The following is a 70,496-nucleotide window of genomic DNA, read 5'->3' as shown; positions in this document are numbered from 1 at the left end:
CCCCGCGATTGGCACCGCCCTTTCCTCTCCGCCAATGGAAGGCCGCGTTTGCAGTGATGTCACCGGTCGCTGGGCAGATCGTTGGGAGCGCAGCGGGGGAAGGGTCGGGGGTGTGAGGGGCCAGGGTTTGACATGGAGGAAAAAGTCACCGGCCGGGGCATCAGTGAAAAGCCCATGGAATGTTAAGCGACAGCGTGACAAGGCTCATTCTACTACTTACAGACAGTTAAGGCAGACCGAGGGAAAAAGGATAAAAAACAACAAAATCCAGTTAATCAAAACAGAAATGAACTCTGTGTGTGTGTGTGTGTGTGTGTGTGTGTGTGTGTGTGTGTGTGTGTGTGTTTAGGTGCGTGTGACAAAGGATAGAAAGGACAAGGATAAAAAGGAATACAGCCTAAAAGCTTGACAGCACTCAAACTGAACAGTGCTTATGCCTTAACAATTTAACAAAGGAATAAAACTTAACACCATTTGACTTAACATATAACTTAAAATAAACTTACTTACAGGCCTAACTTAGATATCTAAGGTACTTAAACATCTAAGGCAGCATCGTTTCTCCCAGATTTGCTATGGCATATGCACACAAAAAAGCACACAGCCATAAAGAGCCAGTGCAAGGTACCTGTGAAAAATTCCTCTCCAAGCACAGCTCCAGGGGCTCCTTGGACACCCTCGCCTAGAGACCCCCAAGGGATGGCCTTTATCACAACAAGCCTTTGTCCTGGCCCCACTTTGGGTTGGCAGCTGTCTTTCAAAATGTGAGGAGGAGGATTTTGTCCATTTAAAGCAAGAATAGCATTTTCCAAGGCTGTTCATAAAGAAATCAGGCTCTCCCTAATCAAGCACAGTGTTTCTGATAAGCTCAAGAAGAGCTGGGCCCAGGTGAGGTTCATCAGGGCTAAGGCCTAAAGAACATTTCTTAGACCATGGTGCAGCCTGGAAAAGGCATGGGGCAAATCCACCACCACAGGGAATCCCTGGGGATTTACCTGGATCCCCCTGGGAAACTCCCCGGGAGTGCATGGGATCCCTCTGGATCTTCCTGGGACTCTTCCCATGACCCCCAGTTAGAGTGTACACACACTCCTTGTGTCTTCCATTTCCAGTGCCTGCTTTCCCGGTGTTCCCCATACTGCTATTCCCCATTCCTGATGTCTCTCATTCCCAGTGTTCTCCATTCCCAGAGTTCCCCATTCCTGGTGGGCCCTGTTACCAGTGTTCTTCATTCCCGGTGCCCCTCATTCCTGTTGTCCCCCTGCTTGTGGTGGTCCTGCATCCCAGTGTCTCCCAATTCTAGGAGTCCACTGTTCCTGCTGTCCCCTGTTCCCAGTGCCCTTCATTCCCAGCGTCCCCCACTCCTGCCACTCCCAGTCCAGATCCTGTGGAATTCCTGGCAGTGGGTCTTCTCTCCAAGCCCTCCTCATCTCCAGGGCCACAAACTCCACCTTTGTTCTCTTTGTGCTCAGGAGCTTTCCCTCTGGCAGCCCCTGGGTATGGTCATCTCAGGGATCACCTTGGGTCACCTCAGGGATACCTCACGGTCTTGGTCATGGTTGTCCCTAGATCTTGATCACCTCATGGTCATGTCATGGTCATCTCAAGGTCATCTACTGGCCACAATCGTCTGATGGTCCTGGTCCTGTCATGGTCACAGTCAGGGTCATCTCACGACCATGGTTGTCTCATGGTCACCTCATGGTCACAGTCATGGACATGTCGTGGTCATCTCTTGGTCACCGTCACCTCAGATCTCATGTCAGCCAGCTGACTGACATCTCTGCTGATTTCCATCACTGAGGCACCATGACACAAGCCCACGACTGGTCCCTGGTGAGGATGGAGCAGATCCCAAGGGTTGGTGCCATATTTCCAGCAGATGAACATGGGCTGGAGCTGGTCTGCAAGGATCTCGACACTGCTGTGATCCCGTTATTACAATTTTTAGAGAAGTCTCTCTCTGAATTCAAGTCTAAATGAGACCAAGTTAATAGCATGGATTTTATTTAACAGTAAATGAGAGAGAGAAAGAAAAAGAAAGAAATAGAAAAATAGCTGGGTGGAAAGAGAGTGAAAGAAAAAATATCACCACTTCATGGATGCCAACAGCATCCCATTGGGCCTGTAACAAATGAGAGGGGAGAGCTTAGAAAAGTGTCTGCCTTTGCCCAGGTTTCTGGCAGTAGGCAGCAGCTTTATTGAGACAGCCAGCACCCAAAACCACTTTTTCCCTCAAGTTCTTAATAAGGACCAATCAGTCCTATTACAATTTGAGTTATTTATTTAGTAGACAAAAGGGAAAAACCAGACACGAGACTTTGAGAGGCTTACTACACAGATAAACTAAAGAAACACTATTAGTAGGTTCATAAGACAATGCATGATAATGAAGCTACCTGTGTTACAGCTAGAGAAGAACAGCAGTGATTAGGAGCCAATGTCACCTACCAACAAGTGAGAGTGGGGTGCAGAAGTCTCCTTCATCCCAATCCTCAGCTGGGAAGTAATTTGATAATCACAGCTTGATGTTGAGGAGAACTCTCCACACACTCAGAGAATGTAGAAGAGATTTCTGGTAGTTTTATGAAAATTGCAGCGCTCTTGTGCAAGGCCTCAAAAGGTGTCCTCTGTGTGTGGTTTTCCTGGGGTGGGGGGGTTTTACTACTGAGCAGAGGATGGGTGTTCACTGCTGCTGACCAGAGGTTATATCACACCCCTAAAATTCCCCACTTCGCCCCTCGGCTGGGGGGTGTGTGCAAGCCTGGCCTCAGCAGATGAGCCTGTGGGCCATGGTCTCCCCCACCCCAAACCCACTCAGAGATGATTTTCAGGATAGCTGCTGGGTTTGGTTTTCTGGGGGATAACTTTCCTCTCCCTCAGCCTTGTTTATTTGTCACTAAACCTGAGATAATTGAACAACAGTGTCCCCTTTATGTATCTCAGGTTCCCTTAGGCAGCTTAAGTCACAGTCCAGAGCTTCCCTCAGGAGGCATTCTCAGGGAGGGGTGGGCTTCAGTGGTCAAAGCTTCTTTATACACTTTTGCCATAATGGTCAAAACTCCCTCCTAACGATGTTTAAGCCATTAGTCATAACATTTAGCCTCTGACACACCAACACTATGAAGCATCTCGGGCCCTGTCCCTGATCCCAACAAGACAGGTGGGAACAGGTTGCCGGGAGAGGTTGTGGGCGCCCGTCCTTGGAGCTGCTCCGGGCCAGGTGGGACGGAGTTTGTAACAATCCCGGAACGTGCCTGCACTCGGCCACAGCTGGGACAGCGCGGGAGAGCCCGGCCTGGGCAGCCCCCACCTCCCCACATTCCCCTCCCGGGGGCGAGGGGGGCTCAGGCGGGATCCAGGTGGGCAGCGCTGGGATCTGTGGATTTGCCTGGCAACTGATGAGTCAGCTGCAGAGCGTGTCCTGATTGGCTGATGGCTGTCGGGGCGCTGTTGCCGCGGGTAGGGGGGGTGGGGGCATCGTGGGCTGATGGGTCTGGGGGCACGGAGTGGTGCGCATGCCCAGACCCATCACGGCTCGGATAACAGAAAGATTTTGACCCCCTCCACAGCCCCCTCAGGATCATCCCCAAAGCCTCCCCGACACCCAGCACGGCCCCGCCTGTGTCACCGGTGGTGCAGAGGAGCCGATGCCACAGATTTTTGGGTGCCAGGACCCCTACGAACTCCTTTACTCCTTACTACCAAAGCCCCCCCACAATCCAGGGAACCAGATCTCCAGTGTGGAAGGTTCAGGGGGCACTGGTGAGGTGCAGTGGGGCTGGGGTCACCGGACACAGCGGGATTGGGGACGGGGGCTCTGGTCTGGGCCAGTGCTGAGACTGAGGGGCTGAGGTTGCAGCAGGAGCAGAGGAGCTCTGTGGGGAGAGAAAAGGGGGTGACACTGGGAGGCAGGGATCCCATCCCCGGGGTGGGGGCACATCCAACATGTCCATGGCCCCGCTGGCAGCACTGGGGGGACCCCAACCCGCTCAGGACAGCAGGGCCATGGCCGTCACCTGCAGCCTGGGGAAGGTGGCACCCTGAAACACAGAGACGCCTCCAAGAGTGCTGAGGACTCCATGAGGACCACCCACCCCAAATGTCCCCTCACCTTCTCCTGCAGGTAGAAACTGAGCCCCAGCGTCAGGAAGATGAACCCCAACACAAAGCCCCCGACCCCCTCAGCATCTTGTACTGTCCAGTGATATCTGTGGGGTGCAAAGGGGTCAGGATGGGGGTTCACAAACCCCTTCAAAACCCCCCCGGGATCCCCCAAACCACATTTCAGCCCACCTCAGGACCCTTAAAACCAGCTCACAGCCCCACAATAGCCTGCAAGATCCCCTAACTCTCCCAGTTACCCCCAGGACCCTACAGGACTCTCCAAACATTCTCTCAGCCTCCCCCTAAAACCCCCAAACCACCCCACAGTCCTCCCAAAGGACTCTCCAAAGCCCCACATATGTCACCTAGAATAGCCCTAAACCCCCTCCCAGCTCCTCCAGGACTATCCCAGGACCTTTCTCATAGACCAACATTCCTATCCAGCACCTTCCAAACCCCCTCCCAGGTTCCCCCAGACCCCCAAAACCCTCTCACAGCCCTCATCAGCACCCCTCAAACCCCCACTGAGCATCACAGCTTTCCCAGGACCACCCCAAACACCCTCCATCCAGGGGGGCAAAGTCACTATGGGGGGGTCAGGGCAGGGATCCTCCCTCTCTCTCTCCCCGGCACTCTGGGGCCAGGCTGTACCCCAGTGCCGGCTCAGGGAGTGCCCCAGGCTGGGGATCATGTGCTCGCTGGGGACCACATCGGTGGCATCAAGTGCTCCCTGAGCTCCCGCCCGCCCTGGAACCGCCTCACCCGCACCTGGGCAGGGTGAAAACGCATCCCCGAGCAGAGCAGGCAGCTGGGGCTGAGCTGGAGGGCATCAGGGAAATGCACATGCTGGAAGGCACAGAGAAAGCATGGAGACTGGGATGGACTGAGAGGGCACTGGGAGAGAAGGGAGTGGAGTGGGGAGACACTGGGAATGGGCTGGAAAAGGCTGGGAGGGAATGGAACTGGGCTGGGAGACTGCAGACCCCAGGGCCTGGGCGCCGAGGGTCTGCCTGGCAACTAATGAGTCATCAGAGGTGCGCGTTCTGATTGGGTCTGGGGCTGGGAGCTCGACGGCACGGCCGAGATGGCCAAGAGGGGGACACTGAGAAAGAGGGGACAGATTGGAATTGACTGGGATGGACGGGGAGAGCCCCGGGAAGCACTGGAAAAGAGGGGACAGATTGTGAATGGGGCAAGAGACCATGGGGATGGGGACAGAGAGGGGTGAGGCATTCGAAGCAGGAACGGGGAGGGGACAGGAAACCTCCGGGACGGGCATGAGGAGGGTTGAGGTGTTGTAGGACATTCCCAGGAAGGTCTTGAGGGGCTCCAGGGTACTTCCCAAGGGAAGACCCGAGCGGACACGCTCTGCCCCACGCTCAGCTCTCCGATACAGGAGGAACAAGGCGAGCCCCCATAGCTGTACCGACTCCGGGCACTGCAGCCCCAAACTCCGGCTGGCACTTCCAGCTCCTGGCAACTCGCTCCCCAAAGGGAACGTTCCCCGTAGTGCCCCACCTCTCTGTCCAAGTGCATGTGCTGTCACCAGCTGTAGATAAACCTGTCATGAACCTCACCCGGTCTGTGAGGTTCAGGAAGTGGCTAAATCTTTCTATTCTGACCATAAAGGTGAGTCTTACTGGGTTAGCACCATCACACCTGTTATGTCTGGTGTTCTATTGCAGCTTCCACAAATAGGAACTCTTAAATTTGTTTGTTATATCTTTTGTTCCAGGCATTCCTTCTGAAAAATGCATTGAAATAGAAAGCCATCATCTTATATTTTAACCAAGATTCTAACCAATATTTTGAAGTTATCACTTATTTTGCTGCCGATTTACCAGATTTTCCGTCAAATATAAAAATACAATGCATTTCACACTGAACTTGTTGAAATCAATTTCTACAAGGTTCCTAGGCATCTAGAAGCAAACCTGAGTTAGGCATAACCATCTCCTTTTGTACTTGCCCCTAATGCTTGAGCTGGGAATGACTGAGGGTTGTGCTGAGGGGTGTTCTGGGTGTTGGGGGCTTGTGGAGGAGGGCGACCCCAGCCAGATGCCAGGTGCTCCCAAAATCATTCTGTCACTCCTCCCCTCACCTGGACAAGGGAGAAAAAATAGTGTGCATTCCAGTGTTGGGATGGGGAGAGGGGATTTGAATTTGTGGTTGGGATATGTAGAGTGATAGAGGAGCATGAATTGGGCTTTGAAAGGCTGTGGGAAACTTCGAGGCATCAGCAAATCCTAAGGTAACAACAGACTGGTGTTTGAAGCAGCACCCAGTGAAGGCAGGAAGACATAAGTAAATCTTGGGACATCCTGTGGTCAGAGAGAGTCTGGGGAGCAGCAGATGGTTAAAGTGTGCAGAGAAACAGCAGAAGCATCGGGCAGTGTAGGACAGTCTGTAGCAGGGACAACCAAGGGCCTTGGTGGGGCTGGGCACCCCCACATTTTCCAGCTGTAACGAGTACCTCTGACTTCCTGCTTTACCAGAACCCAGGGACAGTGTCCTTTTCTGGTCCTGGCCTCTCTGGGCTCTTCAGTGATGGCCCTCAGTGGGGGCAGTCAGACCCTCAGAGTCTTGGAGGTTTGACAGACTTTGACTCCTCAGGAGTTTCAGCCTCCCAAAGGTGCAGTTCAGGGATTTGGCACCACTGGGTGCAGGAACATGCTGAGTGCCTGACCAAGCCTCAGCTCTGGGTATGATTTCCTCAGTTCCCCAGTTCTCAAGCAGTTAATTGAGTGCTGTCAAAATGAAAAGACTGTGAAATTAAATAACAAGAAAGCATTTTTATAGTTTTTCTGCCTACAGAACACATAGTATCCAGAGCTTCTTATTGAAGCATTTCTTAAGGAAGCACGAGCACAGAGTGAAGACCAAAACTGTCAGGAATTTTTAGTGTACCCCTTCAGGTGAATTGAATACATGCTTTTGCTTAAATACAAACCCAAAAAAGCTCCCCCCACAGAGGTTTGAGCAGAATCCTACTGCCATAAGCTGTTCTCCAAGGACTCTGCACAGATGGGTCCAGAACTGATCTCTCACAGACAGCTGCACCAGCTCAAGGCACCTAAGCCCAGCCTTGGGCCCAGCCCCAAGCCCAGCTCTGCCATCTGAGATAGCACTCCCGTTCCAGGATGTACTGGACAATGTTGTGGCTGCTCCTTATCACCAAGGGGATCTTCACAACCTTACAATTCTTCAGTCTGACAGGAAAGATCTCATTTATAAACAACTCAATAGATGGTGCAATTTATTTTTCTTATCTTCTACATAGGCAGGGAGGGTGAGCTCGGTTCACATGTTTACTGCATGGCTCAGAAAGTCACAAGACCTCTAGTTACAAGACCTTTTAAAGATTTATTAACTAATAAAACACTGCTAAGAAGGATTTATGCTTTTGACCTAATCTTTAAATATTTTGTCTTATGCACTCATGGCTACAGTGTAAGGTTTCTTAGTTAATCATGTTATGACACACAAACTTACAGTACTACATTTTGAACTTCTTATTACCTTTGTAACTGCTTTTATTTTTCCTGTATCCTAAACTCCAAAACTCTAAACTTTCTTCTACTTAGCTTAACGCGTCTCTGCTTTAAACTACAAATCTACATTCTTGCTTCTAGCACCCAAGTTTGGAAGCCTTTTCTAAGGTCTCAAATCAAATCCTGTGTTTAATTCCAAGCTTTGTCTTACAGGCCAAGAGTTCTGACATTTCCCTGCATTTCAGATTCCAACAAGGAGGAGTGGGTGTTAATGTCTTCAAAATGTGTCTTAATGTCTCTACCAACCCCATGCCAACTACTTTGTTACAGAACCCAAACAGTTTGACCCAGACAGTTTGAACTCCTGACCTTGAGGGTAACAGACAAATGGGTCTGCACAAAGTCCATTGCAGAGCCCAGACAGCCTGAGGGAAAATGGTGGTACCTGCTCAAGGCAGGATGTGTGGCAGGTGGTTCAGGAAGGCTCTACCATCCTGGTACCTCAGCCACGGGAAAAGGAAGAGGGCAACATGCGGGACTTTAGGATTAAAGGGGGCTCTGTCCTCTAAAACTGAGAGAGAGGGAGACCCCAAGGGCACATGCACCAGTGGAATCTCTCCCTTCCTTCTAATAAAGTTGTAGGACTCCTCTGTCTCCTTCTGGACACTGGTTTCTTGTAGTGTGGCTTCCCTGCACAAGTCTCTGGCATTGATAGTTACAGCCTGTTTAAGCCTTTCCTCAGCTAGGCCTCCTTCATTCCAGGTTATCCCTTGGTCCTAAACTACCACTGCTGAGCACTTAAAACCAGAATTTGCCCTTCAGGTGTCCTGGCACACCCTGCTGCTGAGGGCTGAAAGACAGGCTGGAAATAAATCCCCACAGACCGATGTCTATAGGGCAGGTATTTGTTTATTGCAGCGCTGGTGGTGAGGGGGATTTCTCCTCCTAACTCACCCACCCTTGTCAAGTGCAGTGGTATATTTATACAGTAAGTATTGCTTAGTATCACCGTGTCACTACATCATCATCATATACTTGCTGGAACTAATTTACATAGTGTGATCTCATGGTTATTAGATAGTTCTTCTGCACTGCCCTTGCACCTCCCCAGTCCAGGGGTAGTCAGGGGTCTTTAATGAAGGCTTCCAAGGTCTCCTTTGCACCTGACCTTTTCAAGTTTGTCTTCAGATCATGCACAGTTATGATGTTCCTTGGTCTGTCTGGTCTTAACCAGCTTAAGTTCTTTGTTTTGTGGCTAATTGGCTTTGTACTTACCATTTTTTCATTAGTACTATACTTATTTATCTCTAAAGCTATCCACCTGGTGAGTTTTTTTTCCTTCTTTTTTTCATCTATTCAGCATTAAGCAACTAGTGACCTATATACTAGCCATTACATAGTATAAAAAGTTGTTTATATCAGGCTGTATAGGTACAAAAAGCTATGATTCAGGTTACACAGGTATCAGGTTGTATAGATATATATAAAAAGTCATGGTTTAGGTTTTATTGATACCAGGTTATATAGATATATCAGGTTATATTGATATCTTATAGCTCAAGCTATATAAGCAGCAAAGTTATACAGGCATCAACACCCAGATCTCATCCCCCAGCACTGTGAGCAGCTCCCTGGCTGAGAGCTGCTCCTGGCAGGCAGCAGAGTCCCTGCCCTGGCACACAGAGCTGTGACACAGGGATCCCACTCTCTGTGACACAGGGATCCCACTCTGCAGGGCAGGCCTGAGCACCACTGTGTGATAAATAGGTGTGATTCGTGCTGATAAAATTGAAGCAGTAATCAATATGGATATAGTAATCAATATTTAGAGATAACAAAATGGTTAAAAAGGGAAAAAGCTAGGAAAGCGGAGGGGAAGGGTCCACCCCCCCTTTATCTTCTGCAGATGTTCGAGGCAGGAAAAGGAGTCAGATAAAGCTTGCTAAAATTAACTGAAAGAGGGAAAACTTGGGTGGAAATCAGAAATATGTTAATTTACGAGATTTATTATATTGGCTTATATAATTTTGGTTTTGGCATATATGATATTAGCTTGGTGCGCATGTGTAACCCAAAAGGTGAAATAAAGGACACCTGAGGAAGAGGAGCGGCCTTCATCTGGACGACCCCCAAAGAGTGGTGCGACCCCCAAAAAAGGTGGTGGCGCATGCGCAGTGAAGATGAAGATGAGGGTGGAGACACCAGTGTGATGAATCGAAAATAGGAGGGGATGCTGATAATAGACAGTATAAAGGGGGGAATTTTGGGCTTGGCAAGCTTGTACGTGAGGTGGCAGGGGTCCCAAGGCCCTCGCGCTCCGTACCCCGCGGTAATTTTGCTTATGCGTCATTACCCGAACCAGACTATATTTTATTATAACCAAATTATACTGCCAATTTATTGAATGTATTCAATTTTATATACTTTAAACTATTTAATTTAAATTTCATTAAAATTATTGTTACATTTAATTTTGTTTGGCCTTTTATTTGTGATGGGATAATTGGGCAAACATAACACCTGGCTGCACAGTTATTCCAAACTGCCCCCCTGTCATCGCAGGCCCCCAGCCAGGTAAGTATTAGCATTGACTCCACGATTGCAGAAGGCTGATCAATTGCTTTATTCTACTATATTATACTATACTTCTTGATAAACTCATCACCCTTACAGACAGTCTGATACAGACAGATCCAACTGGTCAATGAATCCAACAATACCACCAGTGGCTAACTAAGAAATCACCCTTTGGTAAACAAATCTCCATAACACATTTGAAATGTGCATAACAACAGATGCAGCAAGTGAAGATAAGAATTGTTTCTCATTCTTTTCTCTGATATTCTCACAGCCTTCCCCAGGACACTGCCTGGGAAAGTTGTGCTTGCTGCTCTCTGTGGAGAGAGCTGTGGCCACAGCCCCCAGCAGCCCCCTCCTCACAGATGCCAGGGGCTGGGGCTGTGCCAGCTGTAGGAGATGCCTCCAGGGCCCGCGTTCCCCTCACGCACAGACTCACCGCGTTTCGCAAGGCAAACCTTTGTCCTCCCCCGAGCTCTCCGGGCTTTGCCTTTCTCTGCTCCGGCTCCTCCCGGAGCTCCCTGCGTTCCGGCGCCCGACACACAACACATCCCATCCACCGACGTTTCTGAGAGAGCAATTTACAACACGGGGGTCACAGGAGGACTGGGCTCCCCAGTTATTCCCTCTACAGGCGGGACCTCCCTTCCCCGCCGGACCCCCCGTTCCCTCAGACCTCTCCCGCTTTCCCTGCGACGGCGAAGGTCCCTCTGTGCTCCTCCCGGCCGGCGACCACGGCGACATCCCCAACCCGCCCGGCCCCCCGGGCTGCCCTGAGACCTCTTTGGCGTCCACGGCGACGAGCGAGCCCCGCCGATGGTCCCGATGGCCCCGCGGCCGCCGCTCCGTCCGGCCGGGCCGGGCCCGGGGCGGGCCCCGCGAGCTCCGCTAGGCGGCGCCCCCGCCCCCGCGCTGAGGGGCCGCTGCAGCTTCCCGCCCTTCGCGCCCGCCGGGAGCTGCCGACGCTGGGGCCCGACCGCCCGCCCTTTTATCGGAGCCATGGAGAAGGAAAACCGGTTTAAATTGTTCATGCCGCCGCGCCTGGGCGGTGGGCAGGTGCCTGCGGGCAGATCCCAGGTGAGCGCTCGGCCGCGGGGCCGCTGAGGGCGGCACACGCCCCCCCCCTCCCCGGCCGCCCCCTCGGGCTGGGGTGCTCTGGAGGCCGTGGCTGAGGAGGGGGAGGGGGAAAGCGCAGGGTCCCTTCCCGGGGACACGGGGACAGTGCTGTGCCCGGGGAGTGTCCCGGCAGAGCCCCGAGCTGGAGCGTGCACACACACACACCCACACACACCCACACCCCTGCCCCTGCATGGAGCAGGACGGCTCCTGCGCTGGGCGCATTTCTGTGCATATGCCTAGACTGGCATATGCACAGACATCTTCGGTTCGAATTTCAAAGACTTTTGTTGTTATTTTCTGTCAAAACTGAAGGGAATCATCTTCTCCAGCACCTGCTCTGTGTTTTAAGTCCACGTTTCATACGGGTAATTCAGCACAGAGAGCGAGCAGGGCCCCCCTCAGATGCTCACACTGGCGTTGATGTCTTGGTCTCACTGGATCAAGTGTACAATGAAAATGTTCTGTCTCCACACTGAGTTATGGAAATTCAACAAGTTATTTTTTCATGTCGAAGCTCCTTATGAAATATGTCGAGATTCAAACGGGATATTCTGACAGCAGATGAGTTAGCTGTTTACAGGATGAACTTCTGTGACTTAAAAACCTTGTAAAAGGGTATTTTTAATGCTGAAACATAATCAGATATGGTTTAGAACTTAGAATTGCCCTTGGAAGTAAAGCAAAAAAGAAATATCAACTACTGGTCTTCTCCTTGAGTCGTTTACCATGCACCAGTGCCCAGACAGACAGGAGCCGCTGAGTTCCCTGCATTGAAAGCTTCCCCTTTGGCCACAGCCTATAAAGCAAACTGCAGGAGACCAACAGTTCGATAAACCACTGTGAAGTAAGAGGCAAGCGAGTTCCAAAGTCATTACCAATGAAAATTGTAGGCAGCTGTTTTAGTAATGAAAAATTCTATTTTCACATCATTTGTAGGGATTTTTTTTCCTGGATTTTGTAATTCTTCTTTACAAATCTACTCATAAGAAATTAATTTTTAAATTTGTGCAGGGTTTTAACAAATGCTCAGATGGTGATTTTAAGCTGCCATTCGATGTGTCAAACCGTGGTGAAATCACTGATTCAGGTAGGATTAAAATATTTGCCATGCATGTTTTTTAGATTTTTATATATTGTCAAGATTTAATTTTCATGAGTAGTCTCACAGTTTCATATCTGTAACTGTTAAATACAGCTTCACTGATAGTTTTTTTAGAAATACATTCATCAAAATCTCTTCATGTTTCAGATACAATTTCACAGCAAGTAAAACTTTGCTCTGAAGTACATGAAGAGGTCAGCTAAGTATCAACTCTGCATGTCTAATTCCTTGGGGTCTTTTGAATTTGTTCCCAAACGGTGCCTAATGCATTATTCAGTAGATATTTCAGGGCTAAAGGAAGTAGTCAAAAGGGAGTAATGTGTTCTGTCTCCTGTTTAAAGCTGAATAACTTAGAGGATATATTTGTGATTTAGTGAACATGACTGGAAACAAATATTTAAAAATTAAGGTGATTGCAGCGTTGTTGTTTTTTTCTTTGAAGTGCCTGTGAAGTCTAGGAGCTTTAATTAGAGTCAGATTTAAACACTTAAGTATCCTTGTGAAACTGGTCTGAATATTCTATTGAGGGGCAGAGGGGTTGAAGTCAGAGTATTCTGTGGAAAGCTGAAGTAGGTAATCCCAAATGCCTTGTCTGGCTTTACTTTATCTGTAAAACAATGAATTCTTTGGTTTCCTCAAGCACTGGATTCTTTTCGCAGCGTCTTTAGCAGCATATTTCTGCTTTAGCACAACTCAGTAAACCTCATTTTTTTTTGCAATAGCTTCTGTACTGTGCAGCTACAAAATACTGTTTGCTGCCACAAAAGAAAACTTTTGATTTTCATATCCCTGCTGATTTTCATATCCCTGACGACTAGACTTTATTAATCCTAAGCCATTAAAGTACCATCGGGACTGTAACAAGACTGTGATGCAGCCAAAACAAGGATGGTGTTTGGGGGTGCTGTACGCGGACTGAACGCCCTTTGGGCTCGTGTGTTGCTCTTACCTGCCTTGATCACCGGCCCAGCACTGCTTGCAGGACGCTTTCAAAGTGCCCTAAGGGCACAAGGGTGGTGGTTCTCCTCCCTGCCCGTGTGTGTTGATGGCAGTATCACTCTTGGGCAAAGTCTCCGAAGCTGCTTTTACTTAACTCAGCAGTGTCTGTCAGAAGGAGAGGACAGAAAGGGCGCGAAGAACCTGCTAGAAGGAATTTTGGCTTCACTGATAATTCTAGCACAACTTTTATTGATTTTGGTGGACTGCAGTTATGCATGTCTTTTAAGATCATCTATTTGGTGGTGTCTGAAGGTGGTTTGGGATATTTCATTGTATTTGTTTCTCCTATGTGCTCCGTAATGCCTTTTGATACGTACATAGAGGCTGCACAAAGATTTAAACTTTGGCTCCTGATCATATAATCTTATATCGGCATCTTTGGAAAAATATTACTCTTGTGATGTTTCTTGGAGATAAATATGTTATCTACAACAGTATTAATTAGATAGTATTTGAGATTAAATTGTGGAACCTGTTTTAATAGAATACAGAAACAATGAATGAATTGTTCTCAAAACTCTACAAAGAAGCTGAGAAGATTAAGCAGTGGAAACTGACTGTGGAATCAGAACTAAACCAGAAAGAAAGAAAACTCCAAGAAGTTAGAAAGATTGTTGAAGCACAGAATAAAGCCATTCAAGAACTGCAGGCCAGTATTGTATAGATGTATACATTGAATAGATGAAGTTAAGTGCTTCCTGATTCAGTAGGGACAGTATTATTGATACAATTAAATATTAAAGACTGTTGCAGTTTGGTTTGTGCCTTGAGAAAATGATTATTTTGAGAAGTTGCAGGTACCTGTCCTGTGTGAGATGTGTATGAAGAATATACCTGTAAGTGTCTCGGTTGCTGGTAAATTATTGTTCATTAATTATTACATGTTTCATGCAAAAGATGAGTCAGCATGTAATACCAGATAAAACAGACTTCTCTCTACTGATGCTCGAAATTACTTTTTCATGAGGGATTTGAGAAGTTGAAGTGCATTTCTAATATATTTTTCAATAACAGTGTCTTTTTGCATTTGTTCCCTATGAAATTAGTTTGAAAATGAAAAACTCCACTTGAAACTGGAAGATGAGATATGTGAAAATAAAGATCTCTTGAAAGAGTGAGTAATAGAACCAAGTATATATTTTTGTGGTGAAAATAATCAGTTTTCATGTGGGCAGTTTTATATAGCTGTTAAATTTTAAAGGTCATTTACATTGTTACTCTTTAGGTACACAAAGTACTGTGCACTCCTGTGTAATCATGGTGTTTTTCCCTCCTTTAGAGCTGCTGCTTCAAGGCATCTGTGTAATCTGCTCAAGGAAACCTGCACTCACTTCACAGAGAAGACAAGCAAATGTAAATGCTTTTTTTATTTTTTATTTATGAGAGTAAATGTACTTCTAGCTAGCTCTAAATTCATGAACAGAAGAAAGAAGAAAGTTCTCGTGCTGTTCAGATAAGTTCTCCAGTTGAGATCGACTGGATGTGGCTCTTAGAATGAGAAATGAATTTTAAGTGGCTCACAAAATTGGAAGTGAAGCCACAGGTCTAACAGACATATGATTTGTTATGCTAAATCCAGAGGACTCTTGAAGTCAGTGAAAGTTTTTGCCTGGGAGCTATTTGGGTGCCTAAACAGTGATACAGGTTTGAGGCAGTGCCAGCACCCCTGATTAGCCACTGACAGCCACTCCAGAGCAGGGCAGGTCTCCTCAAGTCTGGTCAGCCCATTGAAGGTTTTCAGTCCCATCCAGATACTGTGAATATATTAAGAGATTTGAAGCGACACTTCATGCCTGTTTTTAGGCAGTAGAATCTACTCTAAATTCCCAGCACTGTAACAAATTTCCAGAGCTGGCAGTTCCTGTTTTCAGCCATCACACATTTGTGGGGAAAAAAGGTATAATGAGTAACTACAATTCTTCTCGTGAAACTGAACAAGCCAAGACAGCTGGATAACTTAATGAAGCTTAAGTTCTTGAGGTTTTAAAACATGTTCTTGATTGGGAATTTTACTTTACATGCAATTTAGAATTGTTGTTATAATCATTAGAATTTTACTGACTTGATCCTGGATACTTAAGAAGTGCCTATTTCTGTTTAGCCTTAATTCTAGAAACACTTGTGTATAGATGTACTGTTCTTTTTTAATAGCTGTGTTTCTTACTATTTTCTTTTTAATTGCTTTCTTAGGGAAAAATAGTATCAATTACAAAAGTGAAAGGAAAGAAGGAAAATATGGACATGGAGTGTTGTTGCAATTTTATAATGACAGTTCTGTGGTTATAGGTATCTGCTGATAGGAAGAAATTCAGTGCTAAACCCTATATTACAGCTTATCAAATACTAACAGTTTATATACATTTTTATTCCACAGCATTAATACTATAATAATTAATATGGTTGCATAAACTGACCCAGAATTACACTTTTCACAGGAAAAATATATTGGGAAGGAAATTTAAAAGCTGAGCTTGCTTAATGTTTCAATGAAATACACATTTTCCCTAGATTCTGTAACTTTTGGCACCATGTTTCATAATTACTTATTTAATAAGATTGGAGCTGATAATTCCTTTTTTTATTCATTATGCTGATTAAGTATTATGACTTGGATAGCTAGTATTCTTTTTCAAAAGAAAAACTTTCTTGTACGTTCTTGCTTTGATAGATGAACAGGAAAAAGAAGAAACAATCCAATTGTATGAGGAACTTCAAAGCAACATAGAAGTAAGTGACCAAGCTTGGTGAAAGGAATGGAAATGTGAGTTACGTGCATATGCTGAGCTGAGTTACATGTTGAGATACTATTTGTATCCATCATGTTGTGTGTGATGCAGGAAGTCTGGTTTTCAATCCCTTTTCAAGAATTATTTTTGTGTGATATAAAGCACATTCAATGGAGAAAGCGCAGTGGCGCGTGGATGTAGATCCATGTGATACGTGCTTAGAGCTGGGTGACTGCCAGAACTTCTGTCTTCTTTTTGGACTCTGTTTCACCTACCTGGTGGTTTCTCAGAATGGTTGAGGTGGGCAGCAGCCCATGGAGAAGTTCCAGGGTTTCCAGTACTGAACTTCAAATATTAAATTTTGTTTCTAGAGAATGACAGTGGCATTTGAAGAGCTTCGTGTGCAATCAGAGAACGACAGATTGGAAATGAGTTTCAAACGTGAGAATTCTGTGTATTGTGTTTATGCAGCTGGCTCAACAATTTTGTGCTTCATAGCTTGTATTACACATGCAGTATCAGGGCAGACAGATGTGAAGTGCTCGAATGGTGAGCAGGTCACACTGGGACACTGGGACCCTTCTTTCATTCATGCTGCTTTTGTTCACTGCCTGGCCCCCTCTATTGTTGTTCCACTGGGCCAAATTTGGAACTTTATTTTTCAAATAGTCACTTAAGTTTTGTCTGTGAAGTATAGTCTAGAGATCAATACTTATTTCATGTAGTTTGCTTATTTAAATGGAAATGCACTAGTGTATAGCTACAGAAACTTTAGCTAAATGCTCTCTCTCTATATGTATAGCCTACTATGTTCCTGTTTCATTTTTACATGCTCTTTTTGATTAGTTTCTTATAACAAACATGGAGTAATGGACTTACTCTGTGGAAAGCTGGCAAAAAAAGATATTTTGATTATAAAATCAAACACGGCCTCCACAATTACTCTAGGGAAACAAATTGTACAGCTGTACAATTACAAGCAGTCTTAAACTGGAAGTTGTATTGAACTTTGAGTATATTTCAGCTAGAATGTTAACTATGGATATTACTGTATCTTGAAAGTAAAAGAAGAAGCAGAAAAAATGGACAAGTTTGAAAAAGAATACAAACTGGAAGTCAGTCAAAAGGAAAAGCAGGTTTGCTCAGTTTTACCATCTAATATGTAGAGCTTTATTTGTGACTAAAGGGGAAATGCAAGAGCCAATAAGTGTTTCTGGATGCTAGTAAAAAAGACAAAATAACATCTGAAGCTGCATTTAAGTCAAATTTTGCTAAGTTTAGTGATGTTTCAGTACCTTTAGTCTGCTGGAATTCATGGTTTGATTTTGAATTGCAGAACTTTTTTGTTTAGAGTAATGTGACTTGACCAATATTTGGCTAAGATTATATCTAGCCAAATATTATCTATCTGTCTATCTATCTATCTATCTATCTGTCTGTCTGTCTGTCTATCTGTCTAATCTAACTTGAATGACAGCAAAATGTCTGCTTATCATACCTGGGATACAAATGAAATTAATATCTGTCCTTTTTCCAGACTTCATTATGATATTTCTTGCATTTTGCTAGATTTCAGCTCTTACCATACAGAGAGATGAAAAAGAGGATGTAATAAAAGACATCAAGGCTCAGCTGCAGACGTCACAAAATAAGATTGCTGACTTAATAGAAGCAAAATGTAAGAGTTCTGCCTGCTGTGTTTAAATGTAATTGTTTATAGAAGCATAGAAAATAGGGTCATGATAGTCTTATTCTGTTGCTGGTTGGCAGCAGAATTTTGGGGCCTTGAATGCCCTATTTTTGTTTGGGACAGAAGCTGCTCACGTGGGATCAGGACTGGCAGGGTAGTTTTTAGGGTGAGTCAAGCAGTGAGAGCTTTTGAAAATTGCCAGGGAAAAATATGTTGCTTCAGTTTTGCAAATTTACAGTCAGGCAGATGTCACTGAGGCAACTTACTTTTCAGAACTTGATTTTCAATATTTTTAAGCCATCTATATTCAAATTTTATATATTATTTTATAATATATGATGTCAGTAATATTGACCTTTGTTAAATTCTTTAGATGTATGTAATTTTCAATTTTAACAGCATTTTTTATGAACTATCCTATTTTAAAAGATATAAACATTTTTTTTTTTTTGTTTAGTACATGGTGAAGAAATGTTAAAGGAATCCCAGGTCAGTAAAGAACATTTGAGGGCAGAGCTGGAAGAGGCTAAAATTTCATTGCAAAAGGCAGAGGTACACCTTGCTTATAGTTTTACATTATAAATAGACTAGATGAGTATTTACATAAATAATTATGGATACTTTAGATATGAAACAGCTGTATCTGTTTGTTGCAAAACATGTTCAGAAATTATATCATGTTTTGAAGGTTACTCAAAAGACCTTAGAAACCGAGTTCCAGACTACAGTGAAAACATTAATTCAGGTTACCAGAGAAAAGGAAGAACAGGAGGAAGAATGTAAAAAAATAAAGGCTTTGTTTGCAGCCGTGACAGAGGAGTTTGAGACTTCTAATGCCAATTTGAAAAGCTCGCTGCAAGAAGAGCAAAATAGGTAAATTAATGAGTTTAAATTAGAAGAGTGATCTTACAGGTTGCAGTCTATGACAAAATCAAGAACAATTGGAAATGAAGCTGAAATTTGGAGGTTTTTTGACACAGTGGTCTAAATGCAGAGAATTTAATGTAATTTTTTTTATTTGTGATAGTTGATACTGGTCTATAAAGAGTAAATTTTTGCTCCCTCCAACTTTCATAATTCTGTCTTTAAGAAATGCAGATTTCTGTAAGTATATGTTTGTTTGCTTTTGTGTCTACTGTTCTGAAGTTGTAAGAGTGAAATTTGATATGTGTTGCAGGCAGATATATCATCTGCCTGTTGAAAGGTAAATGTTCTTAAAGTGCTTGTGCTAAGACTTTGTCTTATTGTCCTTTAAGTTTCAAATGCAGTGCTTTGTACTATACATTTGGGATTTTAAAATTATCATTTTCTTAGACTAAAGAAATCTGAAGATGATTCAAAGCTGCTTGCCTTGGAGCTCCAAAATAAATCTGCTGAACTGGGTAAGGCTTGGAGAAAGGCAGAAAATGAGCTAGGCTGTAATAAATTTCTGCTGTTTTCTGGAAATGGACTGTCTCTAGTAGTTGAAGAAATGATTTTACAGTACCTGTACCTGTCAGGAATGCTTAAATTTATTTTTACTCAGCTGACTCCCTTTTCTTTGAGGGTCATTGGTACTGGCAATAGCCAAAGGGCAGTACTGTGCAGAGCTGCAATAGTAAGACCATTCATGCATGAATTCTTATGGAAGTAATTCTGGTTTCCAGCTAAGACCAGTAGCACTGCAGGTGCCAGGAGTGACTTCTGTAGCTTGTAGAGATAAAACCCTCCCATTAAGGTTTCTGTAGACCCTCCCCATGCTAGAAGTGGAATGATGCTGGCAGGGGTTGTCTTTCAATACTGCTTTGGTATCATGTGGTTTCTAGGGATGTGCTCCTTAGTCCCCAGAGTAAGAGATCTGCATTCAGGATGGTTTTCCTGCTGTGCAGCACGTGGCCCCAGATCTCATCTGACAGATGAGAAATGCAATTGGATGTGTCCATCTGAGCTGAGGGCAGTAGAGAAGTGTTCAAGAGGGAACTGCTAATGCTTGTCTAGAACGAGGCAAGATGAGACCTGTGGGAGTTCCACACCAAACACAACTTGCAAAAAGTACCAGCGTTGTGAATGTGCACATAGAAAACATTTGGAAATTAGTAACAACTGCTTTCTTTTTTCAGCATATCCATGTGATACCTTCAGCAGTTCAGATTTTTTTTTCTGGAACAATGCAGATGCATCAATACTTGGGGAATACTCTAGTCTTACAGTCCATGGTTTATTTGAAGCTATAATTGTGGAAAACATAATAGACTCTAAATTTTATTTAAGATAAATATTTAGTTTCTCTTCAGATACAGATTTGCTAATGTCTGAATCATTTTTTCAAGTCTACATTTAGATTAAGTCATAAATTAGCTTTTCAGTTTCTTAACTTAATCCAACAAGTTTTGAGAACTGGGTATTGCAAAAGGGTAAATGTTTTATACTGCCTGCTAAATATGAAAAATTATTTCTGTTCCATTAATTTTGCATTACATGTCCTGTAGAAGAGATAACTAAAGTAAAATGTGATCAAGAACTGCAACTTGAAGAGCTGTCAGCAACTCTGGTAAATGTTCATTTTATTAATCTCATGGCATTTGAAATTCCTCTTGCTTTATAAGTATCTTAAATGCCATAAATAAACACAGTCGAGTCTACCTTAACATTTCTACTAAACTTTCTCACATACAATTTCATTGTTTTCTTTGAAGAACTTCTTTATTGCCACTGTTTTTCTTGTCTCTTGTGCTTTGTTTTTTCTTGTCTCCCATGTTTTGGTTTTCCTTGTCAAGGTTTTTTGTTATTTCCTTCTTTGTTTATGCCCATTCAAATACCACTCCCTCTGGATAAAAAGTTTTTCCATTTTTTCTTAGTTACAGGAAGGTAATTAGCTCTGGCCTCTGTGAACCCTACTGTGCTGTGACACAGGCCCATTTTCTGTCACAGAAGTCTAAGCTGTATGAAGTACACTCTTAATAGAGATTTTTTTTTTCATTATGATTTTATATTTACAAGTCTAACAAGAATCCATATCAACTAAAGTTAAGATAGTGTGAAATCAGGTGTGCATTTTAGCGTGTCTGCTTGTTGTTATAATCTGTGCATTGAGTGGTCTGAACGAGTTTCATTTACTAAAATGGGCAAATTGGAGGACTTTTACTGAAGAAGGATCTTGAGGCTACTGTAGAACATTTGCAGAGTGAAAAAAATTTAGAGAGAGAAATGAAAATGCTCTCCAAATGAGAGAGGCCTGAAGTAGGGCAATAGTAACATGTTTCTATAAATAGTGAAGTTACACATCATGACTTGTACATGAGTTTATGCATAAGAAATAGCACCCAGAGCAGTGTCCCACCCTGAACTGCTCTGCTCCTAACAGTGACAGCAGGAGATCCTCCATCCTCCTGTTTAGAGGAGCCTGACTGTTGCCCCTTGCCCTCCTACAGTAGCTGTACTAAGGATGAAGACACAGCCCTGTTGATTGCCTTTCTATTCTGTTGTATAGAACTGGAATTCTCTGATGTTTATTTAGTCTTTTTTTTTTTTTTATTTAGATGAATGCAAAAGCTTAAAAGTCAGAAGCAAATGTCTTTATTTAAAATCATGCCCAAGGAATCTAATTTAGTTTTGCAGACTAGGTAATTAAACTCACAGCAGGGGACATTAACAGCACTGGTGTCAGAATTCACTATCTCACACCACTTCCATATCCCACAAGAGATATGTAAAGATACAGTCTATACATACAGATAATACAGATAATAATAATATAATAATATCTTTACATGCAGATAATACAGATAATCCATGACATGGATATTGTTTGGTTCTTCTGAAAGCCTTGTGCTCTTAGTTCATGTCTGATAACCTCCATGAGTTGTAGTTTGCACATGTATACTCAAAATTCCTCCTTTTCATTTTGCAGAAAGAAAACCATGATTTGAAAGCACAGCTTACTAGTACAACTGAAAAGGAACAAGATTATTTAAAACAGCTTGTGACTCTGAAAACAGATCTTGAACAAGAGGCGTATGAGTATTTTGAAAATATAGTATTTAATTATTTTTGGTGTAATATAGAAGTTGCTTTAACACACAGTGAAATGAACTATGATTATTTTCTAATGAAAGTTTTGAACCACATAGTATGACATTAATTATATACTTACATTTCTAAATTACACTTTCTCTGTTTGTATGTATTCTATGGCATATGTAGTTGTTCCATATCTCTTTGACTTATTTAACAAGAAGAGAAAGCTTCTGCATTTGTTGTTAATCTTGTGTTGAACTGCATCATCTTCACTAACCATTATATTTATATAAAAGTTTACTCTGGTTTTCTTTCCTTCTTCTGTCACCTTTTTATATCCCTCTGACTTTGCTGCAAAGCTTATATTTGTAGATAAAGGCCTGGACTTTTTTCATCATGGAATAACACTTGATAATGGATATATTTAATTTAAAATGAGATTTCAAAATGCATGTTCTTATTCATCTTGGCCATTTGTTTTAAATTAGGTTAAAGAATGAACAACTAACAGTGTATCTCAATAAGCTTTCACTACACCAAGAACAAACAGAACAAGAGAAAAATGCTGTGGCTGCAGAACTCAAGAAACTGCAAGAACAACAAGAGGCAAGTTGTAAACTTCCAGCTTTTTTGAAAGGACAATACTAAATTTTACAAATTACTCAGTTTTACAAATTAGATGATGAGCTGCAACATGACTTGGTTCTGTAGAGTACCTGAGCTGTTTTTTGTGTTGGAATTGGAAAGGAAGTGTATTTACACTTGTGAATAAGGCAGGTCAGTGTGCTTTGGATGTCTGAATTTTTTAAGAAGTCACTTTGAATTTTATTTTTTTGCTGACACAGGTCTTTATTCAGGATAGTAAGAAAAAAGATGAAAATACAAAGCAGTTAGTTGGGAACCTAGAAGAAGCAAATAGCCAGCTAAGGCAAGTAGAAACAAATATTAATATCTGATATTGTTAAAGGAAGTAGACTCAAATAGTTAGTTGTGTTCATATAGTGTTTTCTGGGATTTTTTTGATTAATGTTTTTCTAGATTATATAGCTAAACAGAAACTGTTCAGAGTTGCTGTTGGCCAAGTAGATTTTCTCAGATTAGAAATACCAATTGCTACAGGAACAATGTTTGTCATCATTTTGTATTACATAGAAAGAGCTGTCTTGTTAAACGTCTTAGGTGAAGGAAATTAAAATGGAAATTCAAGGTTGTGGATTAAATGTGACAAGGCAAAACTGGATAAGTGTTACTGTCTGCAGAAGTCTCTGTATCATCAGTTCAGTAGATAGGCAACCTCCCATGCTTCATAGCTGCATTACAATATTCCAGGTTAGGATGTATTTTCCTTAGGTTAGCTGGAACATCTTTTCCTACTTAAAAAAAGTATAGACAGTTCACATATTGACTTCCTAGGCGTGTTGCTTCATTTTAAGAGCATTTTCATTGAACAGCTTATGAAGTTCCCATCGACATTAGCAGCTCTTTTTAGAAAATAAAATATGGGTTTATTAGAAGTACTGAAAATAAGTTAAAGGCAATAAGTAAATATTTACTAATGCTTGTTAATTTGGCACTTAGAAATGAACTGGAGTCTTTGAAGGAGAAAATGGCAAAGACAGGTGAAGAGATTAAAAGTACACTGGATGAAAAAGAAGAAAACGTATGTCACATCATGTGTCATGAAAATATGCTACATAACCTGTAGGACAGCACTAAATGTGAAACCTTTGTTGGGATTTTTTTGCAAAGCTCTGCCTGGGGGATGTGATCTCTGCCAGAGGCTTTCTTCTTTCACACCTGCTGCCAATTGTGACATTGTGTGTCCACATGCTGAGCTTTATTATTTTAAAAGAGAAGCACAGTCATTGGGGTGTTTACTCTTTGCTGGGAAGTTTAATATTAAAGATTTGTTTGTTTTCAAGGAAACAGAGAACCTGCTTTTCTGTTTTTTCATACGCCCACTCAGTGATGGATGGGCTCTGGATTAGCTTTTTATGTGTAGTGTGAGTTTTAGCTTAAATAGATTCAAACAGTTTTACTTTCTTGCTGTTGTTTCAAAGCAGTCTGGGGTTTTTAGCATTAGAATGGATTTCAAAATTTCATTGTAAAAGTCAAATTTTACAATTGTAATTTCAGGTTAAGAGTACTGAAAATGAAATTTCAAGAAAGGAAAAGCCGTTGAAGATTCTAGAAAATAATTGGGAAAATTAATTTTTTCGTGGATGTAGGGAACTTCATAGAAGTGTATTTTTTAAATTGTGAAGATACTGGGGGTTTTTTCTCCTTCTTTCTTAACTCTATAACCACTAAGGGACTGCTTTATTGCTATTAATTAACATCTTGTAGTACTTTATAGCTAAAACTCCAATCACTCTAACATGTCAGCTTGTGTTTCAGTCCCATTGGAATAAACCAGACTGGTGCAAGTGCATGTTTGAGAACATTTACAGGAATTGCTAATACAGGGAGTCATTTTTAGAACTTACTAATTAGTGTTTGAAATATCTCTTTCAGATTAATAATTTAAAGAAACAGGTGGAAAATAAAACCAAATACATTGAAGAGTTGGAGCAGGAGGTGTGTAGAGATTTTAAATGTCACAAATACATAAACACATTGTATTTTGGGTTGACTTTTCAGCAGATTTGTGTCTGCTGTGATATCTTTAGATACACCTATGTAATTTAAAAATTTTCCTTTCTTATCCTAACCCTGAGCAAATTAGGGAGTCATCTTTGGAATCATTTGATTAGTTAAATGAGCCTTAATTTGAAAAAAGCAATTACAAAAATAATGTCTTTAATAAACATCTACTTTTTTTCATTTAGTGCATAGTATTATTTATGTACTTGTAATAAGTATCTCAGTTACAGCTAGTAGAAAAGAATTCTGCACTCACACAAATTGTAGTAACTTCACTGTAAAAATAGATAACTTGTATTTTTTGTCATGACATCTTCACCTTCTGTCAGCAGCATCTTAGTTTTAATTCCCATTCTGCACCTCATTTGTTATTCCCTGCTGTTGCTCAGGAGGAGCCTTTCTTAAGGTCATGAAGAAACAGTAATTATCACAGTAATTAGTTGAGCAGTCTTTTGTTTGTAGAATTGTTCTGGAACCTGAGCTGCACAACAGAGAGTTATTTGCCTGATGAAGGCTGGAATTTTGAAGATTCTGACATTGTTGATGCAGTTAAACCATTATATAATTCCATTCACTTATTACAGTACAGTGCTTGTTTTGTTTTATTTCAACAGAATAAGATGCTGAAAAAGAAAATGACTGCAGAAAGCAAGAAAACCAATACTTATGAAGGGAAGGTAGGTTTAAATAACATCATGTAGAAGATGAGGTTTTTAAGATGACTGTTTTTAAGTCCCAGTGTAAGTAATGATAATGCTTGTTAAATACATTCTGAACTGGTTTTTGGATCTGGGATACAGACTTTGCAGGAATGAGCTCATAGTTTTTAGAAGATCCTTCCATTTTTAATCATTGGGCACCAACTGTTGGACATTTAAGAGATGGACTTCACATTGCAATTAATTATGTTTCTAATCTGTTCCTTTTTTTTTTTTTTTCTTTTGTTGATAATGGATAGGGTTCAGCAACCTCATTGTAACAGAAAAACATTTAAAAGACATATATATATGTTACTCACTTTAGGCTGTTCTTTAAATGTGTTCTGCAGTGGCAGTCCCTCTGATGGGAATATTGTGTCCAGCTTTGGGTACTGCACTTGGAGAAAAGTGGACTTTTTTGAGGATATTCATATGATAATCTTAAAAGGAGAAACTGTAATCAAAATGTACAGCTGGGAGAAAAATGTGCTATAAAACCTGTGAAAATCTTATATAGATTTACAGGAGAGGGAGTAAAATCTCCATCTGTATTTGTTTTTTTCCGAGGCATTTAGGGTGACTGCTTAGGGCAGTCTTCCCCATTGCTTCCCCATTGTGCTGTTGCCATTGTTTCTTTGAGTATTTTCTTTATAAAAAAAGAAAAAAAGCTGAACTTTTAAATAGGAAAGACTTTAATCATATACCTGGAAAGTAACAGTGTGTTTCTGCTCAAAAATACGAGGTAAGAAAAAAATCATTAACATAGTAATTCCTAAACAAATAACAGCAGCAATTCTGCACTCTCAAAAGGTGAATAAATTGCAGTTAGAGATGGAAAATATGAACAAGCAACATAAAGAAGCAGTTGACATCTATCAAAAAGACATAGAAACAAAAAAAGTAAATGAAAATAAACTTCGTGAAGAGGTGAGAGGTGTTAATTTTTACTGCAACTTATTTTTTTTAATTTGAAATGTTTTTATGAAGCTTTATTGGCTGAAGTCCTTGCTCTTACATTTCAGTATTGTCAACATAAATGGAACTTGTTTATGCCTGTGAGCAAAGCTTTAGTATATTAGGTGGTTAAGTTGAAGTATTTGGATTTGTCTTTGAAAATAAGAACTCCGTTAAAAATTCTTTATTTCAAGATATAGTTCAAAGAAATTCTGCCCTTGGTATAAAGTCAGCATAGTTAAATTAGATTATAACTTCTCCCATATTGGTATTTTCTGCCCACACATTTTTTTGATGGTAGTTCTAAGAAATGTTTAGCACTAGGGCAGAGTGCTTGAAATGGCCTTTTGGTTTGAAGTAAACTTGCCTGCCATGGATCTACCTTTGATCTTGCCCATTTTAAAAATCTGCATAAAAGATGTGGGATTTGAAATGGATCTTAAAAAGCAAATGAAGCCCAAATGGGACTACATGCTTTATATGCACAGGGTGAAGAAGAAATTAAATTAAGGTTTTAAAAAAATACATTGTTATGTTTATGAATGAAATGCAATTTCTTACTAACAGATAGAAAAGATGAGGTTGATTTGTGATGAAACAGCAATGATACAGAGAGAAACTGATATCCGATGTCAGCATAAGATAACTGAAATGATGGCACTTATGGAAAAGCACAAGGTAAGAGATTTTACTGATTGCTGTGATTTGTAATGTGTGATACCATGTTAATAACCTTTCAAAACCAGAAAAAGGCCTGAATCTGGGAAAAGGAAGCTGAACACATGCTTGACTTTGCATCATCTAAAATCAAATTAATTTGAAGATTTTGAAAAGATTCCTAGGGGCAGATAAATTCCATTCATCTAAACTTCTAGGATTTTTAGATTTTTTTTTTAATTCAGACTTCCTTTGATACCATCTGAATGCAGTATTTTTCAGTTATCAGTTCGGCCTCTTTCTCTGAGAAGATTACTTCGTGACTGTCAGCAGTTTAGCTTGCCACATTTTAGTTTACCTTTCTGTTACTCTATTTTGCAATATCTTTAGCAGATACCATTAATAAAGATAGCACAGCTGGCTCTTAGGTGCTGAACACATATTGCTGCATAGAAATAAAGCACTCTCTGCCAGTCCACAAAATAGTACTTTAATCAAGCTACAGTTTCTGCAGAAGCACCAATGAATCTTTTCTTTCTGAATCTTAAAAGCCTGCTTTGGAAAAATTACTGATGTTTTAAGACTGGATAGCTCTATAATTGTAACATTTAGTCACATGTTTTGAGTTTGTTGTTGATTTGGTTTTTTTAACACAGAATGAATATGATAAAATGGTTGAAGAAAAAGATGCAGAGTTAAAAGTATATAAAATGAAATACCAAAAGCAGTTATCATCAGAAAGAGCAATGGTAAGGAGTATTTTCCAATGTTAAATAATTCAGTGAGGGGGCTGATGTCCTTGTGTAGTGGTTTTATACTGGCTAAGTGCCAGGCATGCACAAAAAAAACATTCACTCATTTTTCTCTGCTATAGTTGAGCAGAGGAGGGGAAAGAAACATTCAAGGACTCATGAGATAAGGATTAGGAGAAAAACACTTTGAGGGTAAAGCAGATTCAAACTTAAATGGTACCAAAATAATTATTATTAATAGAATTAAAAATGGGTAATGAGAATTAAAATAAACCTTTAAAACACCTTTTTTCCCAATCCCTCCCTCTTGCCCACCGACAGCGCAGAGAGATAAAAAGATGTGATCTTCAGTCAGTTTGTGACTGCTAAAAATCTTTTTTCTGTTCACTTAGAGAGTTTCTCTTTCTTGCTGTGCTCTGGGGTCTTTCCCACCAGAGACAGTTCTCTGTGAACTTTTCCAGTGTGGTTTTAATTTTTACGAGTGGCAGTCCCACCCAACCTGCTGCAGCAGATCTTATTCTGGGCACTAAATTCTCCAAATGTTTCTAAAAATCAATTGGAGTAGCAGTGTGTTTGTGTCTGCTCTTCTGGATGGTGTGTCATGTTCTTCACACTTTAAATAGGAAACTTTTGTTTTAGTTAGATTGTGCCCTCTCACCCCCATTCTCCCAAGTGTTTTAAGGTATTACCTTGAACTCTTCTGATCAAGTACCCATTTCTTACAGTACTTCAGTCTTTTTTAAACAAGGTAAAGCAAAGCTTCAAATATTACAGGGTTGAAAAGCAGATAGAATTATCTTTTGTATCTAATGAGTATCCCTATTAATTACTGTCTCACTTGGGACTGTTTTCTTTTTTCCGGGTTGTGCATAGTTAACCCTGTCCTTTATTTAATGGCTTTTAGGAAAATGAGCTGTCATGCTTGAAAAGTGAACTGTCATCCCTTAAGGAACAACTGAAAGCAGGAACTGAAGGAAAGGTGCAGTTTTTTATTAACTGACCAGTGTGGGTGAGAGGTGTGGCCTGGGCCTGTGCTGTGGGAGAAGTTGTGTAAGAAATGAAACTGAATTCAAAACCAGTGACTTTTGAGTGCTGAGGTTGTACTAAATCTGGTCATATATTTGTGTGAACTTTGTAACAGTCTGCGATTATATACTGTGTTCTGTAATTACACCAAGAAGATTTTTAAAAACGGAATTCAAATAAATATTTACTTCCTATCACATAACTCTTTTTTAGGAGAATCCTGTAAAAGAGCACTCTCGCAACGTGATTCCTGAAAGTGAAAAGAAATACAAGGTAACTTTAACTTTTTAATTTATTTTAGAATTTGGTAGGATTTATATGTGTAGAATAGATTGAAGTGCCATGGTAATTTATTTGCATTCAATAAAAGACATTAGAATGTTTTTGACTTAAAACTTTTTAAATTATAGAAAATACAAACTTATGTTCCTAAACCTTGTTTAGATCTATACAGTGAATCTATTCATGTAAAAAATAGAAAGTCTCCAAATTATATTCGTACAGAAGTCAGCATAGTGGAAAATAAAAAATGTTTCCTTCAGTACCTGCACAGGAAGCCCCTTGGGCAGTCCAGCATTGAAGTTTTGTAACACCTAACAGTAAATTGTTCTTGTTGGATTTTTCTGCCTGTATTCCTTACTTCTCTGTAGATGCTTTTTTTTTTTTTTTTTTTTTTTTTTTTTTTTTTTTTCTCCCCTGGGATAAGAAGGGATTTTAAAGGGTCATGCCATTCCATGGAGATATTTGACAGCAGTTTCTGGAAGGGCTCCCAGTGTGTAGTTTTTCTTGCTCAGTTGTTGCTTTATGTCTCTAGAATTGTTTTACTTAGTCTTAAAAGTGTCCCTTTGTAAAGGCACTTTTTCTCTATGGAAGAGAAAAATCTTATACAGCTGTAAAAATTGTCAAAGTATCAAAGTAGTCCTGACTGCAGAACTTACTCTTCTTCCCTGTCAGGAGTTTACTTGTGGTTTTCATGGAACAATAGAATCCAGCACCATTTTTCTAAAAAAGGATTGCACTGGACCACTGCAAAGCTTCTCAGTTTAACTTCTAGTGAAAAGACTATTTTAAGTAACACCAATCTTGATATAGCTATCAGTCTTTCTCTGAAAGCCTTTTCCTGCAGTTTTGTTTGTTTCCATTTTCTTAGATGTTTGATATAGTCCACATGTAGTGGCTACAGTTCAGAATAACCTGAATTTCTGCAGATAAGCATGAAGAACTTAAATACAATGTGCCATGAAACTCAGCTCTTCCATAGCTTCCCGTTCATTCTCCTCTTTTGGCAACCAAAAATAATATAAAAATTATATTTCCACCCCACCCCACTTTGTTTGGGTCTTTGCTTCATGTTTGGATGGAAAGATAATAATTCTACCATGTCTCTCAGGTGTCTTCTTGGACACTCACACTGTAAACTGGGTCATGAGTTTGGGTTTCGATTCCATACTTACCCTGTAAAATATAATCTAAAAATATAAACATTTTTTTTTTCCCAGACATATATTATCAAGACTCCTCCAACAGATAAAATGCAAAGTGGAAGAAGCACAAACCTGCCTTCAGAGCAGAGCACAAGGAAAAAGCAGAAAGTACTTCTCCCGCTGGATACTCAGTCAGACAGCTCTGAGCACACTGACCTTCTGGTAAGAGTCAGAGAACAAATCGTGTGCTGAGCAGCTTTTTGTGCTCACTGCTGTGTCTAAGAATGAAGATAAAGAGTTTGGGCTTCCACATTCATGGCAATATTTATGTGTATATTTTTACTTTATTGGTTCTTTGTGGAATTGCAGCTGTATGTACATAATTAACACTCTTTTTATTGAACTGTTATGCCTCATAATTACATCTTTATTTTTTTCATAGTTTAATATCCTTAGGGGGAAAGAAAAAGTATTTTTTTTAATATAGCGTGACTAAGTAACTTTTTGATTTATTAGAGCATAGTCTCAGAAGAAGAAATTTTTAAAAATTTGTACAAAGATTATCCACAAGCTTCAGAGTTACATTCCACGGCACCCAGAAAGGTATGTTAGCCTTTCATAAGATTAAACCAAACAGTTAATCAGATTATTTACAGAAACTAGTGGATGTTTTATTTTCCTTCCTAGACACCAGCTCCATCCAGTGTGAAATCTCCAGGCTCTGCACTGAAACTCAAAACCATGAGGAGAATGCGTGAGGCGGGGTGGACTGCAGTTTCCAAAATGGACAGGAAAAGAAAAATTAAAGAAGTTGTGAAGTTCTTTGCTTAAAATGCAGAAATACCCAGTGCCCTGGCATTGCTTCCTGGTGCCACCACAGGGTTGTTTTTCTCTCAGAGTTAGTACTTTGTTGCATGTTTCTGTCATACTCAGTGTGTTTAATACTATGTTAATTCCTTTACACGTATAAACTTTATGGATCTATAAATACGTCCCCCTGCAGAGCATTTTCCACCTTTCCTCCCTTGTGCTTCAAAATGTTGGGACACAAATTAGCCAATGTTAAATTTTGAAATAAATATAACTAAATAGAAAGTTGTTTCAAAGCTGTTTCTGGCATTAGAAATTCTGATTTTAAAGAACTTCTGTTCTTTTAAATTTACTCCGTTTTTCTTAACACATAAGTACTTAGTGGAAGAAATGTAGCTGTTAAATGTATGTACTTTTACCTGAAGTCCTCTTGCTTTTTCCTGCATTTTAATGGCTGTTAGACCTGTCTTTTTAGACTGTTTTGTTTTCAGTATGTTGAAAGTGTTTTGAAACTTCTAAAATTTCAGTAGAATTACTTGTATTTAAAAAGATTTCAGCTTCATAAGGAGTAAAATGTGCATGTTAAAAGACTGTGAAAACAATGTTAAGATGCCATTAAATTGTTTGTCTGAAATACGAAGTGTGGGACTAGATGTTGTTGCTTTAAATATTTGAACACAGACAGAAACCACCCACCAGCCTTCCTAGGGACCAGCAGAAGTGTAAGGATAGATCAGAACATCCATTTCTGTATTAATCCTTGATTAATCTTGGTTTCACAACAATGACAAACTCTACTTCAGAGCCTAGAGATAACAAGAAAATTGCAAGTACGTCTTAAATGAAAAATCAAAAATCCCAAATTCAGCTGAAGTGGGAAGCAAAACATATTTGTTGCATTCTTTTTGTGTAGTCTTATGGATAGGCTTGTAGTTTGGGTTCCTTATGTTGAGCTGTTGAGCAGTGATGTAAATGAGATTTGTTATTGTATGTAGCTAACAAATATTGTGCAAAGATCTGGAAAAATATGCTGTGCTTTCCCCATGAGCACTTGGAAGTGAAAAATTGAAGTTTGTACTGCCCACTTCTAGACTTAAACAGTAACTAATCAATTAGAATCTTGGTATTTTCCAGGGACATGAATCCATGGTATGTCACATAATTCTCCTGATACCGTGAATGTGTCCTGTGAGGTGGTGTGTAAATCACCTGAAAAAGTACAAAAATATTGCCAGCAACACTCCAGAAAGCTTGCAGAAAATGCAAACAGCAGGGAAGGGTGTAAAATCTGTATCTGCCCGTTTCTGTGCCTGATTTTGTGAATGGACTGAGGGTCCCCCTCCTTGTTGCCATGGCAATAATGCACAGCTACATCTCTCCGTGTCTCCTTCTCTGGCCTCATGCCCAGTTTGCTGGAGCACCCCGTGGGGGAGAACACCCCTTTATCTGCTCACACGTGTCAGCTCCTGAGATTCTGGGGCTCCAACACCCTCTGGACTGCAGCTGGGCCCCCCGGGAGTGCCACAGGAGTGAGGGGGATGGGGGCTAGAGCTGGATGTTCCTCTGGCTCTGGTCCAGGGGTTTCCCAGGTGCTTTGTGTACCTTTGGGGTCGCCAAAAACTGATCCCTTGTGAAGGCTGACCTGGAACAGAGACTGGATGGAGCTAAAGAATAAAGTAGGTATTTATTAAGAGGCCTCAATGGATCCACCTTGGGCAGCACAACCCAAAATGGCCACAGAATGGACAACAGGTCAGGGGGTCTCACACTTTTATAAGTTTTCGTCCATTAGCATATTGGAGCTAATTGTCCAATTACAGCTTTAGCCCATTAAGTCTCATCCTTCTTGTTTTCTGTCTTTGGTCCACTGTTGTTTATGCTCCTGGGCCTGAGATCTGGATCATTTGTCCTTGGTCCTCAGCTAGAGAAGGAATTGTTTTGTCTCCCTACTCTGTGAAGAGAGCTTATTATCCCCTAATATGAAGCCTAGACTTACACACTAAAGCAGAACAGAATCTGAAAAATATAAAAGCTAAAACCTGAGGCATCAATGGCACTTACCTTTCAATAGCTTTGTGGGGTAGTTTCCATGGCAAATGATTCGTGCAAGTCCCTGGCAATTGGTTTATTGATGGTTGCCAAGGAAATTGCAGCAATGGGGGTGGTCTCTGGGTAGGTTGTCATGACAACTGCCATGGCAACTGCCATGATGGTTGTCATGGCAACCAGCCTTGGCAACAGGACCTGAAATGGTTGTGGTGGCAGCCAACCAAGGCAACAGGTCTCAGTGAAATGTCCAGGGCAACAGTCCCTGGCAGCGTATCCATGATGGTTGCCATGACAGCCATCCCCAAGTGGTGGTTACCATGGAAATAGTCCCTGGCATTTCAGCCAAATGCCATGGCAACCAGCATTTCCATGTCTGGTTGCCATGGCATTTGGCTGATGTTTGTCATGGTAACATCACAGCTCCAGAATTACATGGCACAAGCCCATAGGAATGGGGAGGGGTTCCTGGTGCTGGTTTCCATGGCAACTGAGCATCACAACTTGTTCAAGTGTTGCTTGCTGTGGCACCACACTTAGGAAGGAGTCCTAAGTTGATAGTTGCTGTGGTAACAAGTGTGATTGGTAATTGCTGTGTTAACAAGTTCCCAGGGTGGTGTGCATGTGCCATTCCCATAAGCAGTGAAGGTCAGGTGGGACAGGGCTCTGAGTAACCTGATCTGGTGAAAGATGTGCCTGCTCATTGCAGGGGCGGCCAGATGAGAGCAGAGATCTTCCAATCCATTCTCTCTGACCGTATGGTGAAAAGAGGCTGCTCAGTGGACTTTCTTGGCTGATCCTGGTACCTGATCACCACAGTCTGCCCTGTCCTACTCAATCTTCTTCAATGTTTGCTCTCTGTGTATTCCCAGTTTCACTGTGTGTCTGTGTGTTTGTGTACTGTGAGGACCAAGTGCCTGCTGCTGGTGAGACTTTTTGGCGGAAATGAGTGAGAATTGGGCCCAGTCTGGGGTCAGGCTGAGGCCATGGGGGCCCTGCCCAGTGGTGTCAGCTACCAGATTAATTGGCATCAAAAGATGGAAGTGCCCTGGAGAGCAGAGGGAATATGGAGCACTGCTCTCAGAGACATGCTCATGTGAAGATGGGCTTATTTGGGATCATCAGGCTTAGGCTCCTCTGGTTTGCCTCCCTGTAGATGCACACAACTATCACAAGAGACTGCTCACGATGAGGGCCCACAGTGTCACCGTGTCCACTTGGTTCCATGAGGCCCTGCGGTGTCACAGGGGCTCCTCGGCCCCATGTTTACATTCACATGTTTTGGTTACAAAGGCCAGTGGGCACTGGGTCCAACGTGGCCTTACGGTGTCACAATGGCCCCTGGGCACCAAGAAGCCCCAGAGAGACTCTTTGTCTCATGGCATCCTGCAGTGTCACAATAGCCCCTTGGTTCTGTGTGCCCCCACAGAGTCACAATGGCCCTTGTGCATGAGCCCCCTCAGGTTCACAAGGATTACTTGTTTCCATAAGGACCTGCAGTGTAGTGGGGTCCCCTTGGTTCCATGTGCCCTCAATAATTGCCCTCTGTTCCCATAAGGCCCCACAGTGTCACAGGGTTGGTTCCAGGTGTCCCCACAGTGTCATAATGGCCCCTTGGCACCACGAGGCACCACAGTGTCACAGGGTCCCTCTTGTGATTTGGCCCTGGCTGGTTCCAAGTACCCACCAAAGCTACTCTATCACTGCCCTTCTCAGCTGAACGGGGGAGAGGAAACATAATGCTGTGATCTCCTCTCTGTGCTTTTTGTGATCTGTCCTGTAACAGGGAGCTCAAGCATGTCTGTGAGAAGTGCATGCAAGTCTCTGATAACACTTGTTATCTCTACACAGAAATTCACTTTCAAATATAATACACTTCTCAAAACAGAGGATAAACAAAAGTAGCTAAAATACACTATATTTTACCCCAACTGTTAGGGTATAAGTAATGCGCCTGCACTTATGTGATGGCAAAGGTTGCTGCAGCCAGTTCAGCCCACAGACTAGGTGCCTGTGCACCCTTTGCCAGGGTGTGGTTGCTGGAACCAGAGCATATGCAGCTGCTCTCCACCTTTCCTGTCCAGTGTCAGTATATTGGTAATCCAGGCATCATTATTGTGCTCTTTTGTTTTATCATATGGGGGTGCAGGGACAGCTCTGGCAAGAAGGTACACCCTGCCCAGGCACGTGATTAAAAGACACACGTTCCAGAAGAGAGATAAATTGAGTGGTTACATGCAGTTTTCCTGGTAAAAATCGGTGCTGTAAATGTTTGTATTTCCAGTGTGTGGCTGCCTGGCTGTTTTGCCAGTGAATTATGTAATTTATTACAATTTAAACCAGCAAAGAATTACAAAATAAGCAGCTCAGCACTGCACCTGATCAATATGACAAAAGAATGCCATAGTGGTTAAGAAAGATACATCACCAGTTATCCTAATACTTTACCATCACCCAGATTCTCACATTAGCTGGGGAGCCCCTGTCACAGCCAAGGACTGGAGAGCCACTCCTGACAACTAGGAACTCCTGTGCAGTGCATCCACGTGCAGGCAAAGGGCAGAGGCTTCTGACTTCACTGTGAGAGGGCCCAGACTGGAGAGTGTGGAATAAATAAGCTGACATAATAACGAAGCACTTTTTGAAGACTGTCTGTTGTTATCAGGTTCTTACACCTCTCCAAACTTCAATTCATGAAAGAATTTGTGCAAAAATAAACTGCCAGACAGGTCTGGATTGATGTGACATCTCATGGGCCTTCTGTCCTGTGAACCTCAGACAGTGGATCTGTGGTGCTTTCCCCTTCCTCTGAAAGAAACTGTCATTATTGCCTACTAGCACACAACCAAAATGCAGACTGCCTGTCCAAAATTCAATAAATGCAAGGATTGGTGCCAGACAAAAGCTGCCAGGATAGATGGGTCTGGCTAGATGGCCTGCATGGGCATACTGGGGATCTGTGCAGGTCTGTCAGAGCACCAGGCTGCCCCAGGTTTAAGTAGCAGATGATGAACTTTGACTCGATCCAGCTGGCAAGCCTGGAAATGTCATCTGGAGAGGATCCTCTAGAGCAAAGCCTTTACTGCAAATCTGCACGTGAAACAAAACCATGATTTCCTAATGTTAGAATATACCATGTGTTAGGTGGAAATGCTTTTTGTGACTGATTGATGGAGAAAACTGAAGTCCAATAGACTCTGGCTTTAATTAAAGCCAACATGACAAAAATCAGTACAGAGGACAGAATTCTCTTTCGGGGATCTTCTGGAGATGCAGAACAAGTTGCATGAACTGCGTGAAGAAGATGGATGGAGCCTTGAGGGTTGGTTAAAAAGCCTGGGTTTGACTGGCTGGGTGCGCATGATTGTTAAGTATATTTCAATAATTTTGGGATTGTTTTTGTGCTTAGCCTTGTTATTACCTGGGTAATAGCATGTTTGCAAAACTTTATTGAAAAGACAATTAGCAAGATGTGGCATTCCATGCTTTTGGCACAAAAAGAAAACGGGGGAAATGTAGAGAGTTTTGTGCAGGAATGGCTTGATGAGAAAGGACACAGTCAAATTGGCCTGATAAAACTAGATGGGAAAGGAGGCTAATGATATCTTGAAGGACAGGGTGTCCTTCAGAAGGGGAAGTCTCGGTAAGACTGTATCAATAAGTTGCAGAATTAGGGACTGAGAGTTAGCTCTAAAATCACAAAAATGCAGAAGAGACCTTCAGATGATGTAATGACGCAAATAACACATTAACCAATGAAGAGCTACAGTTTTGCACTATGCATGTACTAATTAAGTATTGTATTTAACCAAGTGTATGATTATCATTAAACTGAGAGTTTGCTGATGACCATCTGGTGTCGCCTCTCCCTTCTTCGACAACATACATATGAGAATCAAAAATCATTCCCCAAAATCATTAACATAATCTCCCTTTCTGCACATGTTCTTCTGTCCTGGGGGGTCTCTTTGGTGGTCTCTGGTGGTTGGCAACTCCAAAGTCACACCTGAACTGGTAGAAGTTGGCACAGCTGGGCTGGTTGCTTTCCAGCTCTTCTTCCTACAGAAAAAGTATAGGCTTTTAATAGCATGGGTTTTTAAAAATAAGCATTGTATTAACCTGATGCCTTTTCTGGGGCTACCTAAAAACAGAGGTAAAAACAGAGGCCAGACAAAATTAAGGGAATTAAAAGCAGTTATATTTATTGAAGGGCCTTCAGGTACATCTCAGGCAGACAAAGCCCCCACCCCAGGGGCTGCACTCAAAAAATGGATGACAGGTGACGGTTTTCATAGTTTTATAAATTTGGTCCATTTGCATATTGGGGGGGGGGTAATATTCCAGTTACAGCTTCAGGTAATGAAATAATTTACCCCAGGTTTGCTGCCCCCAAACTCACTTTTGTCTACAGTTCTCAGGGCCTGAGGCAGTGAGGTGTCCTCGATTCCCAGGCCTGGAGAGGAATTGTTTTGTCTGACCAAAATGGGAAAGCAGTAGCTAACACTGTATATGGAGTTTAGAGTTATACAGTAAGAACTGCAGGATTAAAATATATATGAAAAATATAAAAGCTAAAGTCCTAAGGCATCAAACCCACCAGGTGCAAATGATTCTTCACCTGGCAACCGCACTGTGACCTTCTGGGTGTTACTGGGAGCACTGTTGCGAGCTGGAAGGGCTCTGACAAGAACTTTCTCCTCAGCCTGAACTTGCTGCTGCTCTGGCCCCAGAATGACTGTGGCTGTGATGTTTAACAGAGCAGCAGGTGCTGCCTGGGGGAGGCTCAGTGTCCCCTTGTCCCTGGCACAAATCCTGGGCATGGAGATTTTAACCTTGCAGCAGGTGCTGGGACTTTGCTCTCTCTGACAGGGTGGGAAAAAGAGATTTTGTTGTGAATCCTGGGACAGCACAGACCTGTGGGTGAGCGGTTGAGTCTGTGCCCGCCGTGACCCACCAGGAGCCACCCCAGTGTAAGAGCCTGAATGAGGGATATGGGACTCTAGCTGGCTCTTCCAAATGCAGTTGATGACATCCAAGACGTTACAGCAGTCAGGTCATGGGCGACAGAGCCTGTGCCTACAGCTGTCAGCTCCAGCTGGAAGCAGGCCTGAGGACCCTTAGTTTAGGTTACAAATGCATGATATACTTTTCTTTGCTGAACATCTTAACACAGTAGAACCAATCTATACCTTAACTTTTATCTATAGCCTATCACAACTACAATAATTACCATGTTCATGTTACTATTCTCCAATCACTAAAAGTTAGTACATTACAGTTGAAGCTAGTAGTTGTTTTTCAGTTTTCTTGCAGTGGAAAATTCGGAGACCTTTTTTCTACTTGCAACATCTGCTGACTTGTTTGCCTGTGCTATCTTTCTCCTTGGTAAAAACGTCTTCTTGTTTGAGGTGGGTTTATCCTTTGCTCTAAGTGATAAAAACCCCCTTTGTAACTAACACACCCTTTGCCTCCTTGGTAATCTAGTAAGACTGGCTCAGCAATTCTTTTCTTCTATATCAAAATTTGCTTCCATCTCTATTCCTTCCTCAGCTTCTACATTCAAAAATCTTTCTGCTAAGCATCCATACCTGTGAGACTTTCTTGTCAAACTTTCATCCTTCCCAACACCCCAGCACTGGGCTGCCAGAATGGGAGCTGGCACAACCTCGCTGCCAGCTGAGCTGAGCTCACCTGCCGTGAGCACGGGGGCTCTGGGTGGTGTCCTAAAGCTCTGTTGGCAACAGTGAGGGAAGGACTGGGGACACATCTGGGAGCTTGAGTTCCTCCTGCAGGGGTCTTTCGTGTCCTGAAATCAGTGGGTTTGCTCTGCTTTGAGGGCTGTCGTGGAGGCACAGGAAAGAACTGTCCATCTGAATTGCCAAAGATGCACAGTTCTTGCTTAAGAACTGTCGTAATTGCTAAGGATGTTTTTAAACATCCACCAGACTGCTGCTCCTGGGAAAATGTGGCTCCGCAGGGATCTCAGGCTGCAGTCCCAGGACTGCTGTTGGCACAGTGGAAGTCACCACTTCAGTACCTTGGCTGGGCACTTTGTCCCTTCCTTGTGAAATTTCTGGGGGTTTAGGAGACTCTGGTGACCTGCTTCAGGGCTAAGCCAGCTGAAAATTAAAGCTGAGAACTTCCTGCTAGTTTTGAGCCTCATGAAATGGACTGCAGGCACTTCAGTCCATCAGGGTGGGACTGGCAGTGCTGAATTAGAACAGCCTAAACTGGGCTGGGACTGGGGGCTTCAGACAGAGCGCAGGAATTGGCCTGGGATTAGGGGAGTGGGGTGAATGTGGCCTTTAGGTGTGCTGTGGAGATGAAGCTTTTTACATTTTCAAATGATAAATGCAACTCAGAAAGTGTCTAAACATCCAGATATCAACAGCTTTTTAGACAAAATATGGAACACACAGTTTGGAAATCCCTGCTGTCTCCAGCACCCCAAATTTTTGTCATGTCGAACTTTCTCACTTAATGCTGCAGCCATTGAAAACAGCAAGATTTTCTGACAGTGGCTGATGCTGGATGGTGGAGGAGGCTGGAGAAATGGTTAAACAGGTCAAAACAACTAAAGTGTGTGTTTGGGGTGGGCAGAGCAAGTTCTGCAGGTGGGAGGATCTCTGCTCCACATCCACCCACCTCAGCCCCTGCTCCACCCCAAAGTGGCTGCACAGCCCTTGGCACAGACACCAAAGTCCTCCCTGCGGGGACAGACCAGAGCAGGGAAAAGGTGGCATCTTTTACCTGTTTGAAAGAAGTGGAGGTCATTTGTGACACATCTGGATGAATTCTTCATAACACAGGGGTGGGAGAAAGGCAGGTTATTATTAGCCATGGGGATGGCTCGATCCCTGCAGAAATCTCCCCTGGAAACGAAGGAAAACCAGGTAAAACCGAATCAATAGAAATCAGGGGGAGCCATGTGGGGGTTTGAACTCGGGGGGATCATCCCAGCAGGGCTGAGGGGCCATGAAAGGCAGCTCTTCAGGCGTGGGGGGTCTTGGTGTCCTCACCCCCCACCTCCCCCTAGGGGGTCTGAGGGTCTTGGGGTGTCCTTGTCCCCAACCCTGTGCTCTGGGTGATCTTGAGTTGTTCTCCAGGCTGGCAATGACCAAAGCAGCTGCAAGATTTGGGGGTCACAGGAAGTTTGGTGTCTCCACTTTGATGCTGTGTCCAGGATTTAGGGTCCTTGGCACAGACAATGTCCCAGAGTCGGTGGTGGGAAAAGCTGGGTTTAGGTGGGAAAAGCTGTTTTTAGGTGGGAAACCCCAGGTTTAGTTGGGAAAAGCTGGGTTTAGTTGGGAAAGGCTGGGTTTAGTTGGGAAAAGCTGGGTTTAGGTGGGAAAAGCTGGGTTTAGGTAGGAAAAGTCAGGTTTAGTTGGGAAAGGCCGGGTTTAGGTGGGAAAAGCTGGGTTTAGGTGGGATAAGCTGGGTTTAGGTGGGAAAGGCTGGGTTTAGGTGTTGCCTTGGGACAGTGAGTGAAACATTGGGAATTCTGGTGCTGACAGGGGTTCTGCAGCTTCCACAGAAATTCCCCTTTGCTCTGCCCTTGATGAATCTGAAAGAGCTGGAGTCAGTTTGGGGTGAGCCCAAGACTCGAGAGGGATTGAAAAGATGGTGGGGGGAGCCAGGGGGTGACTGGGAGCACTGGGAGTGAACTGGGAGCACTGAGGAGAGTCTGGGAGTGACACGGGGATGGCACTGGGAGCACTGTGGGGAGACAAGGGGTGGGACTGGAGGCGCCGGAGGGAGCAACACTGAGTCCAGCAGGAGTGAACTGAGAGTCAGCTGGGAGCACTGGCTGGAACTGGGAGCAGGGAGGGGAACCAGGGAATCCTACTGGGAGCGCTGGTTGGAACTGGGAGCAGGGAGGGGAACCAGGGAGTCCTGCTGGGAGCTGTGAGGAGAACTGGGAGCACTGAGTTGAGATGCTGGGAGCACTGGGAGGGGGCACTGGGAGCAGTGGACACTCCAATCACGTGTCCCTCTTGTTCAGCTCCCCCCTGGCTGGGCAGGTGGGGAGGGGTCGGGGGGTCCCCGGGGTTTTTGGGTGCCCCCAGCAGTGAGGGTTTGATTGACAGCTGGGGGGAACAGACAGAGGGGGGGCTGGGGATGCTGGCATTGAGTTCCCCCTTCCCCTTGAACGCCCCAATCTCCACCCATGGCAGCTCCTGGATGCCCTGTCCTGGTGCTCAGACCTGCCCGTCCTCGCTGGTCACCCGATGGTGACACTGCCAGCAGTGGGACACGGGGGGTGGTGCGGGAGGAGCGGAGCCTTGACCCAACCCAGACCCTTCCCCCACACACATCCCCAGCCCCACTGAGTCCCAAAACCTCCCGGTCCCTCTTATTTCCGCGGGTCCCTGTCACTTCCCTGGATCTTTTGTCCCTTCCCAGAGACCTTGTCCATGGCTGGCTTCACTCGTCCCACTCCCAGGGGCCCCGATGGGGAAGGGGGGTATCTGGGGCGAAGAGGGCAAGGAGCAGAAGGAGGGTGTGGTGACAGCCGTGGAGGTGCCACCATGAGCGTGGCAGTGCCAGCAGACACGTGGCCATAGGGTGGCAATGCCAGAGGGTGTGACAGTGTGACAGTGACAACTTGACGTGGGGCCAAGCTGGGCTGGCTCCGTGTCTGCCCTGTGGGGACGGCGACCATGGGGCATGGCCCGGTGCCACCATCAGTGGCAGTCCTGGCACGGGGACACGCAGGAACAGCCCCTGGGGACAGGGAGGACCGGGCACCACAGGGGGCTGTGCCAGACCAGCACCTTCCACCCCACACCCCAAAATTCATCACCCCCCACCCAACACCATCATCACCCCAAAATTCATTGCCCCCCCAAACTATGACAGCCAAACCATCCCCATCACTGCCCATCCATCACTGTCAACCCCAAAATTCATCACCCCCCACCCATCATCATCACCATCCCACAACCCATCACCCCCCACCCATCACCCTCAAAACCATCCCCATCATCACCCCCCACCCCTCATAACCACATAATCCCTCAGCCCCCACCTGTACCCCCCTCACCTGCCCCATCCTGCACCCCCAGCTCTGCCCTGGCCCCGCTGTCGCCGTGTCCCCTCCTCCTGCCCACAGAGTGCAGGTACCGTTGCAGGGGTGGCCTTGTCCCCTCGTGTCCCCTCATGTCCCCTCGGGTCCCTGTGGCTCTCTGGGCACTTGGAGGGGGAGGAAAATCCCCCCTGGAACAGCGACCAGGGCACACTGGCCTTGGGGACATCCCTGTCACCCCCGGTGTTGGGGTGGCTGTAGGAGTGTGCCCAGCGCTGGCCCCTCGGGACCCCCGCCCCTTTAGGTGTCCCCTCCGGGGGGGGCGGCAACTTGTAGGTCTTCAGTAGGGCGGGGGACCAGGGGCGGAGGGGTGGGTGGGCTTCCACCTCCAGAAGTTGGGGTGGAGGAGGAAATTTGGGATTGGGGAGGGAAATTTGGGATGGGGAGAGTCGTGTTTGGGGGGGTCCACGGGCTGAATTTGGGAGTGGTGGGGTGGGGGGAGGCATTTTTGGGGCTGGATTTGCAGTTGTGGGGTGGGGAGAGGCATTTTGGGAGTCCCTGGGTGGGCATGGGATGGGGGGGAGTCATTTTGGGTAGTCCAGGGGCTGGATTTGGGCATGGTGGGGTGGGCATCCCCAACCTGGCATCCCCACCTTGAGGGGGTCCCCAATATTTAGGGTTCCAAATCTGCCCATCCAGGTGTCCCAAATTTGTGGGGTCCCACATCTCCGAGGTGCCCCTGCCCACCCAGGGGTCCCAATTTTTGGGTTCTCCTCCCCACCCAGTGGCTGTCCATGCCAGCCCCCATGCCGGGGACAGGGGGACAGGGTGCCGGGGGGACAGAGTGACATGTGCCCCACCCGGCCCGTGCCCCGGGAGCAGGCGGGACCGGATCCTTCCCCCCCGCTGCCCCGAAACCTGGGGACATCCCTGAGCCCCCCTTTGTTCCCCGAGGTGGCACCTGCGCTTTTTGTCACCGCCACCCGCCAAATTTGTCACCAGCGCCCCAAAGCGAGGGTGGCCCACATCCTACGGATAGGAGGGGAGACAAGATTTTTGGGGCCACCCCCCGCCGCTTCCACCCTCCACATCCCCCCGAGGATGCTGCCCCGCGCTGCCCCGGCCGTAGCATCCCCCGAGGGGAACTTGGGGACTTTGGAGAGTGTCCCCGTGTCCCCCCACCCCGGTCCCCGCGGCACCTCCGCTGCTGCCCGCGCTCGGCCCCGGCTCCTGCCGCAGCTTCCCCAGGTGACTGGGCAGGAGTTTCAGTCACACCCTCACCTCCTCCTTCTCTGGGAGGTGATGTCACTTCTCCCGCTGGGGACACGCCGGTGACACCAGGGGGACACGGAGGGTCACCCCTCGGAAGGACTGAAGGGTCGAGGTGGCTCCTGGAGCCCCCCGATATGACAGTGGGGGGCCTGGGATGCTGCGATGACAGTTTGGAGGGGTGGGTGCTCATTTTGGGGTCTCCAGGGTGGCTCCGGAAGTCCCCTCCCAATATCTCAAAGTCACCCCCACCCTGTGCCTCAGTTTCCCCCTGATTCTGCAGGGACCACCAGGCACTGATGTGTAGTAATTACAAATCTGCTGTACAGAGAGAGACATAGCTCTCCCAGGATTTTAGAAGCTGTGGGAAACTTACAGGAAAGAATTCAAACAATGATTATCTCTCTTTCTGTAACCATTGTTTATAGATAGAGTTCTACAGAGTATGCTGTTCATAGTTCACCAACAGTGTGAGAGAAGATTCCTAAAAGCCAATCGAGTCTTAGGTCCACCACTGTTTCTATAAGAACTGTAAATTTCTAATAATAAAGTGTCTTTTCATGCCTTCTGAAGATAGTCTCTGTATCACCTTTAGCTGTCCCCAGTAGCCCTTTGGTGATACTGATGTTCTGGAATTGAGTTTATTTTGGGGGGTTTGGGAGTTGGGGCTACTGGGATGTGCTGGTGGGCCAGTGAGGTGGGCCAGGGTGTGGCCAGGCAGGTGGTGATCTGGGCTGGAGGCTATCCAGGCTGGGTGCTGCAGGGCCAGGATCGTCCAGAGCAGAGTCCAGCTGACATCCATGGCTCAGGTGTCCATCTGGACCATGGTCTGTCCAGCTGGGATCCAAGGCTCGGGTGTCCATCTGGACCTGTGTCCATCCAGACTGGGATCCAAGGTTCTGGTGTCCATCCAGACCAGTGTCCATCCAGACTGGGATCCATGGCTCTGGTGTCCACCTGGACCAGTGTCCATCTAGACTGGGATCCATGGCTCTGGTGTCCATCCAGACCTGTGTCCATCCAGACTGGGATCCAAGGCTCTGGTGTCCATCCAGACTGGGATCCATAGCTCTGGTGTTCATCCAGACTGGGATCCAAGGCTCTGGTGCCCATCTGGACCCGTGTCCATCCAGACTGGGATCCAAGGCTCTGGTGTCCATCCAGACTGGGATCCACAGCTCTGGTGTCCATCCAGACTGGGATCCAAGGCTCTGGTGTCCATCCAGACTGGGATCCATAGCTCTGGTGTTCATCCAGACTGGGATCCAAGGCTCTGGTGCCCATCTGGACCCGTGTCCATCCAGACTGGGATCCAAGGCTCTGGTGTCCATCCAGACTGGGATCCACAGCTCTGGTGTCCATCTGGACCCATGTCCAACCTCTCCTGCCCACGTCCATCCCGGGCTCCCTGGCTGGGGCCCCTCCTCACTGCAGAGTGGACAAGACCCACGGTGAGTCCCAAGATGACCCCAAACCCCCTCCCAGCAACCCCACCAGGCCACCCACCCTGAGCATTGGTGCCACCAGTGTCCCCTGGAAGCCGGGCCAGCTCTGGATCTCCTGGAAGAGAAGATCCACAGTCCTGGGCCGGGGACTCGAGGGCATCCAGGATGGTGAGCACCAAATCCATGTGGCACAGTGGGGATAGCTGGGGTCATGCCTGGGGGGACAGGGGGTGACTGGTGAGGGGAGTTAAGGGCTGGGAAAGGGATTGAGTGGGGGGGATGCATGCAAAAAAGTACCAGAAGCAAGGGCTGAGTTCCCAAAATTGGGGGAAAGGATCCAAACCAGAGGGGAAAGCACTCAAAATAGGAGGGAAAGGATCCAAAATGGGCGGGGAAGGACCCAAAACATGGGGAAAGGGCCAGGACCCAAAATCAGAGGACAGTGGTTGTCACGGGGTCACAGGATGTCACAGGGTGTCACAGGGTGTTGTGGTGTGTCCCTACCTGTGCGGGGGGGGCACAGACGCTCAGCACCAGGAGCAGCCACGGGAACATGCTGAGGGACAGAGGGACACCCTGCTCCGGGCCAGGGACCTTGGGGACTTTGCCCCAGCGGGAGCGGGGAACAGGGACATAGTGGGAGGGACTGGGACACACAGAAGGGGACAAGAACAATCGGGGGAGATGGGGACAGGGACTCGCAGGGGGCACAGGGACACACAGAGGGGTGACAGAGAGCCATGGCAGGGGATGGGGACAAACAGAAGGGACATGATGCTACCAGGACACACACCAGGGGACAACGTCACCACACCTGTGGGGACCCTGCCACCAGGACACCTCCAGTGACACCCAGCATGGGCCCACATGACCCCTGTGGGTGACACTGACCCCTGCCCTGTCCCCAGGGGTGGTTGGGGTCCCCTGAGCGCAGTGGCCCTGGGACACCCTGGTGGCTGTCACTTGCTCCTGAACCACTTGTCACCAGCTGAACCAGTTCCCATCCTGCCCTGGTAGGGGTGACATTCAGCTGGGACATCACAATGGTGGCAGGGGGGCTGCGGTGGCAGGAACTGCATCAGGCAGCGCTTCACCTTGGCTGAGATGAAGGTGCTGGTGCTGGCAGCACTGTGGTGGCACAATGGTGGCATTGATGCTGTCCCACTTCATGTTTCCATTCATGTTCTTGTCCTCCCATGTCACCATCCATGGCTGTGTCCCCCCATGTCCCTATCCATGGCCATTTCCAACTCAGGTCCCCACCCATGGCTGTGTACTCACATGTGCCCATCCATGCCATAGTTCCATGTCTTTATTTTTACCCCAGTTTCAGGGCTTTCAAAGGTATGAACAGAAACCTTTGTGTTTGAAGGCCAAAACAAAAGGATTTATGTGTCCCTGCCAGCAGAGCATCCACATGCTTGGGTGGATGGAGAGAACTTTTTTTGGAGGGGTTTCTACCCCACTGTCTCCAGAACCATGGGTTTTGCCCCAATCCAACCCCATTTGGCTGTGGAAAATTCCCATGGGCCAGAGAGAACTAAAAGGATGGATTTATGTTGGAGAAGACCTCCGAGGCCATCCAGTGTTACTTGATGCGATCAAAAGATGCAAAAAGTGAGATTTTTCTGGGGTCAGAAGTTGACAAATCTGCTCTCCACAATGGATTTCTGATGTTGGTCAGTGGATGTGTCCAGGTGTCCACAGGGAGCCAGGAGGATGTGGAGCCCCCAGCCAGGTGTCTTCCAAACATGGATCACCAGCACCACAGATCACTGGGGCTCTGCCCCAGCACTGGGGGTCACTGGGGATCATCCAGCGCGGATCCTCCCGTGGGGGATGGAGTTGGGGAGCTGGAGCAGCACACAAAGCTGCTCCCGCACTCGGGGCACTCCCACGGCTTCCCTCAGTGCTGGCTGCGTTGGTGTTGGGTCAAGGCTGACCTCTGTGAGAAGCTCTTCCCACACTGGGGACACTCATAGGGCCTCTCCCTGGTGTGGATCCTCTGGCGGGCAGTCAGGTTTGAGCTCTGGCTGAAGGTCTTCCCACACTCCCCACACTCGTAGGGCCATTCCCCTGTGTGGCTCCTCTGGTGGGCAGTCAGTTCATAGCTCGTCTTGAAGCTCTTCCCACACTGGGGACACTCGTAGGGACTCTCCCCGGCGTGGATGCGCCGGTGCCTCACGAGGGTGGAGTTGTGCCTGAAGCCCTTCCTGCAGTCGGGCAGCGGAAGGGCCTCTCCTCTGTGTGTGTGCGCTGGTGCAGGAGGAGACTGGAGCTGGTCTGAAACCTTTTCCTGCATTTATCACACTCGTAGGGCTTCTCCCCTGTGTGAATCTTCTGGTGGCGGATCAGGCTGGAGTTGTAGGCGAAGCTCTTCCCGCACTCCCCACACTCATAGGGTCGTTCCTTCGTGTGGCTGCTCTGGTGGATTATCAGGTTGGACCTCAAACTGAAGCTCTTCCCACACTTGGGACACTCACAGGGCCTCTCTCCGGTGTGGATGTGCTGGTGCCTGAGGAGGCTGTACTTGTCCCTGAAGCCCTGCCTGCAGTCAGGGCAGCGGAAGGGCCTCTCCTCTGTGTGCGTGCGCTGGTGCTGGAGGAGATTGGAGCTGATCTGAAACCTCTTGCTGCATTTGTCACACTTGTAGGGCCTTTCCCCGGTGTGGCTCCTCTGGTGGACAGTTAGGTTGGATCTGGCTGTGAAGCTCTTCCCGCACTCAGGACATTCGTAGGGCCTCTCCCCAGTGTGGATGCGCTGGTGGCGGATCAGGTTGGAGTTCTGGCTGAAGCTCTTCCCACACTCCACACACTCATAGGGCCTTTCTCCAGTGTGGATTCCCATGTGGGAGTTCAGGTGGGATCTCCATCTGAAGCTCTTTCCACATTGCCCACACTCGTAGGGCCGCTCCCCAGTGTGGATTCTAAAATGATTGATCAGGTAGGATCTCTTTCTGAAGCTCTTCCCACATTCGGAGCACTTGTAGAGCTTCTGCCTATTGTGAAGCTGCTCAGGGACCCCCAGCTCTGAGCTCCAGCCGCCTCCCTGGCTCAGGGTGGGTCTTTCCTCCTCAGATCCCCGTGATCCATGTTTGCAGCCCCTCCTCCTGTGGGATCTCCAGGGCTTTTCCTCCCCATTGGATTCCTGTGCTGTGCAGCTGCTCAAAACGGCCTCTTCCACGAGGTTCTGCTTTGGGGATTTGTCCTCCCTGCTCTCCATCCTCAGCGCCTTGTCTGCAGGAGGAAGGACAAGGAGAGGATGGGATTTGCCTCCGTGCAGAGGGAAGGAGAAGGAGATCCCCCCAGTCCATCCCCAGCAGGACAGCGTTGGCAGCAGGGTTGTCCTGCAGCCGGGGGCTGGGAGATGGAGCAGGAGAGAGGGGAAAAGGGGCACTGACTTCCTCCTTACCTGCCTCAGTGTCCCGGGGCATCTTCCTCCTCCTCGCAGCGTCGTTCTCCTCCTCCATCGGGCCGAAGTTTGGGAATGGGAAATCCTGGTTTGGGGGGCAAAATAAGGGCTGAGCGTGTTGGCTCTGATGGTGCCGCCGCCCAAGGGCAGCAGGAGGTCATCGCCCCTTGCAGCCTCGGGGGGCCCGGAGCCCGCTCATCCCAGCCTCCCCCACTCCTCCAGGCTTCCAGGGGCTCCTCTGCACCGGGTTCGCCCCTCTCCGGGGAGCTCTCTCCAATCCGAGGCTCCCGCCTTGGCCCCGGCTCTCTCGGGGATCCCCAAAGCCGGTATTGCCCCCTCCGTGCCGGGACAGGGCAGGGCCATTTCCGGCTCAGCTTTGGGGTTCTGCAAGATCCAAACATCCCCTGCCCCGCAAAAAAACCCTCCCGGAGACCCCCGCGATGGATTTGGGGCGACTCCCCCTCCCGCTCACCTGCGGCGCCGGGGGGCGATGCCGGCGGAACCGGGGCAGCCGCGTGGTGCTGCTACTGCTGCTCCTCTCCCGCTCCTCCTTTTCCCTCCTCGTCCTGCTCCTTTTCCTCTCGATCCTCTCCTTCCCTTTCCTTTTTCTTTTCCTCTCTCCCTCCTCTCCCTGCAGCTCCCGCTCCGCTCCCAGCCCGGCCCGGGCGGTGCCGACACTCAAAAGCAGCCGCGCTCTGCCCGGGGGGTTCCAAAGCGGCCCCGCCCCGCCCGGCACTGGGAGCGACAGTGGGAGGGCTGGGAGCGATGGTGAGAGAGCAGCGGGCAGGAACTGGGAGCGCTCTCCCTGCCAGTCCCGCTCTTACTGGGAGCGATGGTGAGAGCACCGGGCAGGAATGGGGAGCGCTCTCCCTGCCAGTCCCGCTCTTACTGGGAGCGATGGTGAGAGCACCGGGCAGGAATGGGGAGCGCTCTCCCTGCCAGTCCTCTCTTGCTGGGAGCGCTATGAGCGATGGTGAGAGCACCGGGCAGGAATTGGGAGCGCCCTCCCTGCCAGTCCCGCTCTTACTGGGAGCGCTGGGGAGGAACTGGGAGCAAACAGCGCCGGGACGCGGCTGCAGCCGGCTGGGGGCGGGGCCGAAGCGAAGGGCGTGGTTATGCAAATACAGGAACGATCGCGCGCTGGGGTTGGTGGGCGGGAGCAGCGCGGGCGTTCCTCGGTCACGTGAGGGCCGCGGGAGGACCGGAGCGATGGCGGCGGCGTCCGGTGAGAGGGGACAGGGAGCGGGAATGGGAACAGGGAATGGGGACAGGAAGTGGGAATGGGGACAGGGAGCGACAATGGGGACAGGGACCGGGAATGGGGACAGGGAATGGGAATGGGGAATGGGAGCGGGAATGGGGACAGGGAGTGGGAAGGGAGCAGAACTGGACCGGGAGTGGGGTGACAGGGGAATGGCCGGGGGGAAGGGGAATGACAGCGGGGAGAGGGGCATCCACTACAGGGGACACCGGGAAGTGGGACATGGGGACAGTTCCAGGGCAGGGGGTCCTTGATCAGCTGCCCCAGAACCTCCACCAGCATCTTCCAAAGCAACTGGAGCCACTTGGCCTGGTGTCCCCAAAGTCCTGAGCAACCCCCAAGTCCTTCCCAGGAGCCCTCAACTCCCTCTAAGCAAGCATGCCCCACATTCCCTGGAAGATCTCCCCATGTCACTGTGCATGGCCATGCACCCACCATGTCCCCATCCATGTTTTACTTCAACATCTTTATTTTTACCCCGGTATTGGGTGTTTTGAAAGGATGAAGATATCTGAAAAGAAAATCCATGCCACGGGGAGTCAGGAGGATGTGGAGCCCCCATCCAGGTGTCTTCCCAACATGGATCACCAGCACCATGGATCACCGGGGCTCTGCCCGCCGGGGTCACTGGGGATCATCCAGTGCAGAGCCTCCCGTGGGGGATGGAGCTGGAGCAGCGCACGGAGCTCTTCCCACACTCTGGGCACTGGCAGGGATTCCCTTGGTGGTACCTCTGTTGGTGTTTGGTCAAGGCTGAGTGCTGGGTGAAGCTCTTCCCACACCAGGGACACTTTTAGGGCCTGGGACATCAGCAGGAGCAGGGCTGGGACGTGCTCTGTGCCTGGGACATCAGCAGGAGCAGGGCTGGGACGTGCTCTGTGCCTGGGACATCACCAGAGCGGGGCTGGGATGTGCTCTGGGGCCTGGGACATCACCAGAGCGGGGCTGGGATGTGCTCTGGTGCCTGGGACATCACCAGCAGCAGGGCTGGGATGTGCTCTGGTGCCTGGGACATGACAAGGGTGGTGCTGGCCGGGGTTTCTGTGGTGCCTGTGCAGTCCCAGGCAGTTTCACAGGGCAGCTCTCAGTGTCCCCAGCAGGTCACGCTGTCCAGTGCAGCCCGTGCCAGCGCTCACTGCGCACTCGGGGCAGGCTGGGCTGGACGGGGCTCGGGGCACAAACGCCGCCCCGGGACTGGGCTCTGCCCCTGCCTCTGGGGCCAGCCCTGCTGGGAGCGCCCTGGGCAGGGCACGGGCCTGCTGCTGGCCCGGGGGGACAGGCCTTGCCCCCTGACAGCTGCCCGGGCCCTTCTGCCCTGCCTGTCCCACGTCCCTGTGCCTCCTGTCCCCACTACTCCCCGCCACCTTCACTCCCTCCATCAAAGCCCCTCAACCTCTTCACGGTGGCCTCTGGAAAGAACAAAAGAATAGGAAAGAAAGAATGAGGGAAAGGTAGGAAAGGAAAGGAAAGGAAAGGAAAGGAAAGGAAAGGAAAGGAAAGGAAAGGAAAGGAAAGGAAAGGAAAGGAAAGGAAAGGAAAGGAAAGGAAAGGAAAGGAAAGGAAAGGAAAGGAAAGGAAAGGAAAGGAAAGGAAAGGAAAGGAAAGGAAAGGAAAGGAAAGGAAAGGAAAGGAAAGGAAAGGAAAGGAAAGGGAGAAAAATAAAAAGAGAAGAGAAAAAGAAAAGAAAAAAGAAAAGAAAAGGAAAAAGAAAGAAAAGAAAAGAAAAGAAAAGAAAAACCCATGTAGCCGGTTGACCGTGGCTGGATGCCAGGCACTCACCAAAGCTGCTCACTCCCCTCCACAGATAGACAGAAGAGAGAAAATAGAATGAAGGCTTCACAGGTTGAGATAAAGACTAGGACAGATCCCTCAGCAGATGCCATCATGGGCAAAACAGGTTCAAAATTAGAGACATTAATTGAATTTATTGCTATCAAAATCAAAGCAGGATAGTGAGAAGTAAAATAAAGCTTTAAGAAAACCTTCTGCCCAGCTCTGCCTCCTCCCCCAGTGGGCACAGGGAGACAGGCAGTGGGGGTTCTGCTGAGTTCATCACTCCTTGTTTCTCCTGCTGCTCGGGAGAGGAGTCCTTCCCTGCTGTGCCAGGGGTCCCTCCCCCAGACACTTCTCCATGAACTTCTCCCGGGTGAGTTCATCTCAGGGACAGCAGCTCTTCACAAACTGCTGCAGCGTGCCTCACACTCCCATGGCCTCACAAGTCCTGCCAGGCCCCTGCTCCAGCCTGGGCTCCTCTCTCCACGGGTTTGCAGGTCCCTGCCAGGTCCCAGCTCCAGCACAGCTTTCCCGTGGGGTCACAGCCCCGCTCAGGCACCCCCTGCTCCAGCACGGGCTCCTCCAGGCGCTGCAGGTGCATCTCTGCTCTCCCTGCCCTCCATGGGCTGCAGGGCCCGGCTGCCTCCCCAGGGACTGCCCCAGGGAATCTCAGGGCAACCAGCTCCACACCTGGAGCAGCTCCTGTCCCTCCTCCTGTCCTGCCCTGCTCTGGGATGTGCAGAGTTGTTCCTCTCACATGTTCTCACCCTGCTCTTCCCTGCTCACAGTTACAGCTTCACGATCGCCCACTTTCTTTTTCTTAAATCTCTTTTCCCAAAGGTGTTACCACCATTTCCAACTGGCCCAGCCTTGGCCAGTCCATCCTTGAGCCAGCTGGAATTGACTCTGTGGGAGATGGAGGAGCAGCTGCTTCCAGCCTTTCACAGAAGGTGCTCCTAGAGCTCCCCCTTACCCAAATCTGGCCATACAAACCAAGTATAAGTATGGTAGGGTTTTTATTACCATTATTAATTCTTATTGCTATTGTCACTATTATTGCTATTAACATCAAGTTATTATTTTTATTACTACTAATATTTTTATTTGTAGCATTTTTAGTATTTTTGACTCTATATTTGTAAATAGCGGCTACAGTAGAACTATAAAAACAAAAGTTCTTAATTTCAAGTAGAAGTTATAATTTCGTCAGCCTCTTGCCCTGCCCTGTTCTGTGTCATTGCTGTGTGTGAAGCCACTGCTGCTGGGGCTCCCTGCTTCCCTGGTTTGGGAAAGTCCATGGCATTGCTCACATGTCAGAAAGGGAGGTCTCCTTCCAATCAAATGCATTGCCTGAGCTCTTCTAGTCCCAGTGCTGGAAGCTTGTTTTCCAACATTGTTGACTTTCTCAGCTTCTGTTAATATTTGTAATTTTAGAACAAAATGTTCTCGAATTTTTCAAGACTCTGTAATCAGCTGACTCTTTTGCTCTTGGATTTCTTAATGGTGTGTCAGAACTGAATGTAGCATTTTGGGTGGGAAGTCTTCAGTGGGAGCTAGGATTGCCTCAGCAGCAGCTGGTTGTGCACATGTGAGCAGAGATAACAGATGCCAGAAACTGAATGTTCCCTGGTTGGGAACCCGCAGTGCCGGCTCCAGGGAGCTGCGCTGGGAGCTGCAGCTTGTGCTGGGGGCGGGCAGCGGCCGGAGCCCGGCAGGGGCCGGCGATGGACACTGACCCTTCGCTGGGCAGGGCTCGGGGCCGGTCACAGCGGGACTCTGCGGGAGCCAGAGCGGCGAGAGAGCCCGGGCCGAGCATCAGCAGCGGGCGGGCACGGGCTGGGAGGGGGCACAGCCCGGGGGTCCCGCAGAGCCTCCCGGCTCCAGAGCCGCAGCTGCGACAGCGGGACAGCTGCCGGGATCTCTGGGGCACGGAGGAGCCGCAGGCGGGCGTTCCAAGGGCCTCCTTCGGGGCAGGATTTTGTCCCGGTCATTTCGGGCAATTGCCGCGGGCTGGTGCCGCTGCCGGAGCTGGGGACCCTCTGCAGCCTGTGGGGTCGGACATCCACGTAAGGGGGACCCTCGGGAGCCTGGAACGTGAAGCCCAGATAGGGGGAACCCCGGCAGCCTGGAGATGTTGGGACCATGGACAAGGGAGACCCATGGGTACCCCGGGGCCGTGAAACGGGGACCCCACACAGGCTGAACCCCTGAGCCCCACTGATACCCACAGGGGCAGCCCAGAGAAGGGAACCTCTGGGATTGCCAGGAGCCCCAGCAGCCCAGAGAGAGGGGATACCAATACACACTGGAGTTGCAGAAGCCCAGACAGGAGGGAGCCCCTGAACCCCAAAGTAGGGAGACCAGAGAGGGGAACTCCTTGGTGGGTGTTTTTTTGCTGAATCTTGGTGGTTTGGGGTTTTTTGAGGGTAGCTGAATCTTGGTGGTCTGGAGGTTTTTATGGGCACGAGACACCTGGTGACTGCTAGAGATGGACTTGGGCAGGAGGAACAGCCAAGCCAATGCACTCACATCTTGTTTTCCCCCAAAACAGAAATTCCAGTTCCCAAAGTTTGGGCACATGGAGGAGGCTGCGAGGAAGAGGAAGATGTCCCAGGACACCCAGGCAGGTGAGGAAGAAGTCACTGCCCCTTCCTCCCTCTCTCCTGCTCCATCTCCCAGCCCAGCACAGCCCCCGGCTGCAGGACAGCCCTGCTGCCAACGCTGTCCTGCTGGGGATGGATTGGGGGGATCTCCTTCCCCTTCCCTCTGCACGGAGGCAAATCCCATCCTCTCCTTGTCCTTCCTCCTGCAGACAAGGAGCTGAGGATGGAGAGCAGGGAGGACAAATCCCCACGGCAGAACCTCGTGGAAGAGGCCGTTTTGAGCGGCTGCACAGCACAGGAATCCAACGGGGCGGAAAAGCCCTGGAGATCCCACACGAGGAGGGGCTCCAAACCCAGCCCAGGCTGCTCTGAGGAGGAAAGACCCACCCTGGGCGAGAAAGGTGGAAAGAGCTTCAGAAAGAGCTCAGAGCTGGTTGTCCATGAGCATCTTCATGGCAGGGAGAAGCCCTACAAGTGCTTGGAATGTGGGAAGAGCTTCAGTCAGTGCTCCAGCCTCCTCACCCATGTTCGGGTGCACCTGGATGGAACTCCCTTTGAGCAGGGCCAGATTTGAGCTGGAATATTGGGATTCTCAGAGCCAGGCTAGCGAGTGTGCTCAGCACATCCCCTGCCAACCTGGAGATGCTGCAAGTCCAGCACAGTCAGAGCAGGGGTGAGTAGGGGGAGCCAGGGGCTGGGGGCATGTTTGTGGGGCTGGGATGGGAGTTGTCCTCCTGCTCCTCACCATCCTGTGCTTCCCAGAGCATAGTCACTCCCAGTATGATCCCAGTTGCCCTCAGCATGATTCCAGTTGCTCCCTGTCCCTCCCAGTGAGATACCAATGGCCTCTTGCATAGTCCCAGTCACTCCCTGTATGATCCCAGTCTCTTCCACCAGGGTTCCAGTCACACCCAGTTTCCCTCAGTGTAGATCCAGTCACTGCCACTTGCTCCCAGTTGCCTCCAGCATGGTCCCTATTGTTCCCAGTGTGGTCTCCGTCACTCCCAATAATGTTACAGACACTCCCAATATATCCCAGTTGCCCTCAGCATGCTTGGAGTCATTCCCAGTCACTCCCAGTATCATCTCCATATGATCTCAGGAGAGCCCAGTCACTTCCAGTAGGAGCCCAAAGCTCATGGAACACCTGGAGGACCCACCCGGAGGAAGATCTCTACAAGTTCTCTGGCTGCAGGAAGAGCCCCAAGGAATGGAGGTCCCACTAAAGCCACCACCCGAAGAAGGAGGTGGTGACAGCTCTGCATCCTAGGGCCCTGGGACCACCAGGGGGGCCCCCAAACCAACACAACAGCAAGTGGCTCATACAGGCCTTCATCCTGTCTTCAGAATCCCACTCTTGGCATCCCTCATCCTTCTCTGCAGTCCTCCCTCTAACATCTCTAAGCCTCTGGGAAGAGCCCAAAGGGATGGAAGTGCCCAAAAAGCTGCTGAAGTGCCTGAGCTGCTCCCAGCTGTGGATGTTCCTGTCCGCAAACCTCTACTGGTCAGTGCCATGGGGGGCTGGGAAGGAGTTTAGGGGATCCTGAGAGGATTGGAAGGGGTTTTGGTGTCTCTTGGCTGCATTTGTGGTGCTGGGAGCAGGTTAAGGGGGCTTTGGAGGGGTCTGTGGGAGAGTTTTGGGAGTTCTGGAAGGGCTGTGTGGCTTGGAGAGAACTTGGATGGGTCTTGGGAGAGGTGGGAAAGAGTTTTGATGGATCTTGGGGCCATTTCTCTTGCACAGAGTGGTTTGGGGTATGGGGGCAGCCAGGATCTGTGGGATGGTTTGAGGGAGCTGGGAGTGGCAGTGGGGCTGGGAGAGGGTTTTAGGGCAGTCGTGACCCCGCAGACACCCAGAGCTGCTGCCAGAGCCTGCCCACAAGGTGCTGCCGAGGGACAGGGGCTCCATGTAGGGGTTTGTCTTCCTGGCACCACGGGAGTGAGGGGGGATCCCCAGGGGCCGTGTGTGAGCCCCCCATCCCGGTGTCACCCCCTTGTCCCTCCCCACAGGGCTCCTGCCCCAGCTCCTGCTCCCCCAGAGAGTATTTGGAGAGGGGGCAGAGGGGGTGTACAGCCCCTGATGGGGGATGACCCCGGTCCAGCCCCTTTGTACAGCACCAAGCTGGGCTCGGGGCCGCAGCAGGAAGAGCCGATGGGAAGCAGATCCTGCAGCTGGGACAGAGCTTGGGGTCAGAGCAAGGCCCTGCCCTGCACAAACCATGATCCAACCTCTTTCACATCAGACCCCAAATGTTCACAAATGCAGTCTGGTGTGGTCTGTTTTTATACTGTTTTTCTGGCCCGAGGCAGAGTCTCTCTTGTTCTTTTCATTTTTAAAACGTATTCATGTTGTTTCCTTTCTTCGAGTTGGGCTGGACAATGTGGTTCTCAGCGAGCCATGAATTCTGATGGGAGGGTTATGAGAACTGGGTATTTGGATGCAAGTTCGTGATAGCTCTGGTTATGTTGATCTGGGTACTTGTTGAGTGCTGATGACCAGGTGTTCCTTGAGTAATGATCCATCTCCTCGCGAGATTTTTCGATTGTAAATTAGACTGTTCCTTGCTGCCCTTTGCGATTTCACAGTGGCATGCCACAGTCCCCCTGTATGAAGCAATCCCTCACCTCCAGCTTGTGGATCTTACAGAGCTTTTTGGGATATCTCTTTTAAAACATTACGACATATATTTTCATCATATTTCATACAAGCATGAATTACTTAAATTATATATTACACTCCTATCCTGGTGTCACCCCTTTTCCCTCCCCACAGGGTGCCTGACTCAGCTTTTGCTCTCCCTGGGAGGGAATTTGGGGAGGGGGCAGAGGAGGTGCACAGCCCCCACAGGGGTGTGACCCCGGCCCAGCCCCTTTGTGCAGCATCAAGCTGGGCTCGGGGCCGCAGCAGGAAGAGCCGATGGGAAGCAGATCCTGCAGCTGGGACAGAGCTTGGGGTCAGAGCAAGGCCCTGCCCTGCACACCTGGCTCAGGTGTGACCCTGCTCCAGCAAGGGAGTGGGACATTCCCATCCCCATGGATGCTGTCCCCAAAATCCCACTCTTGGGATCCCTCATCCGTCTCTGCAGTCCCTGCTCCAACATCTCCATGCCTTTGGGAAGAGCCCTGGTGCTGACAGAACTTGGATCAAAGTTACAAGGTGCTGATATAGCTTGGGTTATAAGATATCAATATAACCTGACATATCTATATAACCTAAGTCATGACTTTTTATATATCTGTATAATCTGATACCTATATAACCTGAATCATAGCTTTTTATACCTATATAACCTGAAATATAAATTTTATACCTATATAACCTGATCTAAATTACTTTCTATATTGTGTAATGGCTAGTATATGGTTAACTAGTTGCTTATGCTTAATAGACAAAAAAAGAAGAAAAAAATCCCTCACCAGACGGATAGCTTTAGAAATAAGTAAGCATAGTACTGATGAGAAATTCGCAAGTGCAAAGCCAATCAGCCACAAAACAAAGAATTTAGATTATCCGGTTAAGACCAGACAGATGAAGGAGCACCGTAACTGTGCATGCTCTGAAGACAAAGTTGAAAAGTTCAGATGTGAAGAAGACCTTGGAAGCCTTCATCACAGACCCCCCCACAGACCCGAACTGGGGAGGCACAAGGGCAGTGCAGAAGAACTGTCTGATAACCACGAGCTGATACCGTGTAAATGAGTTCCTGCGGGTATGTGATGATGTTGCAGTGACACAGTGACACTGAGCCACACCGGCTGTATAAATACACCACAGCACTGACAAAGGGGGATGAGTGAGGAGGAGAAACCCCCTCACCTCCAGCGATGCACTGAACAAATACCTGCTCTACAGACACCGGGCTGTGGGGATTCATTTCCAGCCTGTCTTTTGGGCATCAGCCCCAAGGGCTGGCGGTCCCCAGCCAGCCCCAGCTGGGACGTGCAGCCCTCAGTTTTCCCAGTTTGCCTCTCCTTTTCCCCGGGCTGGGTTCCCCCCGGCCCCAGCAGGTGGGAGCAGCCGAGAGCCCCGCGCTGCCCATCCCGACCTGTCCCGGCTCCAGCCCCGCTCCTGCTGTGGGCTGCGAGGGCTTTAGGAACGGGGGAGGAGGAGGAGGAAGGGAGGAAGAGGCGGAGCGGTAGCAGAAAGCAGCAGGAGGAGAGGGGAGGATGAAGCGCGGGCCTCCGGCGCTGCCTGAACTCACAGCACCCCGGGAGCATCGTCCCCCATCCCGCGGGTGCCCGGGGAGGGGGAGCTCACCCTAAATACCCCGGGGGTGCCTGGGTTTGGGGTTTTTTTGGGGGGGGATGTTTGGAGCTGGCAGGGCTCCAAAGCCGAGCTGCAGATGGCCCTCGGAGGGACATCGGGGGGTCCCCGGGAGGTGTTTTTGGGGGTCCCGGTGGGGGCGGGGGCAGCAGAGCCCCGGCGGGGGGACACCGGTTTTGGGGAGCCCCGGGAGAGCCACGGTTTCCCTGAGCGGGAGCCTGGAGAGAGGAGAGCCCCAGAAGCCAAAGGAGGATCCCGAGAGGAGGGGACCCCTGGCAGTGCTGGGGCTGGAGGGGGGCACAGCCGGGAAAGGGGTTCGGGGCTTGGGGGCCGGCAGGGGCTGCTCCCAGCATGAGCCCAGTGCTCCCCACGTGTGCTTCCAGTTTCCTTGGCACTCCCAGTATGAGCCCAGGCACTCCCAGTATGATCCTGGGCACTTCCTGTAGGATCCCTGTTGCTCCCAGTATGAGCCCAGTCACTCCCAGTCATTTCCCATTATGATGTCATTTGCCCCCAGCATGGTCCCAATTGCTCCCGGTTCCTCCCATGTTGGCCCAGTGTGTTCCCAGCTCTCCCAGTTGCCCCCAGCATAGTCCCAGTCACTCCCAGTATGAGTCCAGTATGATGCCAGTCTCTCCTAGCAGGGCCCCAGTCACTCTCACTTGCCCCCAGCTGCCCCCAGCGTGGTCCCAGTTGCCCCTAGCACATTCCCAGTAGCTCCCAGTGTGGTCCCAGTCCCTACCTGCATGGTCTCAGTCACTCTCAGTATATCCCACTTGCCCTGAACGTTCTCTTAGTCATTGCCAGGCACTCCCAGTTACCTCAGCGTGGTTCAGCTGCCCCCAGTTTTATCCCAGTCACTCCCAGTAGATTCCAGTTGTCACCAGCATGCATCCAGTCATTCCCAGCTCCTCCCAGTGTATCCCCAGTAGGCTCTCAGCGTGGGCCTGGTAGCTCTGAGTAACTCCCAGTCAGGGTCTATTGACACCCACTATAATCCCAGTATGATCCCAGTCACTCCCAGTATGATGCCAGTGGCCCCCAGTGTGATCCCAGTTGCTCCCTGTCAATGCCAGTGTGACCCCAGTAACCTTCAGTATGATCCTCATGGCTCCCAGTCTCTCCCAGTATATCCCAGTCACCCCCAGCATGTTCCCAGCCACTCCCAGTTCCTCCCAGTTGCTTTCAGCATGATTCCAGCTGCACACAACCACTCCCAGTCAATGCCAGTATGATTCCAGTCACCCTCAGTATGATCCCAGTCTTATCCAGCATGGACCCAGCTGCTCCCACTGTCTCCAGCATGTCCAGTCATTCCCAGTTCCTCCAGTTTGCTTGCAGCACAATCCCAGTTTCTCTCAGTTGCTCCCAGTAGCCTGAAACGTGATCCCAGTTGCTCCCTTTCAACAGCAGTATGAGCCCAGTAACCTCCAGTATGATCCCAGTCATGTGCCAACACTCCCAGTATGGTCCCAGTAACTTCCAGTCACTCCCTGTATGGTCCCAGTATAATCCCAGTTACTTCCAATCACTCCCAGTATGGTCCCAGCTGCCTTCAGCTAGATCAACCCAGTCATTACCAGTATGATGCCATTTGCTCCCAGCGTACTCCCAGTTGCTCCCAGTCACCCACAGTATGGGGGATGATGTGCATGGTATGTTCCCAGTCACTCTCAAATACTCCCAGTATTAGTCCAGTCACACCCAGTATGATCCAGAGATGACACCAGTGTGGTCCCAGTCACTGCCAGTATGAACCAGTTGTGTTCCACATGGTTCCAGTTGCTCCCTTTCACCCTCATTTTTCTTCCAGTCACTCCCAGTCTCTCTCAGTGTACCCCAGTTCCTTCCAGCATATTCCCAGTCACTCCCAGTTCCTTCCAGCATGATCCCATTTGCTCACAACCACTTCCAGTCAGCCTCAGTGTAGTTGCACTCCCAGTCACCTCCAGCATGATCCCAGTTCATCCCAGTATAAGCCCAGTTACTTCCAATCACGCCCAGCATGCACCCAGTCACTCCCAGTTCCTCCCAGTTGCTCCTAGCATGATCCCAGTTGCTCACAGCTGCTGCTGGTCACCCTCAGAATGCTCCCACTTGTTCCCAGTATATCCCACTTGTCCCCAACATGGTCTCAATTGCCCCCCGCAGGCTCCTACTTGTCGCCCTGTTTTTTTAAGTTCTTCTACGCCTTCTGATGTTTACATTCTTGTAACAAGCTTTCTCACGCACTTTATGTAAATAACTTACTGTTTTGCATTCTTTTATGGAGGAGGAGAAGTTTGATGGACTGTCGGTTTGCCCAGTGTCATTGGAGAGGTGGCACTGTCATCCTCCAATCCACTGTCACTTTTGGAAATCTATAAATGTTGGAGTCAGAATTCAACTTTCCCTCTTTTCTTTCCTTGGAGATGCCGGCGTCCGCGTCGTTCCATTTCGTGTCCTAGAGCGACGTCTGGTGACTGCCGAGGTGCACTGCAGCCTAGGCTGGCGGCACGGGGCGCGCTGACCGCAGCGTGTGGGACAGCCCTGGGTGAGGTCGTGGCGTTTACCCCCTCCCTGTGCCGGCACGGTGACTGTGAGCTGTTTGGCACTTTGCCTGCAGCTCTTGGGATAATGGCAACCCCTGTGGGTTTCATTGCGGAGTCTGTGGTTTTGGACCTCTGGAGGAATTTCCTGGAGTGGAGCCAGGTCTTCATTGCCTGGAGTGATTTTGAAAGATTATTTCTGTGGGCCAAACAGCAAGGGTTTTTTTCAGACCCTGCGGAGGCGCTCTCCAGGGAGGTGTGGGCTCTCGTGGGACGCCGTCTCATGGAAGCCCTGTCTCATGATTGCTCTGTAGACGTGAGACCGCTGCTGGTGGAGTGGAAAAAGTTGGACGCGATTTGCCGGGGGTCTGGATTTTGTAGCTCTCGGAGTCCCCAGGGGGACCCTTCCGTCTCAGAGGTGGACAAGGGGGAGTTCCAATTTCTGCGCGGAGCAGAACCCTCCCGTCCCCCCCGGGACGCTGAGCTGGGAGGCGGCTCCGTCTCGGACGGTGACGTTTGCTCCCCCGGGGTGGATCGGGCTCCCACGCAGCTGGCTCCGAGCGGCCAGCCAGCGAGCGGAGCCCTGCAAGCTTCTGAGGGCTCGGTGGAGCCGGCTCGGCCGTCCCCGCCCCACGCCGTGCTGCCGAGGTGGCGGGGCAGCGGGGAATTATCCTGTCTTTGTGCCTTCCCGGCGCTCGGGGGCTGCGGGGAGTCCCTGGCTCAGCCTCCGCGTGTGTTTGAGTCTGGTTCGGTGACAACGCTTTGTCAGAGCTGCGGTAATTCCACGACATATCCCGTGAGCGCGGCGGGAACAAGCTCGTCCCCTTCAGCGCCGCTCTCGTCTTTCGGGGCAGCGCCTTCCCCCGTTTCTGAGCCTGCGCAGCCTGCCGGGCATGCGCAGGCGGTGGGAGCCGCCGGAGGCGGGAGGTTGGTGTGTGTGCCCTCAGGCCCCGCCATGGCGGCCGGGCAGCTCGCCCTGCTCCGCTCCGGAGGGGCGGTGTCCGCGGTGGGGTCTTGCGGCACGGGCAGGACTCTCATCGGGGCGGTTCTTGGCGCCCCCGTGCCGCCCCGCGGTGACATGGCTCCACGACTTGCGCCCCACCCCTGCCCCGCGCCCGGGGAGCGGGGTCCCGCGCTGGTCCCGCTGCGATCCGCACCGGGTTTGCGAGCCCTGCCGGCACCTGCGTCCGCCGCGGCACCCTCTGCCCGTGGTGCGGCGGACAGCACTGCCGGGCGGCCGGCGGGCACGGGTTCGGCTGGGGCTGGTTCGGCGCAGCGGGGCGCTGGGGTGCTCACCTTTAGCGCGAACGCTGACGCGGCCGGCGGGAGACTGGTGGATTCCCGGGGCCGTGGACCCTCCTCGTCGGCCTTGTGGACTCTCCCCCCGTGCCAGGTGACCGTGCGTCCGAAGGAACACGGGCGATTCTGGCGAGAAGTTCGAGCTAAGAGCGAGGAGATGGTCGAGTCTGCCTCCTCGCAGCGTCTGCAGGACCGCGGAGGAGGCTCCTCTGGCCCTGCTAATGCTGCAGGGGGCGCGGGGTCGGGTGGTGTTGAGCTGCCTCCCGGTCAGGCATCTGCCTCTGTCTCTGTGGGGCCCCTGGGACAGAACTTGGCAGGTGCTGCAGCCTTACAAGCGGGTTCCCAGGCTTTCTCTTCTCTTAGGGGTGTTACTTACAACACCTATCAACCTATATCGTTTAAGACTGCGAAGGAACTCCATGATGTGGTTGTGCAACATGGTCTGGGGTCTGCTGAAGTCATGCAGCTGCTTCGAGTGATTGCTGCTGATGTGCTGAAACCTCACGACATCCGTGCTATAGCATGTATTCTTTTTCTGCCTGTGGAATTCAATGTTTTTGAGTCTAAATGGGCTCGATTGGCAGCCAGTGCAGTGGAGCAGAATGCTGCGCTGGGTCTGCAGGATCCCAGGCGTCTGATTGGCACTGATGTGCTGTTGGGCACAGGCAATTATGCTGACCCTCAGAGGCAAGCTGGCTTTGATCCCCTCGTGCTTGACCAGTGCCAGACAATAGGCATGGCAGCACTGGATCAGACCATAGGACTGGCTGCTCCGAAGCAGCCGTTTGCGACTGTTGTCCAGGAGGCTGATGAGCCTTTCCTAAAATTTGCAGCGAGGCTGACTGCCTCTGTGGAGAGGCAATTGGCAGATCCTGAGACAAGGAAGCTTGTGATTACAGACCTTGCGAGAAGTAACTGCAATGAAGATTGTAAGAGAATCATAGAGGCTCTTCCTGGTGATCCTACTGTCTTCCAGATGGCGGAGGCCTGTGCAAACATAGGCCCCTCAGGTCAGAAGATGGCTGCCTGGGCTCCTGCTGTACAGCCAGTCTGGGCAGTGCTGCAGGGCAGGCAGCGACAGCAGGGGAATGCTCAGGCCAGCAAGAAACAGGGGAAGAAAGCACAGAAGGTCAAAACTCCCATGTTTCTGTGTGGTCGGTGTGGAAGGCCAAACCACATGACAAATGTTTGCAAGGCGACAGTTCATGTTAATGGCCAAGCACTGCCCGGCTCGGGAAACGGGAAGCGAAGCGCAAAGGGGAGACGTGCTCAGACACAAGCTTCTCTTCAGACTCCAGAGCTGATGGAGGTTTGCTTTGCTGGCTTGCAGCCAGCACCTGCGGCTCAGCAGGTGTTGATGTCTGCACAGCAGCAACAGTTGTCTTAGAATCTTGCAAAATACACAAGGTTCCCCTGGATGCCTTTGGTCCCTTGGGTGAAGGCATGAGTGCTCTCCTTATGGAGAGATCTAGTGCCACCCCTCAGGGCATCATTGTGCACCTGGGACTCATTCATGCAGATTTTATGGGACAGATTTGTGCCATGGTCTCCACACCCATCCCCCTGTCACTATCCCAAAAGGGACGCGACTTGCTCAACTTGTGCCCTTTAAGTCTTCTGTTCACAGGACAGCTGACCAGTTGTGTGGAGATGGTGGCTTTGGATCCACTGGACCACTGTCCTGACCAAAGAACATCCTGAGATGCTGTGTACCCTGTCCATCCCTGGTGCGATGCCGTCAGAGATCCGCCTCCGTGGGCTTCTTGACAGTGGTGCTGACATCACAGTTCTCCCCCTTGCTGCCTGGCCTCCGGATTGGCCCCTGAATCCAGTGGAGAGGCCTGTCACGGGACCTGGGGGAACAGCACAATGTTACGTGAGCCAGCGGCCCGAGCTGGTCACAAGCCCAGAGGGACAGACGGCCTGGATTAGGCCTCATGTTACTTCTGCTCCTGTTAACTTCTGGGGGAGGGATGTTCTGTCAGTGTGGGGGGGGCGCATCGGGATGGGTTTTTGACAGGGGCCACTGTGATGAAGGGTGCAGAGTGTCCTACACCTCCTATATGGTGGCTGGTGGACAAACCTGTTTGGGAGAACCAGTGGCCCCTCCCTCAGGATAAATTGGTCGCCCTTTGAAATCTGGTGCAGGAGCAGTTGGACCAGGGTCATCTGGAGCCTTCTACCAGTCCCTGGAACACTCCTGTCTTCTGCATCAAGAAAAAATCTGGGAAATGGAGGTTGTTACAAGACCTCTGAAAGGTCAATGCCGTGATGGAAAGCATGGAAGCATTGCAGGTGACCATGACATCACCTACCATGCTTCCTGGAGATTGGCCAGTCCTCATTGTGGATTTGAAGGATTGTTTTTTTACAATTCCTTTGCATCTCGATGACAGACCAAAATTTGCCTTCTCAGTGCCAGCAATTAACAATGCTGAGCCCACACAGTGATATCAATGAAGAACTTTGCCCCAGGGCATGAGAAATTCTCCGGCCATATGCCAATGGTATGTGGCCCGTGCCTTGTCTGGAGTTCACAACCAGTTTCCTGATGCCTGTCTGTATCATTATATGGATGACATTTTGGTGGCTGCGTCCACCCAGGATGAGCTGCTGAGGATACAGCCTCAGTTGCTCAATGCTTAAAATATGCATGGACTGCATGTGGCTCCAGAAAAGGTTCAGCAACAATCTCCTTGGAAGTGTTTGGGCGTCAAAATTCTGGAACGGACAATCCGACACCAGGAGGTACAATCTGTGCATTCTGTGAAGACACTGAATGATGCCCAGAAATTGGTAGGTGTTGTCACTTGGTTACATCCGTACTTGGGACTGACCGACGCACAACTGTCTCCTCTGTATGATTTGTTGAAAGGAGACTCTGATCTAAAGTCGCCTCACACACTGACCCCTGAGGGCACGTCAGGTGCTGGAGGTGGCTCAGCAGGCTGTTTTGGCTTGCCAAGTTTATCAGATTGGTCCCTCTGTTGATATCACTGTGTTCATCACCACTCCAGATTTGCATCCCACAGGCATCATTGGCCAATGAAGTGACAAATGGTCCGATTCCTTGCACATTTTGGAATGGGTTTTCCTGCCCCATCAGCTGCAGAAGACAGAGACCCCGTTGTCTGAGCTCCTTGCTCGTTTGATAATCAAATGCTGGCAACAGTGTTTGCAATTGATGGGTGTGGATCCTGCAAAGATCATACTCCCGGTACAGCAGGAGGATTTTGACTGGAGCTTTGCAAACAGCGAGTTCCTGCAAAGTGCTCTGGAAAATTTTCAGGGCAGATCACTTATCATCTGCCCAGCCATAGGCTACTGCATATGGCAAAACTCACACAAATCTCTTTGCGGCCCAAAATAGTCAGAAACCAGTGCAAGGACCCACCGTCTTCCCTGATGGTTCAGGGAAAACAGGAAAGGCCATTGTTACTTGGAGGGACGGATCTGAGTGGCAGGATCTGGAAGGTCATGAGGATGGGTCAGCCCAATTGGCTGAAATTAAGGCTGCTGTCATGGCATTTGAGAAGTTGTCCCAGGAACCTTTCAATTTGGTCACGGATTCCGCCTATGTGGCCGACATCGCACAGCGGTTGGGTGATTCTGTTTTGAAGGAAGTCAGTAATCCTGCCTTGTTTCATTTGCTGAAGACCTTGTGGTGTGCCATTCAGGCCCGGGTTCATCCTATCTATGTCCTGCATGTGAGGAGTCACACCTCTTTGCCAGGTTTTATAGTGGAAGGTAACGCAAGGGCTGACAAGTTGGCTAACCCAGAGTGGGTAGCGCCTCAGCCTGATACACTCATGCAGACCAAGGCATCGCATGGGTTTTTCCATCAAAATGCACATACCCTGCAGAAGCAGTTTCAGCTGACACCAACTGAGGCTCGTGACATTGTCGAGTTGTGTGATGACTGTCACGTGCTCGCTGCGCCTTTGCTTGCAGGGGTAAACCCCAGGGACCTTAAGGCCTTGGAACTTTGTGTGTCTCACACAAGTTTGGTATCCCTCGTTCTCCGACTGGTCAAGCTATCGTAGAACGCGCTCATGGTACTCTGAACCGGGTTCTTCAAAAACAAAAACGGGGAATGCAGGGTGAAACCCCGCACGGTCGGTTGGCAAAAGCTTTGTACACCATCAATCATCTTTTGGTGTCACAGAACTCAAATAACCCTGTCATTTTGAATCACCATCTCTTGCTGCAGGCTGCAGACGAGGCACATCAACCTCGAGCAAAGGTTCAGGTGCGGAATTTAGTCACCAAACAGTGGGAAGGTCCCTATGACCTTATAGCTTCGGAGTCCGGGTATGCTTGTGTATCCACAGATACTGGGGTGCTGCTTCTCTTTCCCCGGCTAGCTGATGTTAAGAGTGGGGGTGCGGCAGGTTCCCCCTGGAGCTCCGTTGAATCCCAGTTGTCAGTTGTTTTGGCGCAGTATAAAACACAGGCAGCACACACGGGTCCCAGGGAAACTTTATTTCATGACAAACTTCCCCTTTTTCCTCTCCTGGGCCCCGATCAAGGGGTGAACAAAGACTTATATCTCAGGGGAATGTCAGGGGAAGACCCAACTTTCAACAAATCAGGAGAGTTGGGAGTAAAAACCTAGGCGGGAAATAACAGTAGTGAACCAATAAACTTCCAAGGAAATAAAAACAGTTTCAGTAAATGGGTAAAGTTTGGAGAAATAGAAACTAGAAACTAGCTGACGACATAACTAGGAAAAAGGCAGAGACAAAAGGAAAACAGCACCAAGGAAAACCACTAAATCACAAATCAAACCATAAACCTACTAATAAAACAAAAAGCACGATACAACACTGGGGTACGTTGGGTACCTTTGAAGTGTGTTCACCCTGACCTGCAACCGCAGAGACAGAATCTGGCCAACGGGCAAAATGGAAACCGTGACCAACCTGAAAGGCATCAAGTGGGTGAATCATTGAGTGATGACTTGGATGCAGACAATGCAAGTGATCACTCCGATGATTCCTCCACAAATGGACACAGAACATTGTTCATTTTTCTTTTTTCACATTGTTCATTTATTTTTTTTTTTAAACGGAGAAGGGTGAGATGTTGCCCTATTTTTTTAAAGTTCCTTTAAATTAAACTTTCCCTCTTTTTTTATCTTGGAGAATCCAGTGTCCACGTCATTTTATTTTGTGTCCTAGAGCGACACCTACTCCATCCCAGTATGATCCCAGTCTCCCTCAGTGTGATTGCAATCTGCCCTGGGGCCCAGCTGCTCCCAGTATGATCCCAATATGATCCCAGTACAATCCCAGTCACTGCCTCAATGCCAGTCCTGGGATTCCCCAGCCCTCTCAGCGTTCCCCCCTCCCAGATCTCCCAAGAGAAGCACCAAGGGCTGGAAGTTCCTAGCCAGGGTCCCCAGCAAGCCCCAGTTTGGATCTGCAGCCCCCAGTTTTCCCAGTTTCCCTCTCCTTTTCCCTGGGCCAGGTTCCGCCAAGCCAGGTTCCCCCCGCTCCCAGCGGGTGGGAGCAGCGGAGAGCCCCACGCTGCCCATCCTGATCCGTCCTGGCTCCATCCCTGCTCCTGCTGTGGGCTGTGAGGGCTGCGGGAACAGGGCACCGAGGGTGTCGCTGCTGCTGGGGGAGGAGGAGGAGGGGTGGAAGAGGAGGGATGAAGGAGGAGAGCCAGAAGGGATGGAAGTAGGGGAAGGAGGTGGGTTTAGGGAGGAGGAGGAGGAGGGATGGAAGAGGATGGAAGAGGAGGAGTGGGAGGAAGAGGAGGGACAAAGGAGGATTAGGAAAAGGAGAAGGAACCACAAGGTAGAGCACTCCCTGAATTTGCAGCCCCCACGCGTGGGATCATCACCCCCCGTCCTGCAGGCAGGCGCCCTGGGAAGGGGAGCTCGGCCCAGATATCCTGGGGGGTCCGTGGGTTGGGATTTTGGGGGGATGTTTGGAGAATGAAGAACTACAAAGCCGAGCGGAAAATGCCCCTTGGGGGGACACTGCAGGGTGGCGGTGGTGGCTGCTGGCAGAGGCAGCCTGGAGGAGCAGAGCCCTGTGTCCCCCAGGACCCCAAAGTGGGGAGCCCAGAGAGGGGGGAGCGCTGCCATTGGTGGGACCCTCAACAGCCTGGGGAGGGGCAGGGGAGACTCCTTGGAGTCCCTGCACCCCAAAGCAGAGAATAAGGGGAGAAGGGACCCAGGGACCCCAAAACCCCCAGCATCCCTAAGTGGGGAGATGGAAAAGGGGGAAACTTTTTGGATTCCTGGGACTCCCAGCAGCCTGGGGAGGGTGGGGACTGAGTAGACGGGGGATCTCCAATACAAGTGTGACCCCCAGCAGCTGGGACATGGGGGAACCCTGAACACCAAAGGGGAGAGTCCAGAGCTAGGGAACTCCTGGGAGCATTTTCAGGGCTGAATCTTGGTGTTTGGGAGGTCAAATCAAACCATAAACCTACTAATAAAACAAAAAGCACGATACAACACTGGGGTACGTTGGGTACCTTTGAAGTGTGTTCACCCTGACCTGCAACCGCAGAGACAGAATCTGGCCAACGGGCAAAATGGAAACCGTGACCAACCTGAAAGGCATCAAGTGGGTGAATCATTGAGTGATGACTTGGATGCAGACAATGCAAGTGATCACTCCGATGATTCCTCCACAAATGGACACAGAACATTGTTCATTTTTCTTTTTTCACATTGTTCATTTATTTTTTTTTTTAAACGGAGAAGGGTGAGATGTTGCCCTATTTTTTTAAAGTTCCTTTAAATTAAACTTTCCCTCTTTTTTTATCTTGGAGAATCCAGTGTCCACGTCATTTTATTTTGTGTCCTAGAGCGACACCTACTCCATCCCAGTATGATCCCAGTCTCCCTCAGTGTGATTGCAATCTGCCCTGGGGCCCAGCTGCTCCCAGTATGATCCCAATATGATCCCAGTACAATCCCAGTCACTGCCTCAATGCCAGTCCTGGGATTCCCCAGCCCTCTCAGCGTTCCCCCCTCCCAGATCTCCCAAGAGAAGCACCAAGGGCTGGAAGTTCCTAGCCAGGGTCCCCAGCAAGCCCCAGTTTGGATCTGCAGCCCCCAGTTTTCCCAGTTTCCCTCTCCTTTTCCCTGGGCCAGGTTCCGCCAAGCCAGGTTCCCCCCGCTCCCAGCGGGTGGGAGCAGCGGAGAGCCCCACGCTGCCCATCCTGATCCGTCCTGGCTCCATCCCTGCTCCTGCTGTGGGCTGTGAGGGCTGCGGGAACAGGGCACCGAGGGTGTCGCTGCTGCTGGGGGAGGAGGAGGAGGGGTGGAAGAGGAGGGATGAAGGAGGAGAGCCAGAAGGGATGGAAGTAGGGGAAGGAGGTGGGTTTAGGGAGGAGGAGGAGGAGGGATGGAAGAGGATGGAAGAGGAGGAGTGGGAGGAAGAGGAGGGACAAAGGAGGATTAGGAAAAGGAGAAGGAACCACAAGGTAGAGCACTCCCTGAATTTGCAGCCCCCACGCGTGGGATCATCACCCCCCGTCCTGCAGGCAGGCGCCCTGGGAAGGGGAGCTCGGCCCAGATATCCTGGGGGGTCCGTGGGTTGGGATTTTGGGGGGATGTTTGGAGAATGAAGAACTACAAAGCCGAGCGGAAAATGCCCCTTGGGGGGACACTGCAGGGTGGCGGTGGTGGCTGCTGGCAGAGGCAGCCTGGAGGAGCAGAGCCCTGTGTCCCCCAGGACCCCAAAGTGGGGAGCCCAGAGAGGGGGGAGCGCTGCCATTGGTGGGACCCTCAACAGCCTGGGGAGGGGCAGGGGAGACTCCTTGGAGTCCCTGCACCCCAAAGCAGAGAATAAGGGGAGAAGGGACCCAGGGACCCCAAAACCCCCAGCATCCCTAAGTGGGGAGATGGAAAAGGGGGAAACTTTTTGGATTCCTGGGACTCCCAGCAGCCTGGGGAGGGTGGGGACTGAGTAGACGGGGGATCTCCAATACAAGTGTGACCCCCAGCAGCTGGGACATGGGGGAACCCTGAACACCAAAGGGGAGAGTCCAGAGCTAGGGAACTCCTGGGAGCATTTTCAGGGCTGAATCTTGGTGTTTGGGAGGTTTTTATGGACCCCAGATGGCTGGTGGCATCTAGAGATGGACTTGGGAAGAAGGATCTTCAAACTCAACGTGCTCATCCCTTGTTCCCCAAACCAGGATTTCCCATTCCCAAGCCTTGGCTGGATGGAGGAGGAGGCTGCAAGGAAGAAGAAGATGGCCCAGGACACCCAGGCAGGTGAGGAGGGAGTCACTGCCCCTTTCCCCCTCTCTCCTGCTCCATCTCCTGTCACGGTGCACTTGGTGTTATGCACTTGACAGGGGCGCGACACCTCCCCCGGGGCTCTGAACCTCCTAAGCAGTTGCTGGTAGATGAACATAAAGATGTGAGATGGACCATGCTTGTTTATCCGAGGAGCATTTATTAAACCATAAGGTTTAATATATAAGGGTGAAAATACATAAGGGTGAAAACAAAAGTGTCCATAACTCAAATATAGAACAGAGGCAAGGACTATAAGTCTCTGAAGTTTCTCTCATCTGCCTCACGATCATTGTGAAAGGACAGAAACCGGGACCACTGAAAAGACACTGGTTGGAATTCTGGCTTTCCTTGAGATGGTTGCTTGCCAGGATAGTGAGAATCCTGCTGGTTTGCCAAGGTATTGTTTACAGGTGTGTTTGCTGCCATGGAACTCTGAGCCTAGAAGAAGAAGAAGGGGCACTTTGCCCTTCTTTGCCTGCACCTGCTTTCTCAACAATAGCCCTGGAATTTCCCCACCTCTTGGCTGGGCTGGACT

The 70,496-nt window shown here is 48.6% G+C and overlaps 2 protein-coding genes, 1 long non-coding RNA gene and 1 pseudogene across 3 annotated transcripts; 2 read left to right on the top strand and 2 right to left on the bottom strand.

Moving 5' to 3' along the window:
* The first annotated feature begins 11,174 nt into the window (after positions 1-11,174).
* Positions 11,175-30,792, top strand: SYCP1 (synaptonemal complex protein 1). The gene is given in 31 exon segments (XM_041402426.1): positions 11,175-11,258; positions 12,306-12,381; positions 12,544-12,590; positions 13,880-14,044; positions 14,442-14,509; positions 14,675-14,748; positions 16,064-16,122; positions 16,493-16,562; positions 17,184-17,257; positions 17,691-17,799; positions 18,269-18,363; positions 18,500-18,684; positions 19,126-19,193; positions 20,280-20,347; positions 20,649-20,658; positions 20,927-21,030; positions 21,701-21,804; positions 22,296-22,413; positions 22,665-22,735; positions 23,386-23,467; positions 23,944-24,004; positions 24,320-24,384; positions 25,065-25,127; positions 25,959-26,075; positions 26,670-26,780; positions 27,416-27,508; positions 28,416-28,490; positions 28,751-28,810; positions 30,037-30,183; positions 30,478-30,564; positions 30,649-30,792. Coding segments are annotated over 31 exon segments (2,754 nt in total).
* A 12,782-nt stretch (positions 30,793-43,574) lies between these two features.
* On the bottom strand, positions 43,575-44,808 carry LOC121334898. Its single transcript, XM_041402419.1, has 2 exons — positions 44,618-44,808; positions 43,575-44,539 (listed from the first exon to the last, which is right to left on the bottom strand). Exons 1-2 carry the CDS (start codon positions 44,767-44,769, stop codon positions 43,780-43,782), a joined length of 912 nt encoding a protein of 303 aa, XP_041258353.1. The 5' UTR covers positions 44,770-44,808; the 3' UTR covers positions 43,575-43,779.
* A 175-nt stretch (positions 44,809-44,983) lies between these two features.
* Positions 44,984-48,965, bottom strand: LOC121334897 (annotated as a pseudogene).
* A 1,943-nt stretch (positions 48,966-50,908) lies between these two features.
* LOC121334899 lies at positions 50,909-55,801 on the top strand. Its single transcript, XR_005952495.1, has 5 exons — positions 50,909-52,008; positions 53,553-53,628; positions 53,814-54,277; positions 54,707-55,108; positions 55,612-55,801. It is a non-coding gene; the product is annotated as an uncharacterized LOC121334899 (long non-coding RNA).
* The last annotated feature ends 14,695 nt before the right edge of the window (positions 55,802-70,496 follow it).

Source organism: Onychostruthus taczanowskii, unplaced genomic scaffold, assembly GCF_017590055.1.
Source record: "Onychostruthus taczanowskii isolate IOZ18803 unplaced genomic scaffold, ASM1759005v1 scaffold199, whole genome shotgun sequence".
NCBI lineage: Eukaryota > Metazoa > Chordata > Aves > Passeriformes > Passeridae > Onychostruthus > Onychostruthus taczanowskii.
Note: the sequence above shows the minus strand (reverse complement) of the source record. Positions and strands in the feature narration are given on the sequence as shown.

Excerpts from the sequence above, each read along its gene's own strand:
- LOC121334898 (XM_041402419.1), bottom strand. The coding sequence starts at position 44,769 with ATGACCCCAGCTATCCCCACTGTGCCACATGGATTTGGTGCTCACCAT. Across the intron at positions 44,540-44,617 it reads TGGTGGCACCAATGCTCAGG|TGAGGAGGGGCCCCAGCCAG; the intron begins GTGGGTGGCCTG and ends TCCACTCTGCAG.